At 36.2% G+C, this 72,089-nt stretch overlaps 6 protein-coding genes and 1 pseudogene across 6 annotated transcripts; 2 read left to right on the top strand and 5 right to left on the bottom strand.

Annotated features, from left to right (window-relative positions):
* The first annotated feature begins 7,884 nt into the window (after positions 1-7,884).
* LOC111149899 (olfactory receptor 4P4-like) lies at positions 7,885-8,836 on the top strand. Its single transcript, XM_022507195.1, is given in 2 exon segments — positions 7,885-8,715; positions 8,717-8,836. Coding segments are annotated over 2 exon segments (951 nt in total).
* A 21,309-nt stretch (positions 8,837-30,145) lies between these two features.
* LOC111150180 (olfactory receptor 4P4-like) lies at positions 30,146-31,063 on the top strand. The gene has a single exon (XM_022507579.1). The coding sequence runs from the start codon at positions 30,146-30,148 to the stop codon at positions 31,061-31,063; it is 918 nt and encodes a 305-aa protein (XP_022363287.1).
* A 9,754-nt stretch (positions 31,064-40,817) lies between these two features.
* On the bottom strand, positions 40,818-41,768 carry LOC111149898 (olfactory receptor 4P4-like). The gene has a single exon (XM_022507194.1). It carries the CDS (start codon positions 41,766-41,768, stop codon positions 40,818-40,820), a length of 951 nt encoding a protein of 316 aa, XP_022362902.1.
* Positions 41,769-47,179: 5,411 nt separating this feature from the next.
* On the bottom strand, positions 47,180-47,746 carry LOC111149897 (annotated as a pseudogene).
* A 4,045-nt stretch (positions 47,747-51,791) lies between these two features.
* On the bottom strand, positions 51,792-52,720 carry LOC111149896 (olfactory receptor 4P4-like). The gene is given in 2 exon segments (XM_022507192.1): positions 51,792-52,099; positions 52,102-52,720. Coding segments are annotated over 2 exon segments (927 nt in total).
* A 7,058-nt stretch (positions 52,721-59,778) lies between these two features.
* Positions 59,779-60,714, bottom strand: LOC111150099 (olfactory receptor 4P4-like). The gene has a single exon (XM_022507448.1). It carries the CDS (start codon positions 60,712-60,714, stop codon positions 59,779-59,781), a length of 936 nt encoding a protein of 311 aa, XP_022363156.1.
* A 6,157-nt stretch (positions 60,715-66,871) lies between these two features.
* Positions 66,872-71,753, bottom strand: LOC111149895 (olfactory receptor 4P4-like). The gene is made up of 2 exons (XM_022507191.1): positions 70,855-71,753; positions 66,872-66,923 (listed from the first exon to the last, which is right to left on the bottom strand). Exons 1-2 carry the CDS (start codon positions 71,751-71,753, stop codon positions 66,872-66,874), a joined length of 951 nt encoding a protein of 316 aa, XP_022362899.1.
* Between the last annotated feature and the right edge of the window lie 336 nt (positions 71,754-72,089).

Here is a 72,089-nt window from a genome sequence, read left to right as displayed (position 1 = left end):
TCTCAGAAGGCATTACATTGGTAGAAATTATGGTGTTACAATGACAGGTTGGGGGGTCAGGGAGAGCTGGGTGATTGCTGACTCTGGTACATTTTCATCTTCACGTCTTGGTAATTTGCTTTAATTATATATGCATTCTCATTTTTCAAATGTCTATGAAGTGCATAATACTGTACTTTATAAAGTTGTAGCAGTACTTTGGCTAACACATGTGAAGATTTTGCTAGGATATATGGCTACTGGAAACACGTTACATATCTTTCCTCTTTCTTTACCTTTCTTCGTTTTTTTTTTCCTTTGCTAGGATGCTTTCAACCAACTACACCCAACTCCACATTCTTCAAACATACTCAAGTCTATCAGCTATATGACTGTTTCTTCTATCGTCCTGCTTATAATGCTGCCCCCACTATGTGTTAGAGTTCATGTCTTAAATGTAAGTCACACACCTGATATTTTCTTTTTCCAGAAGTTTTTGCCAATTCACAGATAGACCAGAAGTATTTCTGATTTTTCTCTGTTCTTTTGTTGTCATGAAACTGTACATTTACTCCTTTTAAATTAATCATCTGCCCCATATTAGTATTTTTTCTTATGTTTTCCTGGTTTGAGTCAACTCAGTCAAAGATGCACTATATCTTTATTTTTCTTTTATCCATTTTCCAGCAATGAACCCACACAAATTAAGAAAGAAACAATTAATGAATTAAATTCAAATAATCTATCTTCTCTTTTTATTGAATTTATAGTTTGTTCTCACATATCCAGCACTTCCCCTTACACATGAAATATCATGAATTAATAAAATATGTAATAAAATATGGAATGTCAGAAAGGTTAAAAGTTCAACATACATTTCATGTAGCTACCAGGGAACAAAAGAAAACTGGCTGACTCTCAGCCACCTACTGGGTCTTTTTACTTATTTTCTGCATTTGGAAGTGCTACTATTTTAATTTTCATTTATCCCTTGTCTTTTGAATCACATAATCCTGTCAGCTCTGTGTTTTGGTTCCCATTTGGGTAGACGTTTCTCTCTGCCAAAGCACTTGCCTTTTCTCAGCAGAATAATTGTATTGTTTCCACACATAGTTTTCTCAACTGAATTACTTCTGCCCCACAGCCAAGAAGAAGTCTAGGTAAAACCATAAATGAGATAATGCTTGTCTTTAATGTCAGGAAAGTCTCTTTTAGTATTTCTGCTCTTAAACTTTTCAGAAATCTAACTAATTACTTTTTTTTTTTCTTCATGGGTCTATGAAACCTATGGAATATCAAGGGAAAACATTCTGCCTCTTTCATAGGAAATTAAGTCTGTCTAGTATAGTTTGGTTTGACCTGGTTGAAACTATTAATTTTCCAAAAAATATATGGATTATTTTTAAAAGTGTAGAATCGTAATATTTGTGCCTTATATGTGTGATCATTTTTGTCTCTGTGTGTGTGTGGTATGTGGGGTTTTGAGGGTTTTCAGGATGGGTCAAAGGAAATACTCAAACCATCAGAAAGAATGCTACACAACAAAACCAAAATCTTTTCTGATTTGATTTCTTTTCTCAAGAATCTGTAACATTTTTTTGGCAAAAAATATAAAAATATAATATAGTTGGCCCATCAAAAATATATTGAACCTAGTTTAGTTATCCACTTGTAAGTAGTTCTCTCTAGAATTCACTTTCCAGCCTATAGAACCATACTTAATACCTTCAAAAATACCTGAAATCTCAGTTTTGGAGGTAAGCTCATACAACCCATAAAACAAATGGTTTTAGAAGGGAATTAGAAAAGAAGAAAAATATAACAAAATCAATTCTCAGAAGAGTGAGTTAATATGAACTGAGACAAATGCAGGGATTGAGGTGATAAATGAGGCACTTGTACACATCTCTAAGGTGTATCCTAATATGTTTGTGTGTGTTATTGGTAGACTTATGACCAACTATCTCCTGTGTATTGACACAAGGTCTGAGTGAAGCTTGGTCTAAAGCATGTGTTATGTTGAAATGGACAACCAGTAAAACAGGGAGTTCTGATATCCATTATTCTGAAGTAGTAGAATCTCTTATTTCCTCAGGGTTACTACACTGTCCAAGCTGGAGGAAGTAGTAAACATATAAAAACCAGCTCCTTTCACTCATAGAATGCACACAGTTCTTTTCCTTATTCTTATTTAGTAGCTCTTTGGGCAAATCTTTTTAACTTCTAGTGGACTGCGTTTTTATTGGAACCAGAGAACTAACATTAATTAACTCACAGGATGCACTATTAGGAGATGCAATGATACAATAAACTTAAAACACAAAATAATCTCTTGATAAATTGTTTATTATTATTATTATCATTATTATTATTTTGTATCTGATAAGATTCTGTAAAATTTGATGTCCTTAAGTTTAACATGTATAAAGGATTATTTTTAAAGATTTTTATTATTTAGTTAACAGAGAGATCACAGGTAGGCAGAGAGGTAGGCAGAGAGAGAGGGGGAAGCAGGCTCCCAACTGAGCAGAGAGCCCTACATGGGGCTTGATCCCAGGACCCTGAGATCATTACCTGAGCCAAAGACAGAGGTCCAACCCACTGAGCCACCCAGGCATCCCAAGGAAATTTTTTATATATGGATTTGTATATGATGGAAAAATTGTTCCCTGAATATCAGTGTGTACATTTCTGGCTGAACCAAATAACCTGTACAAATGAACTTACTTAGGGCCAGGACAAATGGTAAACAGAATTGCTGGGCATTGAGTGCTGGTTTCTCCTCATATTTTCTATATTCTCACTTAATGATATAACATTTTTACCCTAGCATGTGTATGAAGAATGGGTTGTTTATTCTTTTATCTTTCCTTTTCTTCTGTCCTCCATTCCTCAGCCATCTATTTCATCACTGTTAGTCCCTAGCAATAAATAACCCTGGTTCCAGTCTTGATGGTGGGTCACTATTTTATTGATCTATCTAATCTATCCATGAAGGTTACTCTAGATAATGATGTGTATTGAACTGTATTGCATGAGTTTTTTTCTTTTTGTCTTTTCCCATTTCAGAGTTTTCTGAGGCTAATATAAAAGGAATTTTCAAAATGGAGCAAGCAAGCCTACTTAAGAGAGTCTTTTTTTTTTTTCTTTATGGGATCAGAAGTTCATAAGTGAGGAAGAATTTATGCATGGCCCCATTAGAGAACCCAAGGAGATTTCTGAAACTTTCAGAGAGCTGCCAGCTCCAGTCTGGACTTAACTATCTCCTTGCCTTGACACCTGAATCATTGCATCCTTTACTTCTAAAGGAGCTCCAAACTCTCATTTGCATATTACCCCAACCAATCCAAGTAACCCTAATTCCAATCTCTGTTTTACATAGAGGACCTGTATGAGAATTACACTCATAGCCTTTCACCTGTATGACTCTGCTTCTTTTTGCTTTCTTGGAAACACAATTTAGGTTTCTACCTGAATCTGTATCTCTCAAATAGTTATTTTAATTGCCCAAGTAAATGTATGCTTTTGTTTTCAGTGAATTCTTTCTTAACCAGCACTACCCTAATGCTATTCCATGCTGTATTATTTTAATTCAGAAAGCAAGATGAGTGCAAGTCAGACAGAGTTTCTGAATTGCTCTGTCTGACTAGAGCATTATGGAACCTTCTGAGAAAGTGCTTGACACAAGCCAACAGAAAGATGAGAAGTAAAGTTATATCTAGAAATTGCCCTCAGGCACCTGAGTCAATACCATGGAGAGCAACACAGAGGCTTTTGGTAAAGATCTGTTCAGAAATGCCTCCAAGAATATAATTTCTTAAGAGTTTCAAAGACCTATTAATTCTTGTGTTGTCATATGTTATATTCTGCTCTTCTGAATCAACTCTCCTTCAGTGATTGGCATAAAATAAGTGACTCCTAGAACTTTAAATGTATATTTGTTTTTGCAAGAATTTCAAAATACTTAATTTTTTCCTTCCTTCTTTCCTTCCTTCCTTTTTTTTTCTTTCTCTTTATTTCTTTCTCTCTTAAAATCCACTTCTTACATCCCAGATAGTTCAATGGATATTTAAGTTCTACTCCCCTTGCAACTATATATAAAATGTTCTAAGACATGTTGAGATTCTCAAAATAATTTTGGAGAATTAACCTAAATATGCTTGAATAATTGGTTTGTAAATCTCTGCGTTTTATTTTACCTTTAGATACTGGAGAAGAATCAGCAGAGTGAGTACCTCAGGAGGGAGCCCTCCTAATTTCACCTAAAGCCAATCTTACAGCCACTGAAATCTAATGATCAGTGAATTAACCATGCCACTTTCATCGGAGAATGCTCCACCAACTGTGCTTCAGGGTGGTTATATGCTATTTAAATTTATTCCACTTAATTCCATCCTTAAACCATATTTTCTCTAGCAGCATAAGATAATTTGATTACTGCAAAATAATTTCACTATCATCTTAATGTGCATTATTCATTAGCAGAATTCCACTTGAGAACAAAAACAGTTGAGTCAGACAAACTTTTTTTTAGATTGATTTTTATTTTTTTTTACTAACAGATTGCTCCAAACTGAAATTTATCATGGTCAACCTCATTAATATATATTGGGACATTTTGTGGGTTTTTTTTGTTTGTTTTTTTCCTCATTGGGTTGGTTATAGATGTGTACATGGGAATCTCAGAGACTGTTAACTTGAAAAAGTAAAAGAAAGCTAATATGTGGCTTTGAACTATGTACAACACTGGGGCATTCCACATTATTTTTGGTATTCTTCATTATAGTCTGAATTATGTAATAATTTATGGATTCTATAAATGTGGACAATGAAGCTTTAAGCTGTAAGCAATATTCTCAACATTCATAAATGGTATTGAAAGGGAGACAGTTAATTTTGTTTACTGAGCTTTTATTAAAAGTTATTAAAAGGTGTATAGGAAAAAGTTATTAAAAGGTGTATAGGAAAGGAAGATATTAAAGAAAGTTAATGAGAAAAATGGGTATTGTCTTTGCTTATGCTGGATAATTGACTTCTCGTAGAACACTGGCCAGATTATTCAGATTTTAACCTTTATAAATCTATTCTAAATAGCCATAATTAAAGGGGAAGAAAACATATATAAGGACACATTTTACTTAATATCAAACCTCTGACCACTGGAAGTATTTAGGTTAATTGTTTTCCTTTTATATTTAGATCGTTACTGCTATCAAAAAACAACTTGAAGCAAAACAGTTCAGCGTTCAGTTATTATACTTCTCCATGTTTCTATATCTTTCTTGTTCCATAATTCCAACCAGAGGATACGTAAATGTCTTCCTTTCATCACTTACTATTTCAGTTCTTTAACAAACTGAGAAAATATGGCCAAGGATATATTACATGTTTCAATCCAATAAATCTGTCATGGACTGCATTCACATATCCCTTTTACTTCAGCTAACAGCAGTAATTATAATAGCATTTCCCTCTCAGATATCAGGATGAGAGTTTAAGAACTGTTATGGGTGAAACATCGGTGATAATCTAGAAAATGAGTCAGAATCCTACCAGAAGGAAGGCACATTGCTATAACCGATGAAAAATTATTTCAAAGTGATTTGGAATCAAGAATGCTGGACCACATATTTATATTAACTGCAAAATATATCCCTCAAAATATTCATAAACGTAGATTAGGTGATCAGTAATCTGTTACCTTGTACATTTTTTTTTTTTTAATAATTGGAATGAGAATTCAAAATGTATCTTCTCACTGCTGGTCTGCAGGACACCCCATCATCTTGCACTGCTCACAAGCATGCGCTGAAGCTCTGGACTAAGTAGGAATGAAGATATCTGTCCTCCACATGATATTACATATTGATGCTAAATTACCTAGATTACCTTGATCTGCATCTCTTTTATTGGAAACCCGGGGTTTAGATATATGTCGTCCACTTAAGTTGTTTATCTACCAATTAACTTTGAGTCAATTTGTTTTAGACAAACACATCTCTCTGTAAACGGTATGCCAACTCCTAAATTAGGAATCAGCACTGGCTGTAATAAGGTAAGGAGAAAATTGATCAAAGAATCATAAAGTTATTATCGTCTATAAGGTCCATTCACTGTTGAACACAGTGAACTGATAATTGTGTTTGCTTTATTAAAAACAAGAGAGAGGTCAGGAAGCCTGATAGAGGTACCAAAGTCATAGTAGAAACAGATGGACTCTTTTTCTTCTTGATGAAATTAAAGTTGAATGATAAATTAAAACGGAATGAGTTTCTTATAGTATACACTGTTCAAAAATGCTACACAAGTTACCTCTAAAATGATCTTAAAATCATAGGTTTTGAGTTTTTGGTGGATTTGATGACTTCTAAATACCTTTGCTATAGTAGCATTCTGTGTTTTAAAACATTTACCCAGGGTGGCCAGATATGGTAGTTACATCAGGTTAGATAAAAATGAAAGCTGTGCTGTAGTGTCTGTATCTCATTGAGTGACATTTAATTCCTCAGTGTTAGTTAAAAGAGCTCCCAGAGTATATTCTGTCTATCCAACCCTCTTTCTCTGTATATAAATAAAGTCTCAAGATTCTGCGAAAGATGCAAATTTGTGAATCTTTGATCTATTCACTGATGTAAAATCTAGTTGCTGAGTGTTGAAACAAATCTCTCTCTGAGCTACAATCTTTATCATATTCTTTGTTGAATTTTATTCCCTAGATCATGTTTAAAATACTGAAGTTCCTAGGAAAAGTCATGAAATATAAACAGTATAAATATACTTGGGAGAATTCTTTACATATTTCATTTTTCACTTGCAATCACAAATTTAGATTAATTTAAAACAATTTTTATTTAGCTTGTAAAATGTAAATAGGAGAAATGAAAAAATTGGCTCTTTATTTTTTTTACAAATTGAATCGCTTTTAATGTGCCTGATAGTATTTTAATTTTTTATTTTAATTTTTTTAAAGATTTTCTTTATTTATTTGACAGAGGAGATCACAAGTAGGCAGAGAGGCAGGCAGAGGGAGAGAGGAGGAAGCAGGCTCCCCGCCAAGCAGAGAGCCCAATGCGGGACTCCATCCCAGGACCCTGAGATCATGACCTGAGCAGGAAGCAGAGGCTTAACCCTCTGAGCCACCCAGGTGCCCCAGTATTTTAGTTTAAAATGTGTGATTGATAGTGTTTGTCCAAAGGGCAAGGAAGATAATCATTTATTTTTATTTATTTATTTATTATTTAGAGAGGGAGAGACAGAGATAGATGTGGGGGCAGAGGCAGAGGAAGATGGAGAGAATCTTAAGCAGCTCCACACCCAGCACAGAGCTTAAGACAGGGCTCTATCTCACGACCCTGAGATCATGACCTGAGCCAACATCAAGAGTTGGACATTTAACCAACTGAAGCACCCTGGCACTCCACAAACTGATATAATTTTAATAAATTTTCATTCCTGAGGATACATTCCCAAATAAAACAGAATTTGTCCAGATCATCCTGAAAGAAGGAGTTTCACCTAGATAAACATGTACATTTTAAAATGTGCAAATTTTTTAACTATGTAAATTATAGTCCTTTTGTTATCTAATTAATACAACTAATAATAATAAAATTATTGCTTTAGCATCAACCTAACACTTGATTCCATCATCATGGATGGTACTGTTGAAAATTACATCATTTTTCCTGTTATAGAATTATTTATAATAGATTTCTAAAATAAGAGAAATTAAAAAAAGCATAAATCTAGGTATCAGGAATAAATAATATGTACTCGATGATATCAATTTGCCTTTGGGTAAATTTTATAGTATCGTTGCCATGCTGCTAATTTTTTATGCAGATTCCTATTTTTCTTTTCAGATATTTAACCCATCTGTTTACAATCTATGCCAGTCTGAAACAAATGGAGAGCCAGAGGAATGTCTCAGAATTCATTCTCTTGGGACTTTCGTATGACCAGAACATGCAAATATTTTGCTTTGTGCTCTTCTTATTCTGTTATGTTGACCTTTTGGCAGGAAACCTTCTGATCCTTGTCTCCATTCAATGCAGTCCTCTTTTGCACCAACCCATGTACTACTTCCTCAGCCACTTATCCTCTATGGACATCTGCTATACCTCTAGCATTACACCTAAATCCATTGCTGACCTGCTAGTGGAAAGAAAAACCATCTCCTATGGTAGTTGCATGTTACAGGTCTTTACAATGCACTTCTTTGGAATGATTGAAGTTTTAATCCTTACAGTCATGGCCTTTGATCGCTACGCTGCCATCTGCAAACCTCTCCACTACCTGCTTATCATGAACAGGACAAGGTGCCATCTCTTGGTCTTGGCTGCGTGGACTGGTGGGGCTGTCCACTCCTTTCCTCAATTTCTTATGGTAATCAGGTTGCTGTTCTGTGGTCCTAATGAGATTGATCACTATTTTTGTCATATTTTTCCTTTGCTAAAGATTGCCTGTATGGATACTTACATCGCTGGTGTCCTTATGGTTGTCAGTTCAGGACTGGTTACCTTAGTGACATTTGCGGTTTTGTTTTTTTCTTATATTATTATATTATTCAGTTTAAGGCATCACTCAGCTGAAGGAAGACACAAAGCCCTCTCTATGTGTAGGTCTCATATCACTGTGATAGCTTTATTTTTTGGGCCTTCAATCTTTGCCTACCTTCGACCTCCAACCACTTTCTCTGAAGACAAAATATTTGCTCTGTTTTACACCATCATTGCTTCCTATGTTCAATCCTTTAATCTATACGCTGAGAAATACGGAGATGAAACAGGCCATGAGAAGAACTTGGTGTCAAACATCAGGGCTCAACATCTTTTTAACAAAACAAGGGGCCAGCTAGACCTACATAGGAGAGGGAGGAAACCATTTCAAAGTGTACTTGTTCAACTGGTATCATGGTCATGAGTGACAAAAATTGGGACTTAAGAGTTGAATAATAACTAGAAAGAAATATTAATTTAATCATTCAAAAATAACTTTAAAACATAGTTAATTTTGTAGACTTTGAGACGGTAAGAACAAGTTTACAGGCACAAAATCGGTTATATGCACAGTTAAGACAATGTTATATAAGCTGTGAATTGTGATGGAAAAAGAAAATTTTAATAATTTTCTATTAGAAAATTCAGGTTTGTTGGCTAGACCACATGAGGAAATATTCTGTATAACAAAGGAGTTGTTAAAATCCATGATTTTAGGGGCGCCTGGGTGCCTAAGTGGGTTAAAGCCTCTGCCTTCAGCTCAGGTCATGATCCCAGGGTCCTGGGATCAAGCCCCACATTTGGCTCTCTGCTCAGCGGGGAGCCTGCTTCCCTATCTCTCTCTCTCTCTCTCTGCCTCCCTCACTGCCTACTTGTGATTTCTGTGTGTCAAATAAGTAAAATCTTAAAAAAAAAAAAAAATCCACGATTTTAAGACCAAGTTTTGCTCATGATAGCATCTTCCCCTAAATGAACTCAAGTTGTATTTAGAAATTAATCACACATCAATAAGTTTGCATAATAAAATCTGATTTAAAATGATTCTCTGGCTTTAACTCTCTTGACTTCATATTGGATATAAAAATAAATTAGTAAAGATAAAGTGAAATCAGTTATTCAAGGTATTTAAAATATACTCACTGCTCTTCTACATGTTGATCCATTAAAAAAAAAATCCATAATGGAACTGAATCATAAAATGCCAGAAATTAGTAGGCAAGTCACTATTTATCAGATCCAGAGTCTTTCTTATGTACGCAAGAAAAACATAAACAAAAGACAAATAAGAGCTCAAACTTCAATCAAAAAACCCTATGACACAAATCATGGAAATGAATTGAAACGGCAAAGCATCAGGGTGCCTGGGTGGCTCAGCAGGTTAAGCCTCTGCCTTTGGCTCAGGTCATGATCTCAGGGTCCTGGGATCAAGCCCCTCATCAGACTCCTGGCTCAGTGGGGAGCCTGCTTCCCCCCTCTCTCTCTGCCTACTTGTGATCTCTGTCAAATAAATAAATTTTAAAAAAAAAGGAAATGTAAATCATCTTAGTAAATAACACAAAAAGGAGAAGCATGAAAAACATTTCCTAGAAGAACCTGAAAAAATTTAATCCAATCTCAGCTTCGTGTTTTGGTTCCCATTTGTCTGGACATTTCTCTCTGCCCAAACACTTGTGTTTTCTCAGTGGAATGATTGGATTGCTTCCAGAGTTTGATTGACTTCAGTATTCCTGCCCCAGTGCCAAGGCAAAATCCAAGGAAACACATAGAGGCAGTAGTGTCTGTCTGTGGATGCCAGGATCTTCTTTGGATGTTCCAACTCTTAGAACTTTTTATATATATGTATAACTAATACTTTTTTTGAGCAATGAAAAACTCTGAAATACCAGGGGAATCATTCTGCCCATTCCACAGAATTTCCTCTGACTGGTTATTTATTCATAGGTCTGTTTGCTCTGGTTTAATGTAACTATATTTCCAAAAAGTATTTGGATTATTTTTAAGTATAAAGATCTAATGTGTATATGTGTACCTTTGTGTGTGTGTGATTGAATCTGTATGTTTGGGGACTCTGAGGGTCTCGAGGACAAGTCAGAAGGAATAATCACTGGAAAGAATGTTATGCAACAAAACCAAAAACCTTTTATTATCGTTTATTTTTTCTCATGATCCACAATATTTTCAGATAAAAGATATGAAAATATTATATAATAAGCCCACAAAAAATGTTCCAAACTAAGATTATTTATCTACTTGCCAGATCTTCTTTCTAGGGTTCATTTTCCAGCCTACTATATTTTTTTAAGATTTTTTTTTTTAATTCATTTGAGAGAGATGGAAAGAGAACACAAGCAGGAGGAGGTTTAAAGGGAGAAGGGGAAGCAGACTTCCTGCTGAGCATGGTGCCTGACTTGGGGCTTGATCCCAGGACCCCAGGACCATGACCTGAGCCTAAGGCAGACACTACCAATCAAGCCACCCAGCTGTCCTACAATGTCTACTATCTTCAAAAATATCAGTCAGGTAAATACATAGAAGAATTTCATAGGATGTATTGCTCTGCATGTGAGTTTAAACATAGAATACTTAAGAAATATTTATGTTTGCAAATGTGTAGTTTAAGAAATTCTACCCATTTCTACCCATTTCTACTGCTAATTTAAAAATACATTATCACAAGAAGAGACAAGATGGCAGCGTAGTAGGAGGAGGCACCATTTCAACCTGTACCCTAACGTGAACTGATTACCTAATAAAGAACTCTGATCACCCATGAAATCAGACTGAAATTAGAATTATACACTTCTGCATCTCTGCAGGGGCAGAAAATGCCAGTGGGCAGGTAAAGCAGAGTGAGAACATTGGACTGATATCAGAAGATAAAACAAAACAATGGGTCGCTTCTGGGAGCCACCAGAAGTGATCCATTGGAAAGTAATATCCCAATAGGAGAGTGACCTGAGATTGGGGACCAGCATTAACTTGGAGTCCAGTTGAAAGCACTCAAAAAGAGCAAAGGATCATGGGGGGAAATTGTAGGAATCGGGGCGGTTAGGGAAAGGGGCTTAAGTTTCTGGACCCAGGACAGCCACCGCTGGCGCTGAGCCAGAGAGAGTGCGATGAGGAAAACAGGTCTTGGTCCCTGAGCTGCCGGCTCGCCTGAGAGCATCTGGGTGGCAGCTCCTGTGAGGGTGAGGGAGTCTCGCCAGCCAGCAGAACCATAGCCTTTTGCACTCTCCAGGCATGTTCCGTGCTACCCAGAGTCTGAGTTGTGCCCCACACCCTCCTCTGAGAGAGGTGCATACAGGCACCAGCCAGCGCTCTCTCTGACCCAGAGAGTCTGAGCACTCCCAGCCCGGGACAGCGGGAAAATCTCTAGTGTGCTATTGCTGTTTAGGATCTCTCTGGCGGTCTGGAGCTGCTCAGACAGCTGCGGCTATCCTGGTTTTCCATACAAGTGGGAGTCTCTGTGACCCCAGAGACCATGAGTGGGAATGTGGTCTGCCAGTGGCAGAGGGGGAATTAATGTGTTCTGGAGTACTCAGAGGGGAACAGACTGAGGCTTCTCTCTGAGAGGGAGGTCTGGGGGCAGTTTGCTTTCCTCTAAACCTAAAAAACCATCAAAAGCTGCCAAGGCAAGAGAAAACAAACAAACAAACAAAAAAACCCTCCAGAAAACAAAAGCCTGAAAAACTGGTTTCCTCAGAGCCCACCCCCTTGATGGGGTCAGGAGTCCTTAACTCCAGCAAGGCTCCCTGAAACCCACATGGCAGGCCCCTCCCCCAGAAAGCCAACCAAAAAAAAAAAGACAAGAGGACAACCACCACTACTTCATAGATACAACTTTTATTTTTAATTTGTTCCCACTATTCTGGTTCCCTTTTTTTTTCTTTCTTTCTTTTTTTCTTTTTTTTTTAAATATATATAGGTTTTTAACCTACTTACCATCACAGTGAGATGTCCAGTACATCAAATTCCATAATAACCTTTTAACCTGAACTTTTTGATACATATAACTATGTTTTTTCTCTGCTTTTCTTTTTTTAAATTTTTAAATTATATTTTAGTTTAGTTTACTTTATTCTTTTTTTTTAATATTCATAAGAATTAAGATTCAAGGTAATCCCCTTTCCCCAATCAATGCTACCCCTATAGGTAAACCAGTTTTTAATCCCTTTTATCTTAAGAAAGTTGACTCCTTTAACAAAGATATCAAGATACATCCAGGAAGAATCAAAATAACCTTCCTCGCCCACAACGAGAATTTATAACCACTCTCCCATCTTTTACTTCTACCAGTGTTTCTGTGTATTTGTTTCTGTCCTGGTAGTATATAAATCTTATACTTGGGGTTCTTTTCGAAGAGGTTCTTTTTTTGTTTGTTTTTATTTATTTATTTTCTCTTCTAATCCACTTTTGTCGGTCTCTTTGTCTATTTTTCTTTTTGACAAGTTTTTTGTTTGCTTGTTTGTTTTTATTTATTTTTATTTCTCTTGTAATCTACTTTGTCCATCTTTTTGTTTGCCTGTTTTTGTTTATATACTTGATAAGTCTTACCTGGGGCCCATTTGGACTGGGCCTTCACTTTTATTTTATCTTTCTTTCTTTTTTTTTTTTCTTTTTCTTATCTCTCTCCCTCTCTCTCTCTCTCTCTTTTTTTTTCTTCTTTTCTCTTTCTTTTAGATGGGGCCTCTTGATTTCTCAGAAGCATTCCAGGGTGCACCTTGCCTGCACCATGGTCAATACATTCAGCTACACATCTGTTCAGCCATCTCTCACCAAAATGACTAGGAGGTGGAATGCCCAACCAAAGAATAATTCAGAGACTGACCCTTCCGCCACAGAGCTATTGAATGTGGACAGAGACAGTATGTTGGAAAGTGAATTCAGGCTAACAATTATCCAGGCAATAGCTAGGTTGGAGAAAGCCATGGATGACAAAATGGAATTGATTAGGACAGAAGTGAAAGCCACCAGGAATGAAGTTCTTAATGTTCTCAATGAGATCCAATCTAATCTAAATTCTCTAAAAACTAGGGTAACTGAGGCAGAAGATAGAATTAGTGATTTGGAGGGCAAACAGATAGATAAAAAGGATCAGGAGGAAGCCTGGAACAAACAGCTAAGAAGTCACGAAAACAGAATTAGGGAAATAAATGACCCCATGAAACATTCCAATGTCAGAATTCTTGGAATCCCTGAGGGGGAGGAGAAAGAAAGAAGACTAGGAGATATAGTTAAACAAATTCTCCATGAAAAATTTCCCAATCTCGCAAATGGAACCTGCATTCATGTACTAGAGGCAATAAAGGTCTCACCCCAAGATCATTGAATCTAGAAAGACCTCAAGATACCTGATAGTGAAAATGATGAATCATAATTGTAGACAGGAGCTCTTGAAAGCAGCTAGGGCAAAGAAATTCCTTACATACAAAGGAAAGCCCATTAGAATAACATCAGACCTACCCACAGAAACCTGGCAAGCAAGAAAGGGCTGGCAAGATGTATTCAGGGCACTAAATGAGAAGAACATGCAGCCAAGAATACTCTATTCAGCAAGACTGACATTCAAAATGGATGGAGAGATAAAAGGCTTCCAAGATCAGCAAGGTTTAAAAGAGTATGGGACCAAGCGAACATGGCAGGAAATATTATGGGGGTTCTATAAAAGAGGAAAAATCCTAAGAATATCATTGAACAGAAACATATGGAGAATCTATAGAAACAAAGACTTCACAGGTAACACAATGTCAATAAATCTATAGAAACAAAGACTTCACAGGTAACACAATGTCAATAAAAACGTCTCTCTCAATAATCACTCTCACGTGAATGGCCTAATGTGCCCATAAAATGACACAGGGTTGCAGATTGGATAAAACGATAGGACCCATCCATATGTTGTCTACAAGAGACCATTTTGAACCTAAGGATACACCCAGACTGAAAGTGAAGGGATGGAGAAGCATCTTTCATGCCAATGGGCCTCAAAAGAAGGCTGGGGTAATGACTCTCATATCAGATAAATTAGATTTTAAACTAAAGACTGTAGTCAGAGATACAGAAGGACACTACATAATTCTTAAAAATCTATCCACCAAGAAGAGCTAACAATTGTAAATATTTATGCTCCCAATATGGGAACAGCTAATTACATAAGAAAACTGTTAATCAAGATAAAGAGTCATATTGATATGAATACATTAATAGAAGGATATCTTAACAAGCCACTCTCAGTAATAGACAGATCACCCAAGCAGAAAATGAATAAAGAAACAAGAGCATTGAATGGCACATTTGGACCAGACAGACCTCTTAGATATATACAGAACATTCCACCCTAAAACAACAGACTACTCATTCTTCTCAAGTGCACATGGAACCTTCTCCAGAATAGACCACATACTGGGTCACAAATCAGTACTCAACCGATACCAAAAGACTGAGATTATTCCCTGCATATTCTCAGATCAGAATGCGTTGACACTGGAGCTCAACCAAAAGGAAAAGTTGGGAAGGAACTCAAACACCTAGAAGCTAAAGACCACCTTGCTTAAGAATGCTTGGATCAACCAGGAGATCAAAGAAGAACTTAAACAATTCATGGAAACAAATGAGAATGAAGATATTTCAGTCCAAAACCTATTGGATACAGGAAAGGCGGTCCTCAGGGGAAATACATAGCCATCCAAGCCTCCCTCAAAAAAATTGAAAAATCCAGAATACACCAGGAGTCTCTACACCTTAAAGAACTGGAGAATCAACAACAAATTAAGCCAACTACACACATAAGAAGGGAAATAATCAAGATTAGAGCAGAGATCAATGAGATAGAAACTAGAGATAGAGTAGAATGCATCAATGAAACTAGAAGCTGGTTTCTTGAAAGTATCAATAAGATCGATAAACCATTGGCCAAACTAATCCAAAAGAAAATAAAGAAGGCCCAAATTACTAAAATTATGAATGAAAATGGAGAGATCACAACTAACACCAAGGAAATAGAAACAATCATCAGAAATTATTATCAACAGTTATATGAGAAGAAGTTAAGCAGCCTAGTTGAAATGGATACATTCTTGGAAAACTCTGAACTTCCAAAATTGAACCAGGAAGAAATTGACAACCTGAATAGGCCAATATCTAGTAAAGAGACTAAAGCAGTGATCAAAAACCTCCCAAAAAACAAGAGTCCAGGACCTGATGGAAACCCTGGGGAATTCTATCAAACTTTCAAAGAGGAAATAACACCTATTCTCCTGAAGCTGTTTCAAAAAATTGAAGCAGAAAGAAAATTTCCAGACTCTTTTTATGAAGCAAGCTTTATGCTGATCCCTAAACCAGGCAAAGACCCCAACAAAAAGGAGAATTTCAGACCAATATCACTGATGAATATGGATGCCAAGATTCTCAACAAGATCCTAGCAAACAGGATCCAACAGCACATTAAAAAGGTTAACCACCATGACCAGGTGGGATTCATCCCTGGGTTACAAGGATGGTTCAACATTCGCAAATCAATCAATGTGATAGAACAAATCAATAAGAGAAGAGAGAAGAGCCACATGGTCCTCTCAATTGATACAGAAAAAGCATTTGACAAAATCCAGCATCCATTCCTGATTAAAATGCTTCAGTGTAAAGGGATAGTGAGAATATTCCTGAACTTCATAAAATCTATCTATGAAAAACCCACAGCAAATATCATCCTCAATGGGAAGAAAGCTCAGAGCCTTCCCATTGAGATGAGGCACATGACAAGGATGCCCACTCTCACCACTCTTATTCAACATAGTATTAGAAGTCCTAGCAACAGCAATGAGACAACAAAGAGAAATAAAAGGTATCCAAATTGGCAATGAAGAAGTCAAACTCCCTCTCTATGCAGATGACATGATACTTTATATGGAAAACCCAAAAGACTCCACCCCCAAACAACTAGAACTCGTACAGCAATTCAGTAATGTGGCAGGATACAAAGTCAATGTACAGAAATCAGTGGCTTTCTTATAAACTAACAATGAAAATACAGAAAGGGAAATTAGAGAATCGATTCCATTTATTATAGCACCAAGAAACATAAGATACCTGGGAATAAACCTAACCAAAGAGGTAAAGGATCTGTACTCGAGGAACTACAGAACACTCATGAAAGAAATTGAAGAAGGCACAAAAAGATGGAATACCATTCCATGCTCTTGGATTGGAAGAATAAACATTGTTAAAATGGCTATACTGTCTAGAGCAATCTATACTTTTAATACCATTCTGATAAAAATTACACTAGTATTTTTCCAAGAGCTGGAGCAAATAATCCTAAAATTTGTATGGAATCAGAAGGGACTGCAAATTCCTAAGGAAATGTTGAAAAAGAAAAACAAAATTGGGGGCATCACGTTACCTGATTTCAAGCTTTACTACAAAGCTGTGATCACCGAGACAGCATGGTACTGGCATAAAAACAGACACATAGACCAGTGGAAGAGAGTAGAGAGACCATATATGGACCCTCAACTCTATGGTCAAACAATCTTTGACAAAGCAGGAAAAAATATACAGTGGAAAAAAGACAGTTTCTTTAATAAATGGTGCCAAGAAAATTGGACAGCTATATGTAGAAGAATGAAACTTGACCATTCTCTTACACCGTACACAAAGATAAACTCAAAATGGATAAAATACTTCAATGTGAGGCAGCAATCCATCAGAATCCTAGAGGAGAACATAGGCAGTAACCTCTTCAATATCAACCACAGCAACTTCTTTCAAGATATGTCTCCAAAGGCAAAGGAAATAAAAGCGAAAATGAATTTTTGGGACATCATCAAGATCAAAAGCTTCTACACAGCAAAGGAAACAGTCAAAAAAACAAATGGGAGAAGATATTCACAAATGACAGTACAGACAAAAGGTTGATATCCAGGATATATAAAGAACTTCTCGGGCGCCTGGGTGGCTCAGTGGGTTAAGCCCCTGCCTTCAGCTCAGGTCATGATCCCAGGGTCCTGGGATCGAGTCCTGCATCGGGCTCTCTGCTCAGCAGGGAACCTGCTTCCCTTCCTCTCTCTCTGCCTGCCTCTCTGCCTACTTGTGATCTCTGTCAAATAAATAAATAAAATCTTTAAAAAAAAAAAGAACTTCTCAAACTGAACACACACAAAACAGATAATCACGTCAAGAAGACATGAACAGACACTTCTCCAATGAAGACATACAAATGGCTATCAGACACATGAAAAAATGTTCATCATCACTAGCCATCAGGGAGATTCAAATTAAAACCACATTGAGATACCACCTTACACCAGTTACAATGGCCAAAATTAGCAAGATAGGAAACAACGTGTGTTGGAGAGGATGTGGAGAAAGGGGAACCCTCTTACACTGTTGGTGGGAATGCAAGTTGGTGCAACCATTTTGGAGAACAGTGTGGAAATTCCTCAAGAAATTAAAAATAGAGCTTCCCTATGACCCTGCCATTGCACTACTGGGTATTTACCCCAAAGATACAGATAAGGAAGTGAAAAGAAGGGCCATCTGTACCCCAATGTTTATAGCAGCAATGGCTACAGTTGCCAAACTGTGGAAAGAACCAAGATGCCCTTCAACGGACCAATGGATAAGGAAGATGTGGTCCATATACACTATGGAGTATTATGCCTCCATCAGAAAGGATGAATACCCAACTTTTTTATCAACATGGATGGGACAGGAAGAGATTATGCTGAGAGAAATAAGTCAAGCAGAGATAGCCAATTACCATATGGTTTCACTTATTTGTGGCATAAGAAATAACATGGAGGACATGTGGAGATGGAGAGGAGATGGGAGTTGAGGGAAATCAGAGGAGGAGATGAACCAGGAGAGACTATGGACTCTGAAAAACAATCTGAGGGTTTTGATGGGTTGGGGGTGGGAGGTTGGGGGAGCCTAGTGATGGGCATTATGGAAGCATGGAGCACTGGGTGTGGTGCATAAACAATGAATTGTTACACTAAAAAGAAATTTTAAAAAATACATCATCACAACCTTTTGTTAAGGGAATATCTCAGTGTGGTATTGAACATTCATACTACCCAGGCACACTATATTAGACCCAAGATTCTGAAATTATCAGGCTGGCAGAAGCTCTTATGTCTTGGATGGATCTAAAGGGAAATATCAGAGTCCAAAACCAGTTGGGGGTGATATAGTTGTACGTGACTTCCTGCCCCCGTACCATCTCCAGGTCCCTCACCCTTTCTTCAACCCTTCATCTGTGTCTAAGCATCCATCAAGAAGGCTGGTTGTGACACTTCTAGGCTCTTTTAATATTCTCCTCAACACCAGAGAGATGCCCAGAATTATGTTATTACATGTCCTTGATACTTCAAAGCAATCTTTTTCTCCTTATTATAAAAGGGTTGCCTCATTTTGTTAATAAGTGCATCTATCACCTCACATATCTTATCTTTATCTTATCACATATTTATCCTTCTAAAAAAAATTAAGTTCTTCTCTCTCAGAAAATTTCATGTTTATAACAGTTTTGTCAATTACAGTCATCACATTACACATTAGATTCTCAGATCTATACTCATAGCTGACTATTTATAAACTTCTATGAACCTCTCCTGGTTCTTCCAACTCCTCCTGGAAACTACTTTTCTACTTTCTGATTCAATGAGATGATTTTTTTTTTTAAGATTGCATATATAACTGATACAATGCACTATTTCTCTTTCTTTGGCTTATTTTGTTTAGCATAATGTCCTCAAGTTCTATCCCTGCCACCATAAGTGACAGTATTTCTTTCTTTCTCATGGTTAAATATATATATAGATATAAGATATAGATATATATAAGATATATACATATGTCTTTTATTCACTCATCCACTTAGGTTGTTCCATATCATGGCTTTTGTGAATCATCTGTCCCCAAAAATCTTAGTTTCAAAGAGTTCATTCCTTCCCTTGTACCTAAACAACCAAATTTCAAAAGATTTCAAAGAGTTCATTCCAAACCAAATTTCAAAGAGTTCATTCCTTCCCTTGTATCTAAATAACCAAATTTCAAAAGCATTTAGATTCTATTAAATACCTCTTAGACTAGTTGCTACATCTGAACTTACATAAAATAGTCTTATTTTACTTCATGTTCAGATATTTTTACTGTAAAATGAACTATAATCTGAATTGGATCCCTCATAAGGAAAATTGGACTATCCACTAAATCAGAGGAAGTTGGAGGGTATTTCCTAGATATGGGTCCCAACATTTCAGCACAGTTCATTATGACAGCTGTAGTGATTAGAGTATGTTCTCGTTCTCACATTCATGTGGTCCCGATGGGATATGACATGCCATTGCATTATGAGGAAGATATTTAAGCTCCTAGTTATGACAGACTAGCTGTGTGCCTTTGAACTTAGACCACAGGGTGATCTAATTCTCGATAATAGTGTTAAAAAGAAAATCACAGACCAAAATTGGAGTCATTTAGGTTAAGACCCCAAGTCATCAAAGCAATGCTTACTACCTAACCTATCTTTTCAGCCACTTCTGGGATATAACTTTTATGGAATTTCCTGGCCAGCAGTACAAAATTTACTGATAGATCCCTTCTGTCCCCATCAGGAGGGCAACTTTGCCTAAAACAGTGCATTCTTTGTTAATGATTTCCTTTTCTATGCTACTTCTCTGCCTTTAAAATCTTTTATTTTTCTGCAGTTCTCTGTACCTCTTTTCCATTTCCTAGGTAGGATGCTGCCTGATTCAGGAATCATTCAAAAGAGGCAGCAGTTGGATCTTTTAAATTACTCAGTTGAAATTTGGGGTTTAACAGTAGTAAGTATCCTATAAGTGATTATATTTTGTTATTCTTTTTAGGATTTTAGAGAATTTAAGTACCTTATCCGGAGCTGTTAAGCAGTAGGACTGGTAAGGTTTATCTAGGCTCTCTGAGCTTCAAGTTTCCAAAAACTGTGCTCCTTGCTTGTCTATGGGCAACAGTAACCATTCTGTGTTTTGTTTGTTTGTTTGTTTGTTTTTTAACTCAATTAGCCAAATTATACTACATCATTAGTTTCAGATATAGTGTTGACTAATTTATCAGTTGTTTATAACACCCAGTGCTCATTACATCAAGTGCCCTTCTTAACTCCCATCACCCAGTTACCCAATCCCCCACCCACCTCTCCTCCAGCAGCCCTCATAACTTTAAAAAGAAGCACAGGTGTTTGGTTCCCTTTTCAGCTGGGACCACCTATTGATAAGGAAATGGAGATAATGTTCTCCATTTTGTTCTGAAGCCAAGTTTGGGCTTGAATGGCTCTTCTTTTAGAGCAGTAGGAATGTGCCCTGGTATCATGTTTTCCTTCAAAGGAAGAAAGGATCTTGGAAGCCATTGTTTGCCCTGTAGAGTGGCCTGGCTGCTTTCACTGACCATTTTCAAGGTCTGCCAGGGTCTATCCCCCTTCAAGTGTGCAACATCTTTTGATTGGATTGCCAAGCACTGTTACCATTTTATACCCCCAAATTTTAAACTTAATTTAATATTTTGCTTTCACTAATATCATTTAGTTCTTGGCTTTCCTCAGTTGTAAATTCTATGATAAATTCATGAAATAACAAATGTATAATGAACTCTCTGTACCACAATTATATCTTAAACATAAAAATGGACAATATACCATGTTTTACTCAAACATATGCCCTCTAAAGCTATGTTACTGTATGAAGACTTTCTCAAGAGCTCCTTCTTTGTTTGTAGTTAGTTCTTTATCAAACTATGTCTTATTTTTCATGCAAATATGCTTTTCACAGGCTCTCCATTCAATTTTTCCAAATAATCAAACCAAAATTGAATTCAGCTCTGAATCTAAATTGGGAGGTTTCACACAGAATTCTTAGAACTCCTGAAAGTAGGCTTTGGCATCTGAGACTCTGAAGAGTACCTGATCTATCCAGTTTGCTAAGATTCCTGCCCCCTGGGCCTCATCCAAGGGGGTCTATGTTGTAAGAAGTCTGGCCTTAGAGTTTTTGGATCTGAACCTGAAATGGCTCTGTAACTTCACTTTAAGTCCAAAGACTCTTCTCTACTTTTGTTAAAATTGTCAGCTGCTTTTTGAAATTTATTACAAATAAAATCTGACATATTTAAGACTGACCCATATGGTCATGTGACCTATTCTTTCTCCAAGACCAGGTGTGATCCCATATCTAATGATGCTAGATCTACATTTAACTGATGACACTCGGGCTAGTCATGCAATTTCATGAATTTTAAACAAATATCTGAATGTAGAATTGATTGAACATAGCTTACTATAGCTTGAGTAGATGCTGTCAAACTGTATTTCAATGTTTGTGCGATTTTACACTTCTACTACCAATACATAAGTTCCAGTCCTCATATTGGTAATTTGTGCTTTTTCTCTTTATTGATCTGGATAAGTTTTTCTTAGTTTTATTAATCTTTTCAGAGAACCAACCTTTGCTTTTGAGGGGGAGAAGAATGTGACCCTCCCTTTGAGGGGGAGAAGAATATGCCCCTTTAGCATGGAGACTATAAGTTCTAACAGACTCAGGAAGAGTTGTTTTATCTCTCCTTTGAGTTCCTAAAAGAATTTAGGTAGAGTACCTCTATCAGGAAGAGAGCTAACAACAGATAAATTTTTATATCAGAAAGACTTACCGAAGAGGACAAACATCTGTTTACCAAACATTTGCTTTTCTATCTTCTTGTGAATTTTCTTCTTCCTCTTTATAGCTCTAGATTTCTACTGCCTTATTCTCAGGCCAGGATGGCATAAATCTTGATTGCCTGATGGTCAGGGAGTCTCATATCTTTGGAATTCCGATGTGTACAAAATTAAGTTTCTTTTTCCTACTGTAGATCTGTTCTAAACCAATTGAATTATTAGATCAGCCAAGGAACCTATAAAGGGGAAGGGAAGGTTTTCATCCCCCACACTTTTGTTTGTTTATTTGTTTGTTTTAATTCTCTATTTAAGGCTGCTAACTATATCTTTGACTTGATTAATTTACAAATTTGTTAATAAATTATTATATCCTATTCCATATTTGGATTTAATTTGCTTTTATATTTCTAGATATGATTTCTAGGATACTTATAGAACATTGATTACTGAACTTTTTTTTAACGATAGAGGCAATATCACTACACATTCTACAGATTTTGGAAGGATAATAAGGGAATATAATGATCATAATAAGACCAATATATTCAACAATTAAATAAGATGGACAAATTCTTTGATATAAATTACATTAAAATTACATTAAAAACTTACATTAAAGAAATAATAGATATTCAGGGCACCTGGGAGGCTTAGTCAATTAAGCATCTGACTGTTGATTTTGGCTCAGGTCACGATCTCAAGGTCATGAGTATGGACCTGCTTTGGATTCTCTCTCTAGCTCTCCTTCTACCACTTTCCCACCTTCCTTCTCTCTCTCTCTCTCTCTCTCTCTCTCCAGTAAATAAATAAATAAATAAATGCTATAAAATAAAAGATAATAGATATTTTTCAATAGTCTGTACAGCTTGAAGAAAATTAATATATTGTCTTGTCCCCTTAATTCCTGTCTGGGTAGCTTCAATGGTGGATTCTACCAAACTTTAAATAAAACAGTAATACATATTCCATACAAACTCTTTTAAAAGAACAGAAGCAAATGTTCTCTCAATGTCTTAGTTCAACATTTCTGTGAGACATATCATTATACTAGCTTATATGAGCATTCCTTATAAATTTTCATATAGACAATCACTTCACTGCGCATACGGACAACTTTTAGTTTTACTTTTTAATGTGAGTTTAGCATCACTGAAGGATATAAAAGGTCAACATATGAAAGTCAACTGCATAGTTTGTATTAGTAACGAAAAAATAAAAATTCAATTTTAAAAATCCCCTTTGTAATATCCCAGTGTCTTAAAATTATAAATTAATTAAGAATGACTGTAACATGAAATAAAGCATACATGTACTCTGGAAGCAAAATATCTGTTGAAAGAATATAAATATATTAATAAATAGAAAAAATACTGTGTTCCTGGACAGATGATTCAACATTATTAAGAGCTAATTTCTCCCCAAAGGAATCTCCAGTTTCAAGCATTCTCAAACAAATGTATAGGCATATATTTAAAATTTTGTCAAAATTGATTCAGAACATATATGGAAATACAAACTGAAAATTAAGACCAACAATTAAAAAAAAAAAAAAAAAACAAAGTTGGAGAACTTACACTATCTGATTTCCAGCAATGTTACAAAACTGCTGTGTCCAAAATTATGTGGCATTTCCATAAAGATACCTGAGAAGACCAACAAAGCAAACTAAAGAACCCAGTAATAGACCCATACACTTAGAGTCAACTAATCTCGACAAAAGTCTGCACTCAATTCAGTCATGAAAAAAAAAATCTTTCCCACAAATGATAGTGGAAATACTGTGTATCTGTATCTATGGCACAAAACAATCAAACAAAAAAGGCAAAAAAAACACCCTTTTATCTATATATCACAGCTGTACAGATTTATCAAAAATGGATCTTAAGGGTTGCCTGGGTGGCTAAGTCAGTTAAGTTTCTGCCTTCAGCTTAGGTCATGATCCCAGCATCCTGGGATTGAGCCCCACAGCAGGCTCCCCCACTGCCTGATACTCCCTTTGCTTGTGCTCTTTCTTTCTGTCTCAAATAAATAAATAAAATCTTTAAAAAATAAAAAAAAATAAAATGGATCTTAGAATCATATGTGAAATGCAAAAGAAAAAAAAAGCAAACAAACAAGAACATATGGAAAAGATCTTTATGACCTTGGATTACAAGAAAAATTTTCTAAATGTATGTGAACAAGAAAGTGTCCAAATAGGTGTGCCTGGGTGGCGAACTTGTTTCAGCATCCAACTGCTGGTTTTGGCTCAGGTAGTGATCTCGTGGTCATGAGATTAAGCCCCTTTCAGGGCTCAGCACTCAGTATCGAGGCTACTTGACACTTTGTCTTCATCTCCTTCTGCCCCTCCTCCATACGGATTCTCTCTCTTTTTCCCTCCCTCTCCCCTACTCTAAAATAAGTAAATGAATCTAAAAAAAAATAGTGTCCATAAAAAAAAAAAAGATGGTTGGCACTTCATCAAAATTACAACTATGCAGCAGAGCTAGTATACAAAGAGGGATGAACTAAACAGTTGAGGATGTGAATTAACTGGTTCCCTTTTCTAAGGGCTGTCAATGTGTGTGCACAGGAGAAGGTTATAAACATGACCTACTGTCTCCTGTGGTGGGTCTGTGCAGGCTAGCTCTGTAGCACAGCTTGGTCAACACTGGACATAATGCTGGTGTAGACAAGCTCTAAATCACTCGGTTATCACATCCTTTAAGATAAAGTGCAACAATTCCTCATTTCCTCAAGGTTATTAAGCATTTAAAATCCCAAAGGAAGCACTAAGCTAGAATAACACATTTTCTTGCTTCAGTTGCTTACTGGCTATTTGAACTAGTTATTCAAACTTTAGAACTTTCTGTGTTTTTATCTACACAGTAAAGCTAGTAATATGTGTGTCAAAATATGCATTACCATGAACAAGAAGTAATGTGATGAGCTTAATCCAACCAACAATCTCTCAGTAAATTTTGTTATCCTTTGGCTAGGTAGATTGATCTGAAACAGATGAAGTATTATAAAATTTGATTTCCTGACCCTTCTTGCACGAGAAATAATCACACACATGGGCTGGCATGTGGAAGAGAAAGACTGACTGGCTTCCATGCAGGCAGATGAGACTGAGTCTAAACTACCTGTGACTAGCCAGTGAACAGAGAAGGAACCTGATGGGAAACACATTAAAGGCTTTGCTGTACTTGGCTTCTCTCGTCTGATTTTTTCCATCTTTTTTGCTTTTCCTCACTGCCAACTTAAAGAGAAGACATGTTTATTCTTATCTTTTATTTCTCACCCAATTTCCAACAGCTTATCCATCAATGGTAATGTCATACTAACCATAACACATACCATTGATTTTATTTTTCTACCTGCCCTGCACACCAAATATATTGATAACTTCCAAAACAAAAAAAGACTGTGAGTCACTGTTTTTTGTTCTCCTTGTCCTACTTCATCTCAGATTTTCCTGAAAGCTAACCTGATACTATTATGAGCTATGATTTCCCTCCTATTCTTCAGAAAACTGGGCACAGGGAAGAGCACAGGGAAGTTAGATTATAGCCTTTTGGGGCCTGCAGGGAAAGAAAGGCCAATTTTTTTTTTCTAGATAGGAAAATGTGGAAAGTTTATACCCAAGAGTATCAAGCACATTACTGTAGATGGTGGATTTGCAACACATGGTCCAAAATCTGTCTAGAAATGCCTTTGGGAATATAATTACATAAAGATTTCATAGACCTATTAATTCTTGCATTGCCACTTAAATTTCTATTCTGTTCCTCTGAACTGAATAGTCTTCAGGCATAGGCATAGAATAAATGGATGTTTCCTAAGACCTAAATAATTGTGTTAGCTTCTGCAGTCATATAAAAACCCATTTTACTTTTTTTTTCTTCTGAGCTGCTATTAAGAAGCTAAATCAGCTTTCAAAATCTCCAAACTGCTTTCCTGAGAGATGAAGATTCACTTCTTGCATCACTGAATCTTAGTAAATATTGGAAGTCCACTTCCCTTGCAAACTGTAGAAGATTAAGACTTGTTGAAATTGTTGAAATATTTGCAGAGAATTCATCTGGATGTGTTTGAATTCTGGGACTGTAACTCTCTGCATTTGACTTCAGATTTTGGTACGAGACACAAACTGGCAGAGTGAGTATCTGCGGACAGAGTGCTTCCTGGTGCAGCCCCAAATCTAACCAGACAGCCACTCAGATCTAATGCTTAGTGAACTACCCTTGTCACCTTGGTTTGGGAAGGGTCCCACCACACATGTGCTAGGCTAATCGTGTGTTCTTTTTATTTATTCTATGTAATTTCATTCTCAAGTATATAACCTCTCTTGCAGCCCATAATAATTTGATTACTATATACATGTTTTAGGATTCTTCAGACTTAATGGCACATTAGTTGTAAGCAAAATTCCCATTTTCAGCGAGAAAAATAATAGCGTTAGATAAAGTGTATATATATTGGCAGTGAATTTCATTGTGATCACAAATCACATTCACAGGCAGTCCTCCATATTCCTATTATGAAATAGACCAGTTTATGCCTGACTTTCCCATATTTCAAAACATTTGTCTTCCTAAAATAGACAAGTTTATACTAAGCCAACTAAGGTAAGTTCATAATATGCTATATTTTATTACACTAGGAGTTTTTATATTCTGTTACAGTATGAGTTTATTACTCAAAATTAAAAGTTTGAAATTTTGGTAGAATCTTCTATTTACATGTAAGAGCTTCTATTCCTTTATGAACAGCATGATCCAAAAGGTACACATATTTTGTATTCAATAATACCAAAAACTTAAGGGATCACTTGAGTAGCTTTTGTAGAGAAAAAGACTAGTGATCAGTGTTAAGAAACAGGCAAAGAAACCAATTAACGATGACATTAACAGAGTTTCAGCAACAGATTTTAAATTGGACTTTCCCAGGATCACATTTGCTAAATCCCTGTTATGAATGTTCTTTCTTATTTCCTTCATTTTTCCGTTGATTGTGTGTGCACACATAACAATCTATGGTCCTAAACTTATGACTCAGAAAGGAAAGACTGTAAAACAGAAGTAACAGTTTTGAAGCACACACGTCACTGTCTATTCTTTGTTACCTCATGTATTCCTCACTAAAATTCTGAATTTTATAATGATATCTTAGTTGTGAAATGAGAAAGAGGAGGCATGAAGCCATTTGCTCAAGGATCATACTGGTCAGTTGATTTGAGATGCCTCAGCGTTTCTACCCCTTTGTGTTTTGCTACTGTTTCAACCCCTTATTCGGTGGTTGCCTCAAGTACTTTATTTACCAATTGTGCCTTCAGTTTTTCCATGGAGAGGGTTGTGCTCAGTATCACTATATTGTTTGATGAAAGTAAATCTCTTCAATGATTTTTCCTCTCTTCCTTTTTACCTCTGCTAAAAGCACAGATCATAAAGCAAGTTTCTTCAGAATACAGGCTGGAGTTTTGAGCTACTAGAGAGGAAATTCCAATGGTGATCTGGAAAACAAGCAAATCCTGATGAGGAATTGCATTTTTGTAAAACTGAAGGCAAATTATTTCAAATGTTTTAGAATCAGTGAACTTTGGAATCCTTTTGTATATTAAGTATTCCATACATCTTCACCTAGGTAAACATTCAGAAAGCCAGGGCACCTGTTAACCAATTGTCTTGCATTTTCTTTTTTGTTCAGAGGAAGAATCAAAAGAGTTTTCCCATACTGTCCTTCATGACATCCCTCTCAGTTCTCTCCCATGAAGGACAGCCCCAGATTAAGGAAGAAACAGGATTTCTGTCTTTTAATATTTACAGTGTGTTACTTTTCAATCTCGAGAAGCTACTTAGAAGCTTGATATGTCTCTTCTGTTTAGAATCAGAGATTTGAATTGGTCAAATGGTTTTCACATTTCTATTGTTCACATTCTACTTAGAATGTAAAAGTTGCCTATAAATCAATTTGTTTTAGTAACTAGGTATTTCTAAAAATTAGCATTGTTTTACCTCATATACAAAGAGTAGTATCAGTTGCAATAAGTAGAAGATAGGTCAATGATCCTCACTCTCCTGAATCGTTTCAGTGCTCCTTAGTAACTTAACTGCTGAACACTCTGTTACATAATTATTTTATTTTGGTATATAAGGAGGATAAGGATCCTTATTTTTGATACTGAAGGCAAAGTAGCAACAAATTAAAATTTTCTAATTTTATGAGGTTAGAATTCTGAATAATAATTTCAAATAGAATGGATGTCTTATGGTACAGATCATTCTAAAAATACCATAGTTGTCAACATTGTGCCATCTAAAATCTTCTTCAAGACTCTCAATAACAGATATTAAATCTGTAAGTCTCTACAGATCATGGTTGCTAAACAATATTGCAACAAAATCACTTCGTTTTTGTTTTGTTTTGTTTTGTTCTGTTTTTTTATTAGACATCTGGAGGCCCAGATATGTCTGTCACTTGAGATTCAGACCAAGGTAGAAGGTGTGTTAGTTTTTGCAAACCTACTACAATCAGATATTTTCTAATTAGTATGTAAAATAGCTCTTAGAAGAGCTTCTTATCCTTCACTCATTTTGCACTGACTATATATATGTATGTATATACATATATATAAATAAAATCAGAGGGACACCTGGGTGGTTCAATTAGTTAAGCATCTGCTTTCAGCTCAGGCCATGATCCCAGGGTCTTGGGATCCAGTCCTGCATTAGGCTCCTTGCTCAGTGGGCCTGCTTCTCCTTCTGCCTGCCTCTTTCTTTGCTTTACCATCTCTCTCTGACAAATAAGATGGGATCAGGAGGGAAAGAAACCATAAGAGACTCTTAATCTTACAAAACAGACTGAGGTTTGCTGGGGGGATGGGGGTGTGGAGAGGGTCGTTGGGTTATGGACATTGAGGAGGACATGTGCTATGGCGGGTGATGTGAAGTGTATAAGCCTGATGATTCACAGACCTGTAACCCTGTGGCAAATAATACATTATATGTTAGTAAAAATAATTTTTTAAAATGTATATATTAGAGACAGAGATGCAAATTCCTGAATGTTTCATTTATTCATTTATACACAATATCAATGAGTTCTTACTCATCACAAAGTTTGTCTTCAAGTTACTTTCAGTATTATCTCCTTTTATTGGCATTTGATTTTTAGATTGTATCTAAAATATGAAATATTCAGTAAAAGCCAGGAAATATACATAATTCCAATATACTTGGGCAATTCAACCATCTTATCTTTCCTTTATCAATTGCCATCACAAACTTCAATGACAGCATTTTTTAAAAATTTTATTTAACTCATGAAATATAAAAATAACACATGAATGAGTTTCCTAAATTGTTTTCAAAATTTCAGTCATTAATTGCTACTTTTTCTAATGCAGTATTCAAAGAGTCTTTACCTTTTGATGTAAGAGCAGTTCCATTGGTTTAACATGACTCATTGACAATGTTTGACCATGTAGGAAAGTATTCTATGCTCTGCACAAAAGTTCAGTAGTTCATACTGGTTGTTTAAACAGATGTACATTTCTTCAGATTCATTCCCAAAATTAAGGGAATTTTCTAAGATAATGTTATAGGAAGGAAAGTTGATTTCATGTAAAACTTACGACAACTGGGAAATACGGAAAAATTCTTGCCTTGTTTTAGACTAAATAATATAATCAGAAGTCCTTTATTGAAACATATTATTAGCAGTAATAAAATGTATTTTCAGGATAATATTTAAATATTTTAAGTAATTACTAGTAATTTTGAGTAAAATATGTAATTATAAATTATTTCATAGTAGAGTTATAAAAGAGAATAAAGAGAAAAGCCATTTAATTCAATAAATCAAGAATGTCTTAGCTCTATTTGTGTCAACATACATTTTAAAATTTTATATTATTGTGTTCCTACAGTTAATTTTCACCTTTAATTATGTTTTCTTTCTTTCAGAAACATAAGTCCTTATGGAAGTTTACAACAAATCCAAATATATGAAAAGCCAAAGGAACATCTCCGAATTCATACTTCTAGGACTTTCATATAACCAGAGCATACAAATATTTTGCTTTGTGCTCTTCTTACTCTGTTATGTTGCCCTATTGGCAGGAAATCTTCTGATCCTTGTCTCCATTCAATGGAGTCCTCTTTTTCACCAACCCATGTACTACTTCCTCAGCCACTTATCCTTCATAGACATTTGCTACACCTCAACAGTTACACCCAAGTTAATTACTGACCTGTTAGCGGAAAAAAAAACCATCTCCTACGGTAATTGCATGTTACAGGTCTTAACAATGCATTTCTTTGGCGGTACTGAAATCTTTATTCTTACGGCCATGGCCTTTGATCGCTATGCTGCCATCTGCAAGCCTCTCCACTACGTGATTATCATGAACAGGAAAAGATGCCACCTCCTAGTCTTAGCTGCTTGGGCTGGTGGGGCCATCCATGCTTTTCCTCTATTTTCTACTGCAATTGGTTTGCCCTTCTGTGCTCCTAATGAAATCGATCACTACTTCTGTGATATTTTTCCTTTGCTAAAGGTGGCCTGTACTGATACCTACATCACTGGTGTCCTTGTGATTGCCTTTTCAGGTATGGTTGCCTTAGTAACCTTTATTGTCTTATTTGTTTCTTATGGGATAATATTGTTCACTTTAAGAAATCTCTCAGCTGAGGGAAGACGCAAAGCCCTCTCCACCTGTTGGTCCCATGTCACTGTGGTCATCTTATTTTTTGGGCCTGTAATCTTTATCTACCTTAGGCCACCTACTACTTTTCCTGAGGACAAAATATTTGCTCTATTTTACACCATCATTGCTCCTATGTTCAATCCCTTAATCTACACTCTGAGAAATTCAGAGATGAAAAAAGCCATAAGAAAGGTTTGGTGCCCATCATTATTTTAAAAGGAAGCACAGAGTTAATTTGAAAAAGTTTATTAGGGGCACCTGGGTGGCTCAGTGGGTTAAAACCTCTGCCTTCGGCTCAGGTCATGGTCCCAGAGTCCTGGGACCGAGCCCCGCATCAGGCTCTCTGCTCAGCGGGGACCCTGCTTCCTCCTCTCTCTCTGCCTGCCTCTCTGCCTATTTGTGATCTCTGTCTGTCAAATAAATAAATAAAATCTTAAAGAAAAGTTTATTGGCTAAACAACTCTGAGGAAGAAAAGATGTGAATGAAAAAGGCGGGGACTAGGTCATGGGGTCTGTGGACCATCACTGCCATGAGGGGAGTGAATGGAAAAAATAGCACTTAAGATTAAAGTAATAGTGAGCAAGTCCTTATTCTTGCATACCAAAATTAATTGAAAACTGTGTGAATTTTATGAGGTATTAAGATGATATAGATAGGGGAAACTTCATGAAAAACAACTGAGCCAAAGCAAGTAAACCAATGTTATAATGATTGGTGAATTATTAAGGTAAATAATTTAATGAAACTTTTACAAAATCATTGGACTTAGAGGTCAGACCACACAATAACAGACATTCTTTCGTTGTTTAAGATTTGTAATAAGAAATTAAAAAATCTATATTCAAAAAGTGAATCAATTTAAATTTCTAATAGAACATTCATATATACATCCTCTAGTTCACACAGAAATCAGTTGTGCAAACAAATAAGTATTTAGAGTAGAATCTGTAATTTATTGATAATTTTTAAAAGATTTTATTTATTTATTTGAGAAAGAGAAAGAGCTTGAGCTAGCATGAACAGGAGTGGTGGTCCAGTGCACTTTGTGGGGCCAAGGGAGAGGAAGAGGGAGACTCCCCTCTGACCTGAGGCCAAGTACAGGGCTTCATCCCACGATACACCACAACCTGATCCAAAGGCAATCTCTCAGCCAACTGAGCCACCCTGGTGCCCCAAGAAGAATCTGTTTTAAAGTGGTTTCTGGGGGTCAGCTCTTGTGAAGTCCCATTGAAATCAATGATAATACATAGTGAAGACAGAGTAAGAAACCACGGTTCAGAATGATGAAACACGCTTCTTGGCATTGCACCTATTGGCCAGAGTTAATATCGTTTCCCATAAAGTTAAAGAACTATATATTAAAATTTATGTGTTGCTCACCCCTACCTGCCTATAATTGATAACCGAGTGATTAGTACCTGGATCCACAGCCAAAGACTATTCTTACTGCAATGACAGGGAAACAGAGGGAGTGAGAGAGAAGTAGCAAAGGATAAATAAGATGTGATTTAACCACAATGTACATGAAAAAAATTAATACATTTCAGTTGCACATGGATATTTATGGCAGATGGATTCATAATCAGCAATCCTAGGAAGTAAACAAGATGTCCCCCACTAGGTGAATAAATAAATAAACTCTTGTACATCTGGAGAATGGAACATTATTCAGCACTAAGAAGAACTGAGTTAGTAAGGTAAGAAAATATATGCAGGAAACTTACATGCATATTTCAGAGAGGAAAAAACCAATGTAAAGGGGCTCCCTTTTGTTTGATTTCAACTACAGGTCTTCCTCGACATACAAGAGAGTTACATCCCAATAAACCCTTCATAAGTTGAAAATACCTTAACTCAAAATGCATGAAATCCTCCCAACCTTCCAAACCTCATAGCTTAACCTAGCCTACCTTAACTGTGCTCAGAACACTTACATTATTTATAAGCTGAGTTGGGTAAAGTCATCAAATTCAAACCCTATTTTGTAATAAACATTAAATATCTTATGTAACTTATTGAATACTGCACTGCATGTGAAAATCAGAATGGCTATATGGGTACAGATGGTTGTAAGTGTATTGATCGTTGACCCTCGTGATTACTTGGCTGACTGGGAGCTGCACCTTCCTGCCCCTGCCCAGTGTCACAAGAGAGGATTGTACCACATATCACTAGGCTGGAGAAAGACCCAAATTCAAAATGCAAAGTACAGATTCTATGGCTTGTGTATCACTTTTATAGCATGGTAAATTTGGAAAAGTACAAGTCAAACCATTGTAAGTTGGGGGTCATCTATATATGACATTCTAGAAAAGGCAAAACTATGGAAACTGCAAAAAGATCAGTCCCTGGAATACAAACATTAGGGAGGGGAGAGATGAATAGGCGGGATGCTAGGATTTTTAGGGTAGGAAAACTGTTCTGTATGTTGTTGAATTTTGAATAGTGTTACCATACATGTTAAAACCCACAGAATGTACAAAACCAAGGGTGGGCCCTGATGTGAACTGAATTTTGGGTGATCATGATGTTTTGGTATGGGTTCATTTAATTGTAACACATGTAGCATTCTGGAGGGAGAGTGTCCCAGTGAAGGGGACAGGGGGTGTTTGGGATCTCTGTAGTTTCTGCTCTATTTTGTATGAAAAAAAGACTTCTCTAAAAAATAAATGTTATTAATCACAAAACACACTTCAGCACAATATTTAAAAGAACTCATCTTATAACTAAATGAAGAGTCTTCTGAAAAAAGATTTTCTAGTGAAAACAGATAATATCTTAAAGCCTTACAACTTTCATGGAAGGCCTTTTGCTCGTACTTCATATCATGTAAAATAAGATACCTGAAGAAACACAGCGATTAAGGCAGAGAAGGGACTGTGCCATGGAATGTTATGAAAAGGAAGATAGATTTACATTAGCTAAATGCAATGCAGAAGGCATCATCATTCTGGAGGCACTGTGCAAAGAAACATGAATAGCATGAAAAAAAATGATGAGGGAGAAAAATTAAGTACAGTTTTTATAACCAAGAGAAATTGGACAAACTATATTTGCAGCAGCTAATGGTAAATAAACCAAAATATTGCAAGATTTGATATTACCTCTTGAAAGATCATCACAAAACATTTGTCAGTTTATAGATTGCTTAAAATGACCAATATTGTTACTAGAAGAAAGACCATCTTCATGTGTAGAATGGGAAGATCAATAAAATGAACAATATCATGTGAGATGGCAGGGGGAAAATGCAAAACTAATGTGGACAAATCAGAAGAAGGAAGCTAAGTACAGCAAAGACTCTAATGTGTTTCCCATCCGGTTCGTTCTCTGCTCACTGACTAGTCACAGGTGGTTTAGACTCAGCCTCATCCACCTGCATCGAAGCCAGTCAGTCTCTCTCTTCCACACGCCAGCCCATGTCTGTGACGTTTTCTCATGCAGGAAGCGTCAGGAAATCAAATTTTATAATATTTAATCTGTTTCAGATCAATCTACTTAGCCAAAGGATAATAAAAATCCGCTGAGAGATTGTTGGTTGGATTAAGCTCATTATATTACTTATTGTTCATAATGCTGCATATTTTGACACACGTATTATCAGCTTTACTATGTAGATAAAAGCACCGAAGGTTCTAAAGTTTGGATAACTGGTTCAAATAGTCAGTAAGCAATTGAAGTAAGAAAATGCTTTCTTCTAGTTTCCTGCTTCCTTTGGGGCTTTAAATGTTTAATAACCCTGAGGAAATGAGAGATTCTAGCACTTCGTCTTAAAGGACATGATAATCCAGTGGTTTAGAGCTTGTCTAAACCAGCGTAATGTCCAGTGTTGACCAAGCTGTGCTTCAGAGCTAGCCTGCACTGACCCACCTCAGGACACAGCTGGTCACCTCTAACCTTCTCCTGTGCACACATGTGGACAACCCTTAGAGAGGGATACCAGTTAATTGACATCTTCAACTGTTTAGTTCATCCCTTTTTGTATACTAGTTCTACTACATAGTTATAATTTTGGTGAAGTGCCAACCATAATTTTTTATGGCCAATTAGGTATTTATTTATTTATTTATTTATTTTAGAAGGAATGAGAGAGAGAGAGAGAGTGAGAATGGTGGAGCGGCAGAAAGAGAGGGAGGTAAAGTCTCAGAGTCCAGCTACGTGCTGAACCCTGGAAGGGAGCTTGATCTTAAGACCCGGAAATCACCACCAAAGCTGAAACCAAGAGCTGGATGCTTAACCACCCTTATGTTGGTTATGCTTAACCAACCAAATGTTTCTGTGTGGGTTGATCCAGGTTCCCATTAGGAAGAGAATACTGTTTGCCACTTTCTTGTGCTTCTATCTGGGGATGTTGTTGAGTATCTTTCTGATTATTACTAGGTCAAGGACATCTGGACACTCAGGAAACCAATATACTTCTTTTTCCACCTATCCAAATCTGACAATTGCTTCTATACTTCCTTAAACCCTAGAATAACTGTGGATGCCCTTTTGAAGAAGACCACTATTGCTTTCAGTGAGTGCATGAGACAAGGCTTTTCTTTCCATTTATTTGGCTGCCTGGGGATCTTCGTCCTTGTCCTCATGGCTGCTGACCACTATGTGGCCATCTGTGAGCCCCTGCATTATACAACCATCACGAGGTGATGGGTTTGTGCTATGCTGCTGACTATGGCCTGGGTGGAGTCCTCTGTGCATCCTTCAGCTCAGATGTTTCTGGCCTTCAGTTTACCCTTCTGTGGTCCCCATGACTGATCAAGTTTTTGTGACTTTGCAGCCCTTGTGGAAACTTACCTGAGCAAACAACTAAGTGATCAACCTACTCCTGGTGTCTAAATTGGGGCTATTCACCCACTGAGTTTTGTCCTGCTCATGTACTCCTATGTTATCATCTTGCTTTCACTAAATACCACATTGCTAAAGGGAGCAGAAATACCCTCTCCCAAATTCTTGTGGTCATCCTGTATATTTATATACAGACATCCTGCAACCACCTTCCCCATCGATAAGATGATAGCTGTGTTTTATATACTTGGAACAGCTGCTCAACCCTCTGACTGACACTCTGAGTGCAGAAGGGAAAGCTACCATAGGAAATTATGGAGCAAGAAGTGGATTTCAGATGACCAAAGAAAGAAAGTTTCAAATCTTTCCTCAGCGTTTGGATTTACCTAGAAGTCCATAAAGAATATGATCTTAATGTGGTAGTGCTAGTATAATCCTGTCTTTGGACATAAGCACTACTTCCTTCAGGAAAATATCAATATGGACACACACATTGGTTGGGGTATATTCACTTTTATGTGGAGGAATACACAGCATAAGTTACGAACAGGTACGTAAGGTCTATAGCCTTAGATGTGCTTCACCATTTTGTCTCTACCTGTCTTGCCTGCCCTAAAGTTTGTGGTTTTGATCTGGAACTTGCCCTGTCCCTCTTCATATGGACTCCTGGTGTTCTCTGCTGCTCTGTACCACCCTGAATGTTTGCATCCACAGACTGGAGGTTTTTCCCCTTCCAGTTTCTGTAATTAGACACCTCCGTGACATCATAGCTGACCATGAACCTTCAATGTAGTTGTTCTTCCTGACTTGGTAGAAAGTATCAGTTTCAAATAATTATAGGAGTTTCATGTTGTGAAGGACACTATGTAATCCAATAATACCCATTCCAATTCTTGGGGTTATATTCTGAAATCCCTTCTTTTAAAGATTTATTTATTTACTTTAGAGAGAGAAAGAGCGAGAGAGAGAGAGAGAGAGAAGGACATCTCATGAGTGAGGGGAAAGGGTAAAGGGAGAATCTCAAGTGGACTCCCCTGATTATGGAGCCTAAGTTCCCTAAGATCATGACCTGAGCTAAAATCAAGTGTCATTCAACTGAATGAGCCACCCAGGTGCTCCTATATTCTGAAATCATGTGATATATTTACCTACATCCTTCTAGAACAGTAACACATCTTGGTGAGAAAAACTCATATTCTTTGATATTAAGAAGACTTCAGTGGTTGGATTTAATGCCTATTTGAATTCTTTGGTAAAATCGAATCTATGCTTTTATATTGATTCCTTCTAATTTGGGGAGTGTTAGGTTTCTCTTGAATCATACCAATTATAATGATATGTTTATAACATTGATTATCATAGATGACCCAGTTTAAGGATGATTATATTTATGTGGATTATATTTCTATTATGTAGAGTGCAAGCAGTAGGTAACAGTGAATTTTAAAATATTACTGACTAAATCAATAAAGGAGATAATCCCAAAGAGAATTTTTAGGCTTTGAAGCAGAAATATTTATATCACAGATATGAATTATGAATTCCTTTTCTGGATAAGAAAAAATTGGATGTAAAAAAATCACTAGTTGGTAAAGTCTCAGGGATAAAGGAGAAGGGGTGATAGATGGAACACGTGGCAATTTTAGGGAAGGGAAACTATTCTGTATGATAGTGTAGTGGTGGATATATGACAGAATGCATATGTCAAAATCCATAAAACTTGGCAACACCAAGAGTAAATCCTAATGCAAGTTACAGACTTCAGGAATACTGTACCCATATTGGTTCAGTAGTGGTAAAAAATGTACAACCCCACTGCACGATGTCAGAAAACATAAATTGTGAGGCACAGAGCGTATATACGGGACTTTGCTGTTCGTTTTGAGTAATGTTTCTGCAAATCTTAATTTTCTTTAAAGCATGTATTTTAAAAAATTCATGAAAATATGTCATTATGCCAGTATAGCCCTTACAATATTTTATTTGAAATTTATAAAACTTTATTATGTAAGTACATCGTTTAAACCACATGTTTATGGCCTGAAATCCTTTATAATTATGTTGGTATGCTATACTAATCTCATTAATGAGAATAAAATATTATATTTTCTGGTGTACCTTTTTTTTTTACAGCTGTTAGCCCTCATGAAGAATTTGTAGCCAAATGCATTAGCTCCATTTCATAGGATAGTCTTTAATAATTTTAAGTTGATATGCTTTTCTCTTTTTCTTTTCCAGTTATATTTTCTTTTTTTTTATAAAGATTTTATTTATTTGTTTGACAGACAGAGGTCACAAGTAGAGAGAGAGGCAGGCAGAGTGGGTGAGGAAGCAGACTCCCCGTCAAGCAGAAAGCCCAATGCGGGGCTCAATCTCAGGACCCTGGGATCATGACATGAGCTGAAGGCAGAAGCTTTAACCCACTGAGCCACCCAGGTGCCCCTTATATTTTCGTTCTTATAACATGCAACCCTCATCAAAGTTTTAATACCAATAAATACAGAAATGGAAATATTTTGGAAAAAGCTTAAGTCTTAATAACAAATATGCATGGGTTTTCCTATTAAAAAATCTAGATGGGTCCTAGATTCTGACATGGAGTAATTCCATAATCTACGTCTTCAAATCCTCAGGCAGGATTTTGTGCAATAAAAATGAGAAAGTCTGGCATCCAAAAAGTTCTTGTCACAAGAAAATAATATGCAATTATGAGTGGTGATGGATCTTAGCAACACTTACTGCAGTGACTATTTCTCAATACATTATGTTAAAGAAACTAATCTCATACATCATTTATATCTCAATTAAAAAAAAAGACGGTGTTCTCAACTGATTAAACATGAAAGCCACAGTAAGAAGTCTGAAGTCATTTCTGTGAAAGTTGTTGATTTTATAGAATGCTAAAGTCTCACTAACTTGGAATGCATGTCTAGATTTGTGGCAGAAAACGTCATTAACCTAGGTCAATATTGTGTGCAAATAATAATTTTGATCATTAATAGTGTTCTGAAAGAGAAATTTAAGACAGCATGATAATGAAAACAAATGATATCCACTATTAAAAAGAGGCCTTTAAAACGAATTTGTTGTGTAAATATCTGAACTTCTACTTCATTTTCAGAGACAGCTTTCTTTGATCCTACTAAGTAATGAAACAGGTAGAACATGCCTAGGAGAAAAGGTTTACTCTCACAACAGTTTTGCTTCTTTGTGTATAACTGCTGAGACAATCTGCCCACTCCCTCTCTGCTCTAACAGTTCTGGTGAGTTTCACCGTCCTCATTATTTTTTTCTGCTCTTTATACCTGTTTGGATGGTGCCCCCAGACTGACTGCAGCTCTTGCATTTTACTTACATATTCTAAAACACTTTCCATGCTTCTACCATCTTCCTTTAAATAAAATCTTGCTACCTAACATGTTCTCTCTATAGTGGCATTTGCTGTGTTTCTTAAGCAACCTTTCTTTGAATCCTATCAAGCATGCAAAAAGGCCTTTCCTACATTTTTTTCCCGTGGAAAATCCTTTTCAGATGTCTCTTTCCTTCCACTTACAAGCTTTGATATATCTGTCATGACATAGTGTATATTTTTAATCAATAAACTTTATTTTTTAAAGCACCTTTAGGTTCACAACAAAACTGAGCAGAAAGTACAAAGATTTCCCATAATACACCTGTCCCCACAAACAGACAGCCTCTCCCACCAGAGTAATACATCCATTTCCATCAAAGGAACCTACACTCTCGTGTCATTATCTCCCCAAATATTCTTTTCATTAGGCTTCACACTTGATGTAGTACATTTTATGGGTTTCAATATACATAAAGATGTGTATCCACAACTGTACTAACATACAGATGTGCTTCTTGCTCTAAAAATCCTCTGAGCTCTGTCTGTTCACTCTACCCTCCACACTGACCTTTGGCAAACACTGATGTTGTCGATGTCTCCATCGTTTTGCCTTTTCCAGGATTCGTATAGTTGCAATCACATAATAGGTAGCCTTTTCAGATTGGCTTCTTACACTTAGTCATACACATTTAAGTTTCCTATGTATCATGTCATGCTTGATAGTTCATTTCGTTTTAGCTCCGAATAACATTCCATTGACCAGAAAATCACAATTTATTTATCTGTTCTCCAATGGAGACCTCTTGGTTGCTTCTAACGTTTGACAGTTATAAATAAAACAGCTATAAACATCCATATGTAACCAAAATATGCTTGGAAAATGACATATGGCTTGCTTTTGGTGTTAGACCATGTCTTAATCTGTCTTTTGCTGGGCTTTTGTTCCCACGTACTTATCAATTTTTACTTTATCAATTTTATTTTTCAGTCCCTTAAGATTTGTGGAAAATGTTTTATATTCTGTTAAATAGGTGGAAAAAGAAGCAATTATGATTTTAGCATCCTCAATTCTTGGTTTAGTCTCTCTTGACTCTTAGTCTCTCTATTTTTAATATGAATTCAGGAGAATTAATCACCAGGAGCCACTTTAAGAGAGGTTTGAAAGAAAGAAAAAAGAAAGAAAGATAGGAAGAAAGAAAGAAAATTAAGCTGGTTCTATACAGATTTTTTTTATTGCAGAGCTGATTTCTGAATGCCACTACTGGAACTACAAGTGAATGTTCTATCATAAAGGTGCTCATGATGATTGGTGTTACTTATGCAAGTAAGGAATTGTTGAACACTAATCAAAAACTAATTGTTGCACTGTATGCTGGCTAATGGAACATGATGATAAAATATAAGTAAGAAAAATAAAGTCATGATTTTAATTTTAGATTTAAACTTCATCACTAGTGCAGAACGTGTATCACTATGTGGACTGGCATATAAGTCCAGGATGTTTAATAGAATTGTCATTAAAATTGTTTTGCCTTGATAATTCACTGATCAAATAGTGTTGCCTTGTTTGCTTTGGGACCAGAGAGTTTGGGTTTTTTGGTTTGTTTGTTTGTTTCCTGCAAATGACCCTATCCACACCTCCTGAACACTCCATAAAATTAAGTCTTCAATTAATTCTGGTATGGGGGAATTAGAATTCATTTAGCTATTGCGTTAACTTTCTTTCTAGTACCACTTTCTCTCATGCATTCCATTCATGAGAGTGATGGGATATAAAGACCATGAAATATTTCTCGCTTAGTCACATGAAGCCCATTTTTATATAAACGTGTTTAGTTATATGTTTCTTCATTATTCTTATTATTTGAAAATAATGTTTGACACCAAACTTTACTCATGGCACTTTTCATCTCTGTATTTCTCAGAGTATAGATTAAGGGATTGAACATAGGAGCAAAGATGGTATAAAATAGAGCAAATATTTTGTCCTCAGGGAAAGTGGTTGGAGGTCGAAGGTAGACAAAGATTGAAGGCCCAAAAAATAAGCTGACCACAGTGATATGAGACCCACAGGTGGAGAGGGCTTTGCGTCTTCCCTCAGCTGAGTGATGTCTTAGACTAAATAAAATAATGACATAAGAAACAAACAAGACAACAAAGGTAACTAAGGCGACCGTACCTGAATTGGCAACCACAAGGATCCCAGTGATGTAAGTATCAGTGCAGGCAACTTTCAGCAGAGGGAAGATATTACAAAAGTAGTGATTGATTTCATTAGGACCACAAAAGGGCAATTGGATTGCCATCAATAATTGAGGAAAAGAATGGAGAGCCCCACCAGCCCACGCAGCCAAGACTAGGAGATGGCACCTTGTCCTGTCCATGATAATCACATAGTGGAGAGGTTCGCAGATGGCAATGTAGCGTTCAAAGGCCATGACTGTGAGGATAAAGACCTCAATACTCCCAAAGAAGTGCACAGCAAAAACCTGTAACATGCAATTACCATAAGAGATGGTTTTTGTCCTCCGTAGTAGGTCACCAATGAATTTGGGTGTGACGGTAGAGGTGTAGCAGATGTCCACAGAGGATAAGTGGCTGAGGAAGTAGTACATGGGTTGGTGAAAAAGAGGGCTGCATCGAATGGAGACAAGGATCAGAAGGTTTCCTGCCAACAGGGCAACATAACAGAATAAGAAGAGCACACAGCAAAATATTTGCATGTTCTGGTCATACAAAAGTCCTAGAAGTATGAATTCTGAGATGTTTCTCTGCTTCTCCATATACTTGAGTTTGCTCTATGTTACACACAAATGAGTTATGTATCTGAAGGAAATAAACAGAAATTTGGTAAAAACTTAACATTATGAACACAATGATATAAAATCTACGAAAAGTAGATTGTCATGAATATCACATTAGTGTAATCATTCTGGATTTCTTACATCAAGCTGTTTTATTTTATTGTTTTAATTCTATAGAAGCATTGGGGAATAATTTTATAGTGGGAATAATGGGAAAGATCATGTATGTTACTCAGTTTTACTGGTAATGATTTTTAAATATTTAAATGATGTTTTAGAAATTAAAAACCATTCATTATTGTTAATTATATTATTTAGGTAAAAAAAGAGGATTTTAAAAAATTGTCCCAATTCAAAAAACGTTTTGCTGCCTAAAACTTAAATCTGTGTGGCTAATACATGAGGTCAGCATTCCTATTTTCGACATTTTCTGATCAAATTGTGTGGATTATCTGGCAGTGAATCCTCAGGAAATGGAAATATATAAGCTTGAACAGTGAAACGTTAATTTGTATATAGCACCCTCTTTTTATGCTATGTGACCAAAGATTGCGAATGGATCACGCTAAACCAATGAATTCATTGTTTATAAAAAAGCAAAGAACGGTGGAAAAGTATATGGAAAATAATGATCAGCTACAGAGTATTCAGCAGTTAATCTTAGCTAAAGACTATTGAAAAGCTTTAGGGAGGTTGAGTTCATTGACCTATTCCTACTCATTGCAAGTGATGCTGAAACTTTGTTAATAAGGTAGAAATAACGTTAATTTTCAGATACAGTTATTGACCTAAAACAATTTGGTTTTAAAAGAATTCTTATACAAGAAAACTGCAAACAAGTTAAAAACAGAATTCACTTGACTAATCCAAATCTTTGATTTTAAAAAGAGGAAACTCAGATCAAGAGATCTAAGCATTTTTTCAAGATGGGGAAATTATACACTGTGAATGATGAGACACAAAAATCCTGATTTCCCCTTCAATTTTGAATGAATTTCATGGAAGAGAGCTGAGAAGGATGATGATGAGTGTCATGAAGAAAACATGAAAAGTCTATTCTGAGCCCTATTCTGAGTAGAAAAGTACATGCAAGATAAGATGATGGATGGACACCCATTCTGTCTTCCTGAATATTTATGGAAATAAAGATATATGGACTATTTAACATTAATGTTGTCTGGAATTTTCTCATCCTAAAACATTTTAAATAATTTTCCTTCAGTTTTACCAACATGTAAATAGCTTAAATCAAGATTCTTCCTTGTTTCTAGACCATCATTAGCATTGAATCCACAATAGTGCTACTTACCCATCTCACCCTGTAACCTGAGGGGTCATTACACATGATCGCTGCAGAGAGCAGATGTAAACGGGAAAAAGAGGAGAATTCCTGTCATAGAAATAACATTTTGATGGGCGAGATAGTATGCACCCCTCTTAGGTAGAAACTGCAGTCACAGTTGACACATAAAAAACATCAGGCAACCACTGAAGCAGTGGTTAGAAGAGCACAACACAGAAAGAGGGAGAAATATTGAGGTATCTTAAGGAAACCAACCAGTGCTGTCCTTGAGTGAATTCCTTCATCTCTCTAAACTTCATTTTATTCCTTTTACAATGAAGAGATCGTTACAAAATTCAGAATTTTAGTGAGGAATACATGAGGTAATATGAAATAGCCAGAGATGTGTGTGGTTCAAAATGGTCATTTTTTCTTTTATACTCTTTCCTTTCTGAGAGTTTCCTTTAGGACCACAGACTGTCATGCATGCACACACCCACAATCAATGGGGGAATAAAGGAAATAAGAAAGAACATTCATGACAGGGATTTAGCATATGTGATCATGGGAAACTCCAATTTAAAATCTGTTACTGAGGAGCGCCTGGGTGGCTCAGTGGGTTAAAGCCTCTGCCTTCAGCTCAGGTCATGATCTCAGGGTCCTAGGATCGAGCCCCGCATCAGGCTCTCTACTCAGCAGAGAGCCTGCTTCTCTCTCTCTCTCTCTCTCTCTGCCTACTTGTGATCTCTGTCTGTCAAATAAATAAATAAAATCTTTTTAAAAAATAAATAAATAAATAAAAATAAAATCTGTTACTGAAACTCTTTTAATGTCATCAATAATTGGTTATCTTAGCATGTTTTTTAACACTGATCACTAGTCTAATAATTTTTTCTCTAAAAAGGCACTCAAATGATTACTTGTTTTTGGCATTACTGAATAAAATTATGTGCATCTTTTGGATTATGCTTTTCATAAAAGAGTAGAAGCTTTATATAAAATTATATATATATATATACATATATATATATGTATATATATATATAATTCTCTTTATATATAATTCAAATTGGAATTTGGAAGCTAAAGACCACCCTGCTTAAGAATGTTTGTGGAGCATAATCAGTAACATGGAGGACATGGGGAGATGGAGAATTTGGAAGCTAAAGACCACCCTGCTTAAGAATGTTTGTGGAGCATAATCAGTAACATGGAGGACATGGGGAGATGGAGAGGAGAAGGGAGTTGAGGGAAATTGGAGGGGGAGATGAACCATAGAGACTATGGACTCTGAAAAACAATCCAAGGGTATTGAAGGAGCGGGGGTTGAAAGTTGGGTGAACCCGGTGGTGGGTATTATGGAGGGCATGTATTGCATGGAGCACTGGGTGTGGAGCATAAACAATGAATACTGGTACACTGAAAAGAAATTTAAAAAATTTAAAAATTTAAAAAAAGAATGTTTGGATCAACCAGGAAATCAAAGAAGAGCGTAAACAATTCATGAAAACCAATGAGAATGAAGACAGTTTGGTCCAAAACCTATGGGATATGACAAAGGTGTTCTAAGGGGAAAATACATAGCCATCCAAGCCTCATTCAAAATAATGGAAAAATCTTGAATACACCAGCTCTCTCCTCACCTTAAGCAACTGGAAAATCAACAATCAATTAAGCCACCCCACACACAAGAAGGGAAATAATCAAGATTAGATCAGAGGTCAATGAGATAGAAACTAGAGATACAGTAGAACACATCAATGAAACTAGAAGCTGGTTTTTTGAAAGAATCAAGAAGATCGATAAATCACTGGCTAAACAACGAAAAGAGAGGACCCAAATTAATAAAATTATGAATGGAAAGGGAGAGATCGTGACTAACACGAAGGAAATAGAACAATCATCAGAAATTATTATCTATAGTTATATGCCAATAAGTTAAGGAACCTAGAAGAAATGAATGCATTCCTGGAAAACCATAAACTTCCAAAACTGAAACAGGAAGAAATTGACAACCTGAATAGACTAATATCTAGTAACAAGATTGAAGCATTGATCAAAAATCTCCCAAAAAACAAGAGCCCACGACCTAGAAGCTCTTACATGTAAATAGAAGTTTCTACCACAATTTCAAACTTTAGTGTAACAGAATCATCATGCATCAGAAAGTAAAAACACTTAGTGTAACAGAATGTAGGATGCTCAGGTGAAACTAGTCTATTTAGGATTGCAGATGTTTTGAAATAGAAGAAAATTTTCATTATTGTACATATTCAAGCTTAAACTAGTCTGTTTCATAATAGTCATATAGAAGACTGCCTGTATTCAAGATCTGTGGTCACAGTGAAATTCAGTGCCAACATAAATATGGCTTATCTAACTCTACTATTTTCCTCTCCCCAAAGGGGAATTCTGTTTATAAATAATGTGCCATGAAGTCTAAAGTATGGTAAAACACTTCTATAATAATCAAATTTTCATATGCTGCAAGAGAAGTTATATGCTTTAGAAATTACATAGAATACGTATAAAGAACACACAAGCAGCCTAGCACATGTGTGGTGGGACCCTTCCCAAACCAAGGTGACAAGGGTAATTCACTAACCATAAGATCTGAGTGGCTATCTGGTTAGATTTGGGGCTGCATCAGGAAGCATTCCATCTGCACACACTCACTCTGCCAGTTTGTGTCTAGTACCAAAACCTGGAGTCAAATGCAGAGAGTTACAATCCCAGAATTCAAACACATCCGAATGAATTCTCTGCAAATATTTTGACAATCTCAACACATCCTAAGCCTTCTACAGGTTATAAGGTTAGTGTCCTTCCAATATTCACTAAGTCTTAGTGATGCAAGAAGTGGATCTTCATCCCTCAGGAAAGTAGCCTGGGAATTTCAAAAGTTGATTAAACTGCTTAATAATAGTTCAGAAGAAAAAGTAAGAAAAGTGATTTTATATTCCTACAAATGCTTACACAGTTTTGAGTTCCTAGGAAAGATCTATTTATTTTATGCCTATCATTGAACACAATTTGACTCAGAGGAACAGAATAAAACTTAATTGGTAATGATAGGAATTAATAGGTCTGTGAGATCTTTCTGTAATTATATTCCCAAAGGCATTTTTAACAGGTCATGGTCCAAGTGTTGCAAATCCACCAGCAACGGTAATGTGCTTGATGATCTTGGGTATAAACTTTCTACATTTGCCTATCTCAAAAAAAAAAAAAGTCTCTTTTTCCCTAAAGGTGAAAAGGCTATAGTGTGACTGCCATGTGCTCTTCCAGCTTTGGAACAGGAAGGAAATTGTAGCCTATAATAGTATCAGGTTTGGGTTCAGGAACTCTAAGACGAAGTAGTAGAAGGAACACTAAAAATGGCCACGTAGAGTCCTTTTTCCTTTCTTTCTTTTTCTTTTCTTTCTTTTTTTTTTTTTTTTTTGAAATTATCAAGATCTTTGGTGCACATGGTAGCTAGATAAATAAAATCAATGACTTTTAATACCATAATTGGAATGACCTTATTATTGATAAATGGGCTGTTGGAAAATGGGAGACAAGAAAAAAAAGGAATAAAGAACTCTTCCTCATTACGTGGGAGAGAGGAAAAGCAAAAATTATATGGGAAATCAGAAGAAGGAAGCAAAGTACAGCAAAGCTTTTTTTTAATTTTTTTTTATTTTTATCTTTTACATTTAAAAATACAATTTATTAAGGAACTTAAAAAATGTAATCTCTCTATTTGATTACTTAGAAACAATCATTTATGTATATCATACAAATGTGTCTGGTCAACATTTAATGTTTTTCAGAGAGGATGGTATATATTCTGCTTTTATTTGTGTCTCCATAATAAAAATGACAATGTAATGAAAGATATATTATTGTTTACAGTGGTTTACCCTCACACAGTACTTTCCAGTCTTCTTTTAAAATTTAAATTCAATTAGTCACGGTATAGTACGTCAGTAGTTCTCAATGTAATGTTCAATGATTCATTAGTTGAATATAACACCAGGTGCTCTTCACATCATGTGCCTTCTTAACGTGTTTCCCATCTTGTTTGTCCTCTGCTCACTGACTATTCACAGGTGGTTTAGACTCAGCCTCATCTGCCTGATGATAAGCTGACCACAGTGATATGAGACCCACAGGTGGAATGGGCTTTGTGTCTTCCCTCAGCTGAGTGATGTCATAGACTAAATATAACAACATAAACAAGGCAATAAAGGTAACTAAGGTGACCATACCTGAATTGGCAACCACAAGGACACCAGTGATGTAAGTATCAGTGCACTCAACTCTCAGCAGAGGGAAGATATCACAAAAGTAGTGATTGATTTCATTAGGACCACAAAAGGGCAATTGGATTGCCATCAATAATTGAGGAAAAGAATGGAGAGCCCCACCAGCCCAAGCAGCCAAGACTAGGAGATGGCACCTTGTCCTGTCCATGATAATCACATAGTGGAGAGGCAACGTAGCAATCAAAGGCCATGACTATGAGAATAAAGACCTTGATACTCCCAAGGAAGTGCATGGCAAATACTTGTAACATGTAATTACCATAAGAGATGGACTTTGTCTCCCCTAGTAGGTCACCAATGAATTTGGGTGTGACAGTAGAGGTATAGCAGATATCCATAGAGGATAAGTGGCTGAGGAAGTAGTACATGGGTTGGTTCAAAAGAGGGCTGCATTGAATGGAGACAAGGATCAGTTTTCCTGCCAACAGTTCAACGTAACAGAAGAAGAGGGGACGTAATATTGACAGGCATTGAATTGTATCAATGTAATGGAAAGTTAGCAAAACTTGAAAAGAGAGATACACCTATTCAATTAACATACCTATAGATTAAAATTTAATTTATATATATAAACTTATTTTAATTAAAATTTAATTTATATATAGATATGTTTATATATACATATATATACATATATGTATGTGTGTGTGTGTGTGTGTGTGTGTGTGTATATATATATATATATATATATATATATAAGCTTTTTAAATTTGAAAGTCATGTTTGTTTAGAATATGTTGTTTGGATTTTTACTTACCAGGTGATCATCTCATTAGAAAAATTTCATTATCTCTGAGTAAACTCTGAGTAAAAAGTGGCTCTGGTGTTTTCAATAGAGTCAAAATAAATGCTCAATTTTGTTACAAAAGATTAATGAATTTCACCATGAAAGCAGCCCATATAAGTCCTGGCTCTGGGACTTTCCTATTTCCCTTATAAAGAAAAGCTTTCTCTCTTGATTTTTGAAACTAAAAGGAAATAAAATCATCATTAGCATTTATGTTGAAATGTAAGGGCCTACTTAATCAGAGGGAGCCAGTTTGTTGTTAATCAGAAAACTTAGATTGACCCTGCCCCTCCCAGAGGAACTTGCTTGCAAATCCCAGATACAAGGGCGGGTCAGGCCAGGTAGAGACAGCCAATCAGTGGGGCACACCTATATCTACTAGGGTGAATTGTAATTCAATTGGCTGCCCATGTGTGACCTAACATGACTGTGCAGTTTTCTCTGTGTATTACAATCTCATTGGCCACCTGTGTATAGCTCGGCTAAACTACCTCTATAAAAGTTAGTTGGTGAGGCTGAGAAGGTTTTCCTCTTTGCAAGAGATGGCCCTGACCAGTCAGTTTGATTCTCGATGCTTCGTGGGAAATAAAGCTTTGCTTGACCTTCGCTTTGTATCAGTCTCTCTCCTTTGATTACGGACCCTAACAGAAAATGCTTTTGTTTGTTTTCTACCCAAAAGTTGTATATTCATTGGTTTTAGTGTTGGAAATATATACATGTGTTCTCTCTAATTTCCAGGGATCATTTAAAGTACATGACCTAGGAGAATATAACCCCAAACCTCCCTCTCACTCTTTCTATGGGATGAGACATTTCCCAAAAGAAAAGTTGGCCAATGTACAGCTAAACAAGACTTAGTTCCTTTCCAGTCTTAAAAAAGTAGCTATGCCATGGTTAATAACTTTTTATACTCTGAGGAGTTGGAGCACAAACTAAGAGTTCACTTCTCTTTATTACTGATAGGCGATAAATCATGTGCTTCCTGTTGAAACAGATTCTGAGGGACAGTATGGAACAATATCTCAGCAGAGGTTAAACTAGAAAATGCCAAAGACGCCTAAGGCCAGGTTGTGAAGTCTGCTTTAGCACAGAATAAATAAATTGAACAGTGGGTGGCAAACTTCTGTGTGCGACTTCATACCCCAATGGCCCTACTTCTTCCTCCAGCCCCCACATTGGCAACTGGTTTCACAGACTTAACTCTGAGAGCTGGTATAAATTTATACACTTCCTCCTACAAATACCACAGTGAGGATTTTGCTCAATAAAATGAAGAAAATGTTCCTCTAAAAGAAATAAGATGTGTTTGTAATCCAGGGAAACCAATTACAAAGAGAGATACAGTGGTAAACATGGTTAAAATAGCTAGAAAGGGGGCACATAACTTAGAGAAGGTTGAGTAGCACATGATAATACCATTGACCCTTGAATAGCATGGGCTTGAACTGTGAGTTGTGTTACATGTGGAATTTTCTCAGTAAATACAGTACAGTACTATATTTACTCTTCCTTATGAATTTCCTACTAACTAGTTTATTTTGTTATAAAAATACAGTATATAACACTTATATCTTGTACAACATTCAAAATATGTGTTAATCAACTGCTCATGTTATTGGTAGGGCTTCCAGTCAACAGTAGATGATTAGTAGTTAAGTTTGGGCCAGAGCTCAAAAAATTATACATGCTGCTAATCCCCACATTGTCCAAGGATCGACTGTAAATTATGAAAGGCACAACTGAGAGACTTTCTGACCTGAGTGAACAAAATGCACAAAGACTTGAGGCAGACTGAGAATGTCTGGAAATGATGCGTCAGTTATGATCAGGAACAGATAAGGACAGTATGCAGACTCATTTGGGAGAGAAGTGAGGAATTTGGTTGTTTCTAAGGCAACCATAGTCTAAATAACATTGGAAAACAAACTAAACCTGTCAGTAGTTTGACCATGGTCTTTCAGACTCCAGAACTGACAGAAAATATATTTTTTGCTGTTTAAGCCATCCTATCTATGGTATTATTTTATGGCAGCCTTAGTGAACTCATTTATACCCCATTTATCTAGGTAACTGATTAGATACAATGAAGAAATGGTTTACCAAACACACCACCAATCGAGAAATAGCACCCTGAAAAGCTTGAGTTATATTTTCAAGGATGTGTTGAGCAACAGATGGTTATATTTCTCCCATAGCCATCATGAAGAGTTATAGAACCCTATGGAATTGAAGGATGTATATGCAAGTGCCTCCTTTATTATTACACTAAAGTACTTTATAGTTCTGTTCCTGTACCAAAAGTTTCCAGCTCATCTGGCCTTTAGGTTTTAGTTATAGATGTTTGGTTTCATGAGGGACCACAACAATTATTTTATTGAACTGGAAATTGAAGTTGCCACCTAGACACCATTTGGAGTCTTCATGCCTTTACTAAACCAAAAGATAAAAAGGGGTTGGAGGAATTGGTATTGATGATGAGATGACATCTGTTTGTTTGACACAATGGAACATGAATGATCACTATTTGGAACCCAGCCCATCTCTTAAAATCTCTATAACTAATAATAAATGTTAATTTAAAAAAAGAAAAAAAAAAGAAAAAAAAAACAAGAAAAAATGGCAGGACCATTAAAGATTCAGAATGTCAAGAATAAAAATTTGGTACACATTAGTAGATAATGAACCCCAATAATAAAGGTTAACTTTAAATCAAAGGGAAGAGTGAGTAGGCAGTGCAAGGAAGAAATGTATAAATGTTAACGTAAATCTAATGACCAGTCATAGAAACAAGGACCCTTGTAGCAATGTAACAGTGTATTGAGTAATTTTAAAGCCTGTTCTTAATGTTACAGATCTTTCAGGAAGGATTATAACCTGAACTAGAAGAGAAAATTACACAAAATTAACTTTGTCCAAATGTTGAGAATATTATGTTTCATTTATGGAAGGGAGAGAGGGAGACTAGGCTCAAATATCATACAGAAAAGTGTTTATGAATGCTGAATAGCTCATGTACCTATTGCCCTCAGCTCAAAAACCTACTATATATGCTCTCCTCTGAGATGATGAAATCTACCTGTATTTCTAATCTACCAGGTAGTTTCCTATTGTTTCTACCAACAGGAGTCACACTGTAGTGATAATGGAGTCAAGAGGAGGAGAAAAAGGACTTCATTACATGTTCAAGATAAAGTATCAAATTAAGGAGTACTTGGGACTGGCATGTGAGGAGATTAGATCTGGTTCTAACCAGAATGAAATGAAAAAATAAGTGAAAATTATCCAATCATCAATAATATTATAATAACTTTGTGTGGTGACAGATGATAATTAGACTCATTGTGAGGATAATTTCAAAGTGTACAAAATATTGAATCACTGTGATGTATACCTGAAGTTGACAGGATGTCGTATGTCAATAATACTTCAATAAAAAATACAAAAAAATCTGTAAAAATAATAAATTTATCCAGTCAGTAGAGGTCTGAGGAAATGCTAAAGATTCTGAGCTCCAACCTGTGGTTGGCTTTTGCAATCATGATATACTCTGTGTATATCATTTCTTCTTACTTCTAAGGCTCAAGATAGTATCCTAAAATGAAATTCTAGAATGTTCTTAATACAAGTTACTTCCCTTCCCCAAACAAATGATGATACCACATTTTCTTCACAGCATTCTGTATCTCCATGTTTCTCAGTGTGTAGATCAGAGGGTTGAACATGGGGGCAATGATGGTGTAGAAAAGAGCAAACACTTTGTCTTCCAGAAAAGTTGAAGGGGGCTGAATGTAAATAAAGAGAACAGGCACAAAGAACAGAACCACAACTGTGACATGGGAAGTGCAGGTGGAAAGAGCTTTGGAGCGGCTCTCAGCAGGGTAAGCCCTAAGGGTGTATAATATCAGAAAACAGGATACCATCAAAATCACAAAGTCATCAGAGCAATCAGCCCTGAATTAACAACGACCAAGAGACCAATTCTGCCTGTGTCCGTGCAGGCCAGCTCCAGTAAAGGATACACATCACAGAAGTAGTGATCTATCTCATTGGGGCCACAGAAGGGTAGGAAGATGATGAGGAGGAACTGACTGGCAGAGTGGATTAAGGCCCCAGTACAGCAGGCTGTGATGATAGCATTACACCTCTCTCTGCTCATGATGATGGTGTAGTGTAGGGGTTTGCAGATGGCCACATAGTGGTCATCGGCCATCCCTGTGAGGATGAAGACCTCCATGCCTCCAAATAAATGTATGGTAAAAAGCTGTGTCATGCAGTTACTGTAGGAAATGGTCTTCCTTTCTGCCAGCAAATTAGCCATTAGTTTAGGTGTCACTGTTGAGGTGTAGAAAAGGTCAGAGAGTGAGAGGCAATTAAGGAAGAAATACATGGGTTGGTTCATTAGTGGACTGCCCATGATAGAAATTATTATGAGTAAGTTTCCCACCCAAATAGCAATGTAGCAAAATAAAAATAATACAAAGCAGAGGATTTCAACGTTCTTGTTTTGAGACAGTCCCGAGAGAATAAACACAGTGACGTTATTCTTATTTTCCATGATCCATGCTGTAAAAATGCTTAACAGTCTCCTGAAAAGACATATTGCACAAGTCAGTGTTGGACATGTGCATTAGAGAATATAGATGATGACCCTGACATCATGAAGTTCTACTTAGTGGATATGATATGATAGGATATAATTTTTTTCTGATTAGTCTCATGGAGATTTCCATAAGTCAATTTTTCAGGACATTTTGTTCAATCCTGACATTATGTTTTATAAATCAATTCAATCAGTAAATTTAAAAAAAAATGTTTAAAAATTATTATTAGTTGCCAAATGTTTTTCAATTCTAAAGGAATATACAACAAAGTCCTCAGAAAGGACATCTTTCTGGGTCCTTCCAAACACACATTTGTTAAAGAGGCAAGTATAAGTCATTAAAGTTGCTGTTAAATGATATAGAAGCAAATGTTAAGCTTGACAGTGGTCACTAGTGGACTATATACAAACAAAATAGTTTCAGGATGAGGTAGAAAATGAAACTAAACATTTATATGATACAAACATATTACAAAGTGGAAGATAAAAAGTCTCTGTAGGAGGCCTCTGAGTTGGTTGAATAATTTTTTGATGGCTTGTTCATCTTTACTTAGTGATTTAGGACAGTAAGATGCTGATCTTTTGTATCAAATATTTATTTTTATATAGGGTATCAATACAAATCCTATACTTAAATGAACCACAGAATAAAGAGAGAGTTAAAACTAAAATGATGAGGCACTTGGGTGCCTCAGTGGGTTAAGCCTCTGCCTTCAGCTCAGGTCATGGTCTCAGGGTCCTGGGATCTAATCCCCTGTTGGGCTCTCTTTCAGTGGGGAGCCTGCTTCTCTCTCCAGCCTACTTGTGCTCTCTTTCTCTCTGTCAGATCAAATCTTCACAAAAAAATAAAACCAAAAGGAAGAACTGAAGGCAGTTTACCTTTGTGGTTTTTCTCCTACTCAATGTAGCATAATTCGCAAGTCAATTTCTTCCCATAGGTCTGAGTTATAGTATGAATTTCTTTTCGATATTCATCCAAAGCATGTCTTTTGCCAAACCCTTGAAGAATATTGACACTTCATAATTCAAAGGAAAAATGTATAGGAAAATGTTTATATGAAGACAAACATTTGGGACCAAGCCTCCATTACTAATTATACCACTGTGTGACTTTGGATACCAATTTCTTTTTTTTTTTTTTTTTAATTTAAATCATCTTCTTTGTAAGATAAAAAAATCTGACTGAACTTTGCCACAAAATGGTTGAGAAACTCAAAAAAATCAAGAAATGACTCTTGCTTTATTAACCATAAGAGTATAAGTGCTGGAATTACCAAATCAGTGAGGCTATCAATAATGAAGTCTAGTAAATACAACTCCTTGTAGAAAATAAAATTTTAATGCCATAAATTATTTTGAGCAGGAAGGTAACTTTGAGATTGGCACTAACCTAATCTCCTAGTTCCAAATAGAAGGGATTTTAATTAAAAGTATATAGAAAATACAGGGACACCTGGCTGGCTTAGTGGAGCAAGAAACTCTTAATTGTGATATTGTAAGTTTGAGCCCCATTTAGGGTATAGAAATTACTTAAAGAGAATCTATTTTTAAAAAAAGGAAAGAAAATATTGAAAATTTCCTGATAAAGTATGCATAGATCATCTAACTAGTATTTAGCAAAACAGAATTTAAAATCAGAGTTTTCTGAATCTAGAGCCTGAGTCCATACCTGGAACAGAAGAAATTTAATTTTAAAGACCCCTTTCCTCCAATTACCTAATTATTTCATGCAAAACCAGATAACCTCCAAAATCGTGATCCTTAAACCATTTCAGCCATTCTAATCTTGATATGCAGATGACAAAATGAGATAATAAATTACGACAAACTATCTTAGTCTATAAAACTCAGAAAATATTCAAACAAAACTGCAATCTCAATCTGTTCCTCTCTCCTGCATATATAGCCCAATTACAAAGAGTAAGAAAAGAGAATAAAAATCTCTGTTATTTTACAGAATGCAATTTATTCTTAGAGAATACAATGCACTGAATGTTGTCATGTCCTTGGATATGCTTCTCCAGCCACAAATAGTCCCTCTGTAAGAGCAGTGGTTAGAAGAAAGAGGTCATCATTTACTCCCTGCTGTAGTTCTTCCCTCACTGTAGGAACTTGTGTTCACTTGTTCTAGAGGCCCCTTCTTAAAAAGGGTAAATCTAGTCTTGAAAATTTATACGTTCAGTTAAGATTTTGCTTAAACTTTGGGCTTTCTGCTATTGTCAAAGATTTGAAAAACCTTGATCATAATAAACATAATAAACTTTGGGTTTGCTATGAATGATCATATGGCCTCATTTCATTACTTTACTACACTATCAGTAGGTTTAATAATTTGTATATAAGCTTGCAATTTGAGCATCCCACATGCATAACATAAACTTTTTAAATTCTCCCAATAATTCTGAGAAGTATTTCTAATAAGCTCACTTAAAAAAAATGAAACCTAATCATAGAGAAAATAATTAGGCCAAACCCATAAACATAATTAGTAGAGCCTGACAATCTGAAACAACGTGTCTCATTCAGTAATATACTTAGGAAAACGTTATGTGCTTACCATACTTACTGATACTTACTGTATACTCAGTTATTTCACTCAGCATAATCTCTTCCAGTCCCATCCACGTTGCTACAAAAGTTGGGTATTCATCCTTTCTGATGGAAGCATAATATTCCATAGTGTATATGGACCACATCTTCCTTATCCATTCGTCCGTTGAAGGGCATCTTGGTTCTTTCCACAGTTTGGCAACCGTGGCCATTGCTGCTATAAACATTGGGGTACAGGTGGCCCTTCTTTTCACTACATCTGTATCTTTGGGGTAAAGTGTAATTGCAGGGTCATAGGGAAGCTCTATTTTTAATTTCTTGAGGAATCTCCACACTGTTCTCCAAAGAGGCTGCACCAACTTGCATTCCCACCAACAATGTAAGAGGGTTCCCCTTTCTCCACATCCCCTCCAACACATGTTGTTTCCTGTCTTGCTAATTTTGGCCATTCTAACTGGTGTAAGGTGATATCTCAATGTGGTTTTAATTTGAATCTCCCTGATGGCTCGTGATGATGAACATTTTTCATGTGTCTGATAGCCATATGTATGTCTTCATTGGAGAAGTGTCTGTTCATATCTTCTGCCCATTTTCTGATATGATTATCTGTTTTGTGTGTGTTGAGTTTGAGGAGTTCTTTATAGATCCTGGATATCAATCTTTTGTCTGTACTGTCATTTGCAAATATCTTCTCCCATTCCGTGGGTTGCCTCTTTGTTTTGTTGACTGTTTCCTTTGCTGTGCAGAAGCTTTTGATTTTGATGAAGTCCCAAAAGTTTATTTTGGCTTTTGTTTCCTTTGCAAAATCTTTAAATGAGGGTTTGCTGGGTGTCATACACTAATTAATCTTCACAAAGACTCACTTTGTTCTTATTGGATCCACAACAAAACTCTGTAACAGCTAAGATAAATACTTGACTAAGGTCACTAGGCACGGAGGAGATTGCAGATCAATGTCAACAGAATAGTTAGTTCTTAGGAAGGGGAGCAGTAAGGACAGGATGGTTGACTGTGGAGATGGTGGCCGTGTTCTACTTTTTGATTCATATGGAGATTACAGGGGTATTTCCTGCCCAATTCTCTACCCCAACTCCAGCCCTCATCTCTCTCTCTCTAAGTGTCTTTGTGTATTCTATTTCATAAGTTAAATATGAGAAGAATACATACTGAGACAACCCTAAAACCATATCCATGGCACTGAAGCAACCCAGGGTAGAGTGTGAATTCTTTGCCTTCAAAGAATTAACTTGAAAGCGAGTCTAGGTGTTTCATTTTGGTCCATTCTATTCCCACTCTCCTAAGGAGATCTGCTTTTTTTCTTTTTTTAACCTTATTGAGGAATCATTGAAAAATATATTGTATATATCTGAGGTAGACAGTGTGATGATTTTATATGCATATACATTGTGGAATTATTACGAATACATTATTGCCATCACTTTATGTAGTTCACTAATGTTTGTGTGGGTGGCAAGAATGCTTAAAATGTTCCACTCTCAGCAGCTTTGAAGTAGACTAAACAATTATTAACTGTCATCACCATGTTGTGGTTACGTCCTCAGAACTGATTATTCTCCTAACTGGAAGTTTCTACCCTTTGACCTAGGTTGCCCCACTGAAACCTGATTTAAGGCATTCTAATACTTTACTTGAAGAAACCTTCCCCAGTCTAGGTCATGTTTTCACCATTATTCCTATTCTTAGCCCAGAACTTCCATGGATGCTCATTGAGCTCCCAGTCACCTCCAAACCATGCCATCATCTCCAGGCTCTGCTCTGCAGCCCTTACCCCTGAATCTTTCTAGCTTTACTTCCCCACCAAGGAAGAGCATTTGCTCCCATAGACTCACCATCCTCCAACATGGAGGTGTCATTACAAAAGTCTTAATAGTTATGGTAGCACTTAAGAGGTCAATGTACCATAAATGGGCTATGACTTAGAAATGATGAATGAGTTAATATTCACTCATAAAGCACAGCAGGAAGAAAGTTGTTGAAAGAAGACTATGCTCTTGATAAAGGCTGCTGTGATGTATTGTAAAAAGTCTAGCTGGGTTTATTCACACAATATGTTTTGGATACATTAAGTTTGGATAGAATCTGGGCAACTCCAAAGGTAATTAAATGTGCATTTGCTAGCTGCCTATCTTGTATAGTTAATCCTAGATTTTAGCAGTTTGGGAGAATTTATTATAAATTATGTTTCTCTAAATAACATAGTATCTTCTCTGTGGGTTCCTTTCTTCTAGAAAATGGGCAAGAAGAGATCATCGTGAAGTCAGCACCATTGAGAAAAGGATATGGAAATAGTCATATGACTCTGTTGTAAATGATTAATGTCTTAGTAATAGCTATCCCATGTGTCCCAGCCACTAATCAATTTCTCAAATGCCATTTCAATTTATCATTTCATATTTAAGTGACACTAATAACTTTACTTATCAGATATATTTTATAAATGAAGAATACAAGATGCTAGTTGTTTGCTGATTTGACCAAGAATCAGACCATTAAAAAATGGTAGACTGACATGCAAATCAAAGTGTAGGACTCCTGGTTTGGTGCTCATTCTTCTCCCTAAGTGCTATTAAGGTGGCTCTTGAGGATGAAGACAAAATATACCAATTATTTATCTTCTGACTTTCCTTTAAGATTTTTATACAGATTAATCACTTATGATGTTATGAAATACTTTAATAAAGTAAAACATTTGCTCAAAGGGAACTTGTGGATAGTAAATATTAGGCTGATATGAAAGTATCTTTTTATTTTTGCATTAATGAAAAACAATAGGACTAAGAGTAAGACTTATGACTCACATTCTTTTTCTCTCAAAACCTGTAGATATTCCTACACTGTCTTTTACTATGAGATACAAGTGATGTAGTTTAAGCCCCCACAATATTCATTTTTTTCTTAATTATTTGTCTACATTGTAATTTATACAATTCTTCTTGCACATAAATGTGCTATAATTTGCAATTCTTAGCATTTTCTCTCCCTTTCCTGCCTCTTCATTTTTTTAAAAGATTTATTGATTTATTGTAGAGAGAAAGAGAGCACAAGTGGAAGGGACAGAGGGAAAGGAGAGAGTTTCAAGCACTCCAAGCTGAGTGTGGAGCCTGAAAGCAGGGTTGATTCCATGCTCCTGAGATGATGACCTGAGCCAAAATCAAGAGTTGGATGCTTAACCCACTGTGCCACCCAAGTGCCCCCACTTTCCTCTTCATTTTATGTTGCTGTTGAAATTTTTTTTTAATTTTGATTGCATTTCATTTGCAAATATTCTTCATGTTTTAGAAATAACTCCCTTTGATAGTGTTACATTATTACCAATCTTCATATGAATGTCAATTCTTTTTCATAAAGATCTTAGTTATCTGCATTCTACTGATGATAAAAAATATTTTCATACATTGTTTTCTGGTTTTCCTGGGAAATTTTTCTCAAAAATACCTATAGGCAATATGTTCTATTCATGGATGATGGTAGTATATCTTTTAACATCAAAAAACCTGTGTTTTATTACTTCCGTTCTCACTTTAAGATGAAATATATATATATATATATATATATATATATATATACAAGAATAATGCTGAAGGAAAATTTCTATCTTGAAAAAGTTCATTTGACCCTATTCCTTGTCCATCGGGATGGAAATGGAATGCATTTCTCAGGTCTACATGTCAAGGCAAGCTGACATGTGCAGTTTTTCCCAAATGCACCATTTTGAGGTCACTCAACAAATCCTACTCTACTGGAAGGGGATATGCTCTATTACTTTTCTCATCTTTTCTTTCCACATTGTGAGTATCTGTGATGTAATAAACATGACAACAGAAACGAAAATTTCCCCCTGTCCCTTTGTACCTATCTATGACACATTAAGGAAGATGGGGTGGGAGGGGGTGCAGCAGCTCCCACAGGGCAAGTATGAGCACGTCTTTTTCTTTTCTTTTCTTTTTCTTTTTCTTTGCTTTTTCTTTGGTTTAGAATCAAATTATCAAATGGATATTTTCATCACACAATTTATTTCAGATAAGATTTAGATGAATTTCCTACAGAAAATAAAGCTCAATCACAAAAAAAATTATTTTCTTAATTTCTGAAAACCCCTGTCTACAGAATGCCAAAATGTTGTCAAATCTTCGTGTATAAATTTCATATGCAAATAAATATTAAAGTTCACAAGCAGCCTCACAGCTTCAGAAATGCTTACTGTATATGACATAGCCACCATCATTCCTTTAGCCCAGAATATTTTTAATATACTTATGTTCCTACCAAATCCCAGTTCCACTAGTAAAATTGTCACCTTACTCATAATTCCTCAGCTTATCATCTCCGACATTCATTAAGTGAAAGGTTTGGTTTCAATGATCTGAATGATCAGAGCTCTCTGACTTCAAGTTCATTTTTGCTCCTGCATGAAGATTTCAGCATTTATTGAGTAGGACAAGTCAATTGTGTTTTTCTTCTGAAAATATCCTTTGACACCAAACCCTTCTCATGGCTTTTTTCATCTCTGTATTTCTTAGAGTGTAGATTAGGGGATTGAACATAGGAGCAATGATGGTGTAAAATAGAGCAAATATTTTGTCCTCAGGGAAACTGGTAGGAGGTCGAAGGTAGACAAAGATTAAAGGTCCAAAACATAGGATCACCACAGTGATATGAGACCCACAGGTAGAGAGAGCTTTGCGTCTTCCCTCAGCTGAGCGATTTCCTAAACTGAATAATATAACAACATAAGACCCAAACAAGAGAACAAAGGTTACTAAAGTGACCATTCCTGAATTGGCAACCACAAGGACCCCAGTGATGTAGGTATCAGTGCAGGCAACTTTCAGCAGAGGGAAGATATCACAAAAGTAGTGATCGATTTCATTAGGACCACAAAACGGCAATTGGATTGCCATCAATAATTGAGGAAAAGAATGGAGTGCCCCACCAGCCCACGCAGCCAAGACTAGGAGATGGCACCTTGTCCTGTTCATGATAAGCAGGTAGTGGAGAGGTTTGCAGATGGCAGCATAGCGATCAAAGGCCATGATTGTAAGGATGAGGATTTCAATCATTCCCAGGAAGTGCAAGGCAAAGACCTGCAACATGCAGTTATCATAAGAGATGGTTTTTCTAGCCAGTAGCAGGTCACCAATCAGTTTGGGTGTCACACAGGAAGTGTAGCTAATGTCCATAAAGGATAAGTGGCTGAGGAAATAGTACATCGGTTGGTAAAAAAGGTCACTGCATCGAACAGAGACAAGAATTAGGAGATTTCCCACCAAGATGGAAACATAACAAAATAAGAAAAAAACAAAGCAAAATTTTTGTATGTTCTGGTTATAGGAAAGTCCCAAAAGGATGAATTCTGAGATGTTTCTCTGACTTTCCATAAATTTTGTGCTATGCACAAATAACTGAGTATCTGAAAAAGAAAAAAAAATCATTGACAATGTAAACACAATCATATAAAATCTGCTAACAAAATATAAACCTAATTCAATAAATCACAATGGCTAATTTATAAATCAATATTATTACATTTTTTCCCTTTAGGAATCAAAACTGATTTTGGTTTGCTTTTTTAAATTTATTCAAACATTCTCTTATTTTGAAATACTAAAAATCCTTTTGATTAAATTTTGAAAATGTAATGATTTAAAAATTACTATTTTCTAACATGAAATTGTGCCGTTGTTATTTATAACCTTTAGATAGTAGTGGCATTAATTTAATGCAGGAAATTTATTTTACTTATCATTTTCCACTGTGTTCTTTATTCACAGCAGGCTTTTGTTCTAGGTAATGTTCCTTCTCCCCACATGATATGGAACTTCCTCCTAAATGAGTTAGAGACAGAGGAGCAAGGATAGTGCATTGCATTTAAAAAAAGAGACACAAAAACACATCTGCTTAAATTGTGAGTTGGGCGATTAGGATTGCAAACAATATTCTTTGAACTATAAGGGTGGGTGTGGGGTGTATATAATAGCTTGAGCTTGAGAAATATCTTGCTAGCTATGTTATAAGGCAAAAATACTTGAAAATACAACAAAAAGTTGATTTCTTTTGTCAGTGAAATTTTGAAAAATAATTTGAAAAATATGTATATTTCTAACTTAAGTTTTAGTGTAAAAGATTGTTTAAAGGTAAACTCCATAGCCATTAAACTTCATAATGTAAATAAAGAAAGAAAAAGACACTAATGGAAATTGAAGACATTCTAGCCTTCTTTTTTTTTTTTAAAGATTTTATTTATTTATTAGACAGAGACACAGTGAGCAGGAACACAAGTAGGGAGGGGGAGACGTAGAAGTAGACTTTCCGCCAAGCAGGGAGCCTGACGTGGGGCTCCATCCCAGGACCCTGGCATCATGAAGTGAGTTGAAGACAGGCACTTCATGACTGAGCCACCCAGGAGCCCCACTAGTCTCCCTTTTTAATATGAAAGCATCAAGTTGTATCCTTAAAATTGTATACAAGTTATAGTTCTCCCATAATTTAATGTTTTTCTTATATCTTCATGTATATTGTTACCATTACAGTTGCAAATAATAACTAATTTATGAATCTATAATACTGCATTCCTTTAAATAATTATGCATAAAAACTGAAACTGAGATAAATTTGAAAATACTTATCAAATAGTAAGTCTAATTATGAGAATGAGTTAAATACTAAAATACTCATCTACTACCACCATATTCTTTTCAGTGTAGAAGGAACAGATTAAGAGAATCTAAATGACTATCCCATATTAAAGAGCCAATAAAGTGAAATATTTATAAGCTATATGTCCTAATTCTTATTCTTTCAGTGTGGCTTCCCGCAGGAAAGGGGCATGCATCAGAGAAGATAGCAGTGGAGGAATTACCATAATTTTCATCTCTTGAGAGATGACAGACTCCAAGATTACTGTAAAATTTAAGCAGGGGAAATACAGGACATTTAAAAAAAAATCTTCAAAGCATTAAACATAAAAATGAAGACCATCATTTGTAACCCCACTAAAGCAATGCAGACAGAATTAGAAATGATGGGGAAGAAAAAGTAAGGTAGAGGACAGACCACTTTTATTCAAGCTTTGTTTATACTACTGATGAGGGAGCAGAAGGCTGGCTGAGGACAAAGCAAAAGGTTGACACCTTGCAAACTCCCCCTCACCCCCACTCCTGGGTGGGACCAATGTGACATTCTTTAAGGAAGTCCCAGCCTTTGTTAATGATAATGGCTTGCTAAAAGGGAAAGACTACCTTGTTGCTGGCAAGACCTCAGGTATCAGGTACCTTGCGGATCCTCTTTAGCATATGAAAGTTCTATTGAAATCTCCCTTTCCCTTACCTTCCCCCAACCCCATGGTACAAAACCCACCATCCCTCACAACTCATGGCTGCATCTCTTCCTGCCCTTGGGTCCTGTCCCTGTGGCCAAAAGAGGAGGCTTTAACCCACTGAGCCACCCAGGTGCCCCTTAACACTTAATTTTAAGAAAATAGTCTTTTTCCATGCTACCAAAATTAAATTTAAAAGCCAGTCTGTAATTTTGTAGTACTGCCTAACAGTCCTGTACTCTCCTTATGAGTTACCATCAGCTTTGTAAAACCTCATTCTCCTATAGGTTAACCCGGGTAATAATATACTAAATACATATATTTCTATTAATCTACTCAACATGTGCCTTACTACAAACTTACTTTACCTGATTCAGGTGAATCTAAAAAAATTGAAGAGATGCTAATTTCAAGGATGGGATTTTCTTCAAAGATCAGAGGCTGGAAAGTCACTAAAGATTTTATTATTTTTACATGTATTTTTCAAAAACACAAACTCTGTTTGCAATATACAATATAAACTAAATATTGCTTTTTCATACTCTTGCTTAAATTTTAATACACCACACCAGAAAGTATCATCCTTAAGATAACAGAATAAGTGTCAAATAGATCTAGTGAGCCTAAAACAGGAGGTTATAAGTGTGATTACCTGAGCATCAGTCGTGCATGGTCTTCACGTTTTCAGTTAGTCAGGAAAATGTCTTGGTCACACATATGCCCCCTTTAGTTACACAATCTGTTAGCCCTTCACTGACATTTACATCTGAAAATGTGAGACTACAAAGCACTGATTCAAACAAATCTCAGTAAATTCTCTAAAAATATCTATTATTATCACTTTCCTTGAATTTGCAGGAAGAAAGTTCCTATCCTTTTGCAAAGTGGGTGAAAATATAAATATCACTGCAAACTATCCTGATTCACAGAGAAATATGTCTCCACTTCACAAGAAAGCGATCTAAGATTTTAAATACAGATATAATTCCCTGACCCCCGTTCATACTTAGAAGTAAACAAGAGCATTTTGGATTGTCTGCTAAAGCATCCTACATATCTATGCCCTAGAAGTCAGGTCTTTCAGGTGTATGCCTGCAAGTCATTTGTTCTCCAAGGGCCAAATACAAACTGAGAAGAGATCATAAGAACTTTTTGATTTTGAAATTTACAGACATTGTGTTCCCAGAAGTAGTTCTTAAAAGATCCTCAGTAAAGAACACTGTCCAAGTTTATATTCCCTAGCCTCCTGGGAATTTTCAGGCTTTCAGTTTATTTCCATTTTTGCATTAGCCAAGCTCTGGGCATTGTGTCTCTAGAGGTCACTATTGTTATTCAGATCCAGAGTAGTTAAAAAACTTCTGCCTATTCTGGCTAATTTCTTCCTCTGAAAAGCAGGAGGGAAATTTTTGTAACCCTATGAGAGCATTGGTTTGTTTTAGAGAAATCTCTATTTCTACAGTGGAGAAGGTAAAAGAGAATCAGAGAGAGAAATGGCCAGAGTCGCAACAAGAGTCATTAACAAAAGAAACACAAGATGAATAACAATGAAAAGTCAATGACCAGTCACACCACTTTTCTCCTGGACCAGTACCCACACCCAATAGTAGTTAACTCTCACTGTTGCAATGAAGGGTTGGATTGTTAAGAAGAAAAAAAAAAATAGCAAAATAAATTAAAAATTAAAATAAATCCCTACTCTTATTTGTAGGTTGGAAAAGGACTCACAGGTTTTGTTGAAAAATATTGGAGAGGATAACCAACCAAATAGGTACAGCTCTATTCTCATTACTACCAGGCACTTTCCTTTGTGTGGTTGCAGTGCTGCAAGGTACACGGGCTCAGAATCGTGTGCACTGAAATTCAGGTGGCCTCCCTTCTTGGAAGGCAGCTATGCTCACCACTATATGACCAATGCAGGTGGCCTACTTTCTTGAACAGAAAATCCATATATGTGTGTACTCATATGACTTCCAAAAATCAGTGTTTTATAGCATCCCATCTGGAACAGCTCACATAGTAAATTAATCATAAATTTTATAAGCATTTTTAAATTCCTGTATGTTAAGTATTAAGTATTTCAAGTACATTATCTGATTTAGTTATTAAAAAAATTTTCATGGGAATTATCGCCCTTATTCCTCAAAGGGAGATTAAAAAAAAAGGAATCTTCTAGAGATTAAATAGCTTGCTCAAGATAACAGAGCTGGTTTCCAAAATAATAGCAATATATCTGGTCTTAATAACTTTTGTAGTACTAAAAGGTATGGCAACATTACATAAAGGTTGGGCATAGAGAAATGGAAGGATATTATTGTAATGCTACTATACTATACATAAAGTGGTATCATAAGAATGCTCAATTGATTCAAGGGAAGAGAAGAAAAAAAAAGAACAAATAGAATTAATAGAAATTTATTATATTACAAGATGATAGACTTACACTCCAACTTATCAATAATCACATTACATGGAAAAGGTCTAAGTAGTGAAGTTAAAAGCCAAATAGGATATACAAACAAAACAAACAAAGCAAAAACAAACAAATAAGCCACACGACCCAACTATACTTTGGAATCAGAAAATTATATATTTTACGTATGAAGATACAAATAATAGATTAGAGGAAAAGGGATGGAAAAGATAAATAATGCTAATGCCAATGAAAGATGGAAAATTGAAAAGGCTTTTCAATTATCAGAGAAAATTTAAGAGCAAAAAGTATTATGAAAAATCATGTCATATGATAAAGGGGCCAACTAATCAAGGAGACATAACTACCTAAATATTTATGACCCTAATAACAGGGCTATCAATTCATAAAACAACTTATAGAATCTTAAGGAAAAATAGACAAATTCACAATATGGTTGAATATTTCAGAACACATTTATTAATAATTAATGGAACAAGTAGTCAGAAAATCAGGAAAGGTATTAGACTTATTTTTAAATATTTTATTTATTTATTTAACAGAGAGATCACAAGGAGGCAGAGACAGGGGGAAGCAGGCTCCCCGCTGAGCAGAGAGCCCGATGTAGGGCTCGATCCCAGGACTCTGAGATCATGATCTGAGCTGAAGGCAGAGGTTAAACCCACTGAGCCACCCAGGTGCCCTGGTACTAGTAGACTTGAGCAAAACCATCAACTGGCTGGACTTGATTGTCTCTATGAAATACTTCATCTGACTCTAGCAGAATACATATTCTTGTCAAGTTAGCTCAGAGCACTGACTAGGATACATCATTTTTTTCTGGTCCATCGAGTAAGTCTCAATAATGAAAGGACTCTAACCTTTCTGAGTATGTTCTTTGACCACAGTGGAATCAAATGAAAAATATTAAAAAGAAATCTAGAAGATTTCCAAATATCTGGAAATTATATAAGACACTTACTTCTAAGTAACTTCCTGGATCAAGAAGTCATCAAAAGGGAAATTAGAAAGTAGCTTTATATGAATGAAAATGAAAACAAAATATGTCAGAGTTTGGGGTCCTGGTAATACAGAACGTGGAGGGAAATATATTGCACTAAATATCTAGACTGGAAAAGAACAAAGGTTTCAGATTAATGTCCTCAGCCTCCAGGTTGACATTAGAAAAAGAAGAGCGAGTTAAGTCAGAGTAAAAAGAAGGAAGTAATGAAGATCAAAGTGAAAATCCATGAAAAATAAAAGAGAAAAACAATAAGGAAAATTGAAATAAAAAAATTCTGTTTGAGAAATTCAATAATGTTGATAAACCTCTGGTCAGAGTGATAGAGAACAAAGGGAAGAAGACACAAATTACCAATATCAAGAATGAGAGAAGTGACATCACAACAAATATTGCAAACACTGAAAGATTAATCAGAGAACAGGATAAGCAATTTTATGTCTAAAAATTCAACAATTTAGGGGCACCTGGGTGGCTCAGTTGGTTAAGCATCTGCCTTTGGCTCCAGTCATGATCCCTGGGTCCTGGGATCAAGCCCCTCATCAGGCTTCCTGCTCAGCAGAGAGCCTGCTTCTCTCTCTCCCTCTGCCTGCCACTCTGCCTGCTTGTGCTCTCTCTCTCTGTCAAATAAATAAATGAAATCTTTAAAAACATAAAAATAAAAATAAAAATTCAACATCTTAGATGAAAATCTTTAAGATGGGCAAAAGATTGAAAAGACATTTTTCCATAAGACATTGCACTCTTTTCACCATGTCAAGTAAGTGTATGAAAATCTGCTCAATATGACTAGTTATTTATGAAATGCAAATTAAAACTGCAATGAAAAGCCAGTTCACACCTTGTAGGATGGCTAAAAATAAAATTTGTATAGGAAGAGTAGAAGAGAAGTGGGAACACTCATAACCTTCCTGTGGGGATATAACTTTGAAAAGACAGTTTGGTGGTTTCTTCACATGTGAAATATACAGCTGCCTATGACCAACCATTCCACACCTAAGGATTTACCTGACAGAAGTGAAGCATACGGTTCACACAGAAACTTGTGCATGAATCTCTGCAAGCAGGTTTGTTTGTAGTAGCCCAAACTGGAAATGAGCCAAATTCCCAAGAACAGAACTGTGGATTTGCAGGGTAGAATCCATGCAGCAATGAACAGGGAATGCACATCTGATGTGTGCAACAATATGGATTAATCTCCAAATAACCATATGGAAAGAAGCTAGTGAACACAGGTTATATACTGCATGATAAATTTATGTAAAAATCTAGAGAACACAAACTAATCTATAAAGACCCAAAGCAAATCACCAGGTATCAGGAAAAACTTTTCAGAAGGCTGGATACTCTCCCAGTCTTGATTATGGTGATGGAGTCACAGGTTTATACTTAGGTCCCAACTTAATCAGATTGTACATTTTAAATACGTACAGTTCTTTGTAGAGCAATTATAGTTCAATGAGAGTTTTAGAAGTAAGCTAGGACTGAAGAATACCCAAAGAATGAACTTGCAAGAGAAGAGCCCTCCCCAAAGTTGGGATTGGAAGAGTTGAGGTTGTAGGCATGGCCAGAACAGTCAGTCCCCCAGCAAGTGGGAAGTGCTTTGGGAAGGCAAGAGCACAAACCATTGTTTTTCTGACCGTTTTCTTCCAACCACAACCCACATGATGTTGTGGACAGGATCTTTCTTTTGTTTTTCTAGGCTTTATCTCACATGTTAGATAAGATGGCCTAATTTAATGCAATTTTTAGGCTTACAAATACGCCTACTACTTCTCTCCTTCTCCGTTCTTTCTGGAATCTATCTTCTTTCTCAGACTTCCTCCCTTTTTAATGAAAACATTCTGCACAACTTCTTTTACTGAGCATAGATTTGTAGTCAGATCTTGGTTATTTTTCATTGTTGTTCCACTGTACTGAAAAATCCTCATTTTACTCTTCTTGAAAAATTCAGAAGTCAAGGGTAACATTTTCCTTTTAGTGCTTTCATGAGGCAATTCCATTTTCTTCTGTTTTCTACTCATATTATGATTTAAATATTGCCTGGACGTAGTGTTTTCTATGATTCTTCTTAAGAGCAAATCTTTTTGTGGGTGCCTGGATGACTCAGTTGGTTAAACATCTGCCTTCGGCTTAGGTCTTCTTGGTCCCAGGGTCCTGGGATCGAACCCTGCATCAGGATCTTCCTGCTCAGCAGATAGTCTGCCTCTCCTCCATCTTCCTCTGCTACCACTCTTGCTATCTCTCACTCTCTCTCTCAAATAAATGAATAAAATCTTTAAAAAGGGAGCAAATATGTTTCATTCTTGTGATTATTTTGTAAAGATTATTTTCATCACTTTTCAAAAATTCCCAATAATTATCTTTTAATTTTTTTTCCCTATTACCCAAATCCTGGAATCTGATAGATACATGTTGTTTTCTCTCACTTCATTCATAACGTCTCTTAATATATCTACTTTTTTCTATCACTTCTTCTTTCTAATTCAGTGTTCTGCTAAATTGTTAACATCAAGATTCCATTCATCCTATTTTTCTTAAAATATAGCTACTCCTATTATTTTGTCTTTTAACACCTTGGACAGCTTTCAGATTCCTGTTCCGATACCCTGCTTTTATTTATTTTTTAAAAATTATATTTATTTATTTGAGAAACAGAGATAGGGAGAGAAAACGCAAGCAGGGACTGGGGGGATAGAGGGAAAAGCCGGCTCCCCACTGAGCAGGAAGACTGATGCAGGGCTCCATCCCAGGACCTGAGATCATGACCTGAGCTGAAGGTAGATGCTTAACCATCTTAGCAACCCAGGCACCCCTATAAAGTACTTTTAAAATTATTTCTTACTTTTATATAATAAACATACTCATTCTGTTTGTGTCTGAGGACAACGCTGAAAGCTGCCATTGTATGACATATTCTGCTTTGGCCGTTTTCAACATAAATTCCTCTTTTCTCAGTAATTTTTGCTATTTGATCATACACTATGAACAGAAACAAAATATTTTCTCTCTCATTCTTCATTGTCTACTCAAGTCTGTTTATTCGGATTTCAGCAGAGGTAGAAACCTCAGGAAGATCTTATTTTCTACAAAGTGTACTTCCGCGCATGTGTGTGGATGTGTGGCAATCTGACATTGTACATACAGCATTCCTTCTTCACCTAAAACCACTGCCCTTATTTGAAGCCTACCAAAATGTATTTTTTTTTTCTTTTGAAGAGCTAAATAAAGAATTTCCCTTGTTTTGCTTATTAGGACAACCAACTTCATATAGTACAGTGAATATCCTATGTATTAAAATTTCCCAATTGTTAACACCAAAGTGTTCTTCTTGCTAACATAACCTAACGCTCTATTCTGAGAAGTTTTTCTGAGCTGTTCTGTAGGGACTATCTTCTTAAGAGCTCTCTTCTTTCTAAGAACGGTTTATCTATGACAGACAGGTTGGTTTGCATTAATAAACGTCTTACAGACCATGGATCCTAGACAGGCCAGAAGTTTCACATATTTCTAAACCGTTTGTTGCACTCACCCTAGTGTTTTTCTATTGATAATCCTTTTTTTTTAATATAATATATTTTATGTCAGTAAGGTATTAGGAAAGAATAGTAACACAGGTATATAACCACTATCTTAGAATTTTCAGTCTTAATTACAATATAAAACATGCTAAAGCAAGAATAGAAGATCTATATTAACCAAAAGAAATGTTCAAGAATGCTCAAAGCAGTGCTGCTCATGATGGCCAAAACAGGAAGTGACCCAAGTGTCTAGCAACAAGAGGATGGATAAATTAGCCGTTACATACTCACACAATGAAATACTATGAAAACACTCAGAAAATACACAAAACATGAGGAATGAATCTCACAAGCATAATGAAGAGACACTAAGAGTATGATCTATATCAATATTTTTCCACAAAGTACAAAAGTATATCAAACTAATTGATTTAGAGATGAAGAAAGTGAGGGGAGGCTAGTGACTATAAAGAGAAACAAGGAAGAATTCAGGTACTGGTAATTTCTAACTCTTCACCTGGTTGCTGATTACAGGATTTTATTGTTCCTTTTGTGGTGATGCATGAACTGCATATAAATGTTACATGCAACTTTCTGTGTTCATGGTTGAGTAAACAGTTGAAAATTGAAGGTATTATTTTCTTTAGCTCTTTAGTATTTTAAAGTATGAAAAAATGCATGCTCTGTTTTATCTTTTTTTTTTTCTTTTCCCAATACAAAGGCCAATAGGTGATATAATCTTTTGTACGTAAGATATCATCTGGTTATTCCATATCATATAAGCACAATTCTTTTTTAAAATTTATTTTAGAGACAGAAAGAGAGAAAGTAAGAACACAGCGGGGAGTGGCAATGAGAGAGGAAGAGAGAGAATCTCAGGCAGACTCCTGCTGAGTGCAGAGCCCCACGGGGCTCGAGTTCAGGACCCTGAGGTCATGACCTGAGCTGAAATCAAGAGTCAGATGCTCAATCTAGTGAGCTGCCCAGGCGCCCCTATGAGCCTAATTCTTAATACCTATCTTAGGTGGAGAGGCATGTGAATAAAAATTACACTCAGTTTGTTGATAAGGTGTCAGATTGAAGAATAAAACAACAGAGATGATGCTTCCTGCTTGCCCTCTAATTTCTCCAAGCAGTGGGGCCGGATGATTAGAATGGATCTTATTCAGTCTTAGGTTTCAAGGAACCACAGCATGAAAATCAGAAAAGCTTTTGCAAACCTACTTTCCTTCCAAGAGCACATGACAGCACCACACTTTCCTCAACGCATTCTTCATCTCCGTGTTTCTCAGTGTGTAGATCAGAGGGTTGAACATGGGGGCAATGATGGTGTAGAAAAGAGCAAACACTTTGTCTTCTGGGAAAGTTGTGGCGGGCCAAATGTAAATTAATAGCTCAGGTACAAAGAACAGAACCACAACTCTGACATGGGAAGTGCAGGTGGAAAGAGCTTTGGAGTGGCTCTCAGCAGGGTAAGCCCTAAGGGTGTATAATATCAGAAAATAGGACACCATCAAAATCACAAAAGTCATCAGAGCAATCAGTCCTGAATTCACAATGACCAAGAGACCAATTCTGTATGTGTCCGTGCTGGCCAGCTTCAGTAAAGGATACATGTTGCAGAAGTAGTGATCCATCTCATTGGGGCCACAGAAGGGTAGGAAGATGGTGAGGAGGAACTGACTGGCAGAGTGGATTAAGGCCCCAGTACAGCAGGCTGTGATGATAGTGTTACACCTCTCTCTGCTCATGATGACGGTGTAGTGCAGGGGCTTACAGATGGCCACATAGCGGTCATAGGCCATCCCTGTGAGGATGAAGATCTCCACACCTCCAAATAAATGTGTGGTAAAGAGTTGTGTCATGCAGTTACTGTAGGAAATGGTCTTCCTTTCTGCCAGTAAGTCAGTCATTAGTTTGGGTGTCACAGTGGACGTGTAGCAAAGGTCGGAGAGTGAGAGGTAATTAAGGAAAAAATACATGGGTTGCTCAATTAGCTGACTGCACATGATAGAAATCATGATGAGCAAGTTTCCCCCACAAATAGCAATGTAGCAAAATAAAAATAATACAAAACACAGGATTTCAATGTTCTTGTTTTTGGAAAGTCCCATGAGAATAAGTACAATGACATTATTGCTTTGATCCATGGTCCACTGTAGATAGAATAGAATAGTCACCTGAAATACAGAATTCATGAAGCCATATTTAGAAGGGTTTCTTGAGTAGAGTGATGATCATATCCTATTCAAGGAATTCACTAGGTTGACTATGCCTCATCCAAGTGTCTCAGAGAATATAAACCAAATATTCAATTAAAATGACCCCTAAGAAGACTCTAGGAGAACACAAAATAACAACTTTCCATTAAATCTACCAGCAAATTCTGCCTTAGTCAACACGAAGGCCTTTGATCAATCCCCAGATGAGTCTTAGATGTTACTCAAAACACATACTGATTGCCTAACAATGTGATCCACCCAATA

The sequence above is a fragment of the Enhydra lutris genome, unplaced genomic scaffold (genome assembly GCF_002288905.1).
Source record: "Enhydra lutris kenyoni isolate GAN:26980312 unplaced genomic scaffold, ASM228890v2 scaffoldscaffold22, whole genome shotgun sequence".
Classification (NCBI taxonomy): Eukaryota; Metazoa; Chordata; class Mammalia; order Carnivora; family Mustelidae; genus Enhydra; species Enhydra lutris.
The sequence above is the reverse complement of the archived record's forward strand: the minus strand, read 5'-3'. Positions and strand labels throughout refer to the sequence as shown.

Coding starts and splice junctions, on each gene's coding strand:
- LOC111149895 (XM_022507191.1), bottom strand. CDS start 71,753: ATGGATCAAAGCAATAATGTCATTGTACTTATTCTCATGGGACTTTCC. Junction 66,924..70,854: donor AATGCGTTGAGGAAAGTGTG/GTGCTGTCATGT, acceptor CCATCCTACAAG/GTGTGAACTGGCTTTTCATT.
- LOC111150180 (XM_022507579.1), top strand. CDS start 30,146: ATGAAAAGCCAAAGGAACATCTCCGAATTCATACTTCTAGGACTTTCA.
- LOC111150099 (XM_022507448.1), bottom strand. CDS start 60,714: ATGGAAAGTCAGAGAAACATCTCAGAATTCATCCTTTTGGGACTTTCC.
- LOC111149898 (XM_022507194.1), bottom strand. CDS start 41,768: ATGGAGAAGCAGAGAAACATCTCAGAATTCATACTTCTAGGACTTTTG.